This window comes from Oreochromis niloticus, linkage group LG6, assembly GCF_001858045.2.
Source record: "Oreochromis niloticus isolate F11D_XX linkage group LG6, O_niloticus_UMD_NMBU, whole genome shotgun sequence".
Taxonomy (NCBI): Eukaryota; Metazoa; Chordata; class Actinopteri; order Cichliformes; family Cichlidae; genus Oreochromis; species Oreochromis niloticus.
Genome location: NC_031971.2, coordinates 6,284,906 through 6,336,405, shown reverse-complemented (window position 1 = coordinate 6,336,405; position 51,500 = coordinate 6,284,906). Strand labels below are relative to the sequence as shown.

Here is a 51,500-nt window from a genome sequence, read left to right as displayed (position 1 = left end):
CACTGTCACAACAGTGTTTATTTTCATTCAAAGGCTTTATGATTTTTCCTATAATGGTGGGCCGGTCTCTAGTCAAAATGCCCGGGACGATTTTTTTGTCCCAGTCCAGCTCTGTATGCAGCTCATCTGCAGTCTGGTGTTACCTACATCTTCCTATTCAGAAGGCAGAATTTCCAAGTTCTGAGTACAATCAAAAGCACCACGACTGCAGTTTTTGTGTTGGATGTAAAAAGCAGGCTAGAATCATGGCGGTCCAGGCGTGGGATTTCTCTCGTGGAAATGTGCACATTATTTTTTCCTTTCTGTTGGTAGGTGGCACAGTGCACTTGTGGCAAGTAAGCAAGCTAGAAGACTGGCAGTCTGGCTGGTATCCAGTTACGGAAGCAACACATTAACAAGAGAATTCTGAGTAAAACCAAAGTTACTTTCCCTAGTAACTAGTTACTTTGAAAGTAACGAGTAACTTGAAGTAACTGAGTTACTTTTTTAGAGAAGTAACTAGTAATGTAACTAAGTTACTAATTTAAAGTAACTTACCCAACACTGCTGATAACAGAGACATCCTGCTGCAGTGCTATCTCCCTGTATCGCTAAGAGCGCGTGCACGTGGACTAAACCAAATCATGAAATAAGGAAGGGGGGGGGGGGGGGGGGTCAGAGGCTGACTGAATTATATTCTTTGGTGTCAAAAACAAACAAAACTATTGCTAGGAACCAAACACGTTTATAGGTACCTTGTGAAGAAAACAGTATTCTATGGTGATAAAGTTAATAATTTTCATAACAAAAACAAATAAATAAAATAATATAAATGGACTATTTGATTATTCCCTTCATAGAATCGTCATAACTTCTCTCCTCTAAGGACCCCTGCTTTCTTAATTGATTTCACTTGCAGACAAGACGTACAAACGACCTGGTGAAATCATCACTGGGAACGTGTTCCTGGTTTTGATATGACTGTGACAATTTTTATTTTATTGCTATGTTATTGTTGTAATTGTAACATGTTTGTCTGAAACGGGTCTCTCTTGTAAATGACTTATTGAGTCTTTATTGAGCTACCTGTATAAATAAAGGTTAAATAAAAAATAAAAAAGTAATTGAGTTAACTAATGAGGTTGCTTTGTCTGCTTTGGCCAATAGTGGTCACTGCATGACATGTGCATTACATGTGCAATGCATCATTTGTCATTTGTGTTTTGCTGACTTTTGAAGACTGGCATATCCTATTTAATACGTGTGTGGTTTTCTTGATCACCTTCTGCAAAGGAAGGATTATTAATAAAGCTTTTAGAAAACTTTGTTGGACTCCGCAGTTCTTCTTTACTCTTTCAATGTTGGGATAAATTCTCTTTCCACATTCGAGTGAATCCAGCAAGCATATAATTAAAAATGAATGGACAGGTCAGCAGAGTGTTTTGTTTTTGTTCTGCAGATCTACATGATTGAGTTTTGTGTGATACCTGTGATTCACTGGGCAGGTTTAAATACTCACCGCAATGATTTCTTATCTGCAGTGCCACGCTGAGACACAACACAGGGGGTCTTGGTGTATTATCCTCCACACCTACAGGTGGTGGTGTTGGTCTAAGTTTATTCTCCTCAGCAAGAGAAGTGAGTAGATTTGTATACAGTAGAGTGTAGGATATGCACAGCATCACAGTATGGCAGATTCAAGTAATAATGTAAGCTTCGAGAATTTTTTTTTTATATAACCAGGTTTTGTTGACTTTGGAGTACAATGCAGATGAATTATGTCCTTTTTCTTTTTGTAGACAGAAAAAGAGACAAGATGATATCATTGCTATTAATACACAGACAGGTTATAAGAAAATCAGAAAATGTCAAAAAGAATTTGTAATATTTCTATGTGAGATGCTTCTGAACTGAGGGCTGTGCTGCAACTGTTAAATTTAACAGCAGAGTACTCTTTGATGGGTGGCTGACCTCTCCTTTAGAGATACAGTGATGAATTTAGCTGTCTGAGAGAGGCTCAGAGTAGAGCCGCTGCTCCTCCACCGTGAAAGGAGGCAGTTTAGGTACTTTAGGCATCTGTACAAGGATGCCTCATGGGTCAGGTAAGGACAGAAGGACAGATGGATACACTGAAGGAGGTGGCCGGGAAGAGGAGAATGGTTTGGCAGAGGTCACGTGTTTCCGCTTGCTGTGGAGCTCCACAGTGGCTGCAGCCAGGTGCTCTTGGGGAAGAGGGAGGTCCGTGTGTCCTTTAGCTCTTCCTAATCAAGGCTCATGCAGGATAGAAACATTTGTGTTGGCTACTTGACATATAATAAAATGTATTTACATTAATACCAAAGACAGATCACAAAGAATTTCTCAGTCAGCTCATCCCTTTACATAATTATTCTTGGGAATGAAAACACCAGCAGTATACATCAGAAGTATTTATCTGAATGATAAAATAAAGCAGGAATCAACACGTGTTCAAATTTTACCACCAAGCAGTGTGGAAACTGCTGAGTTTAAAGTAACGTCCAGTTCTTTAAAACAGTTACAGTGCTTCACACCAAAATTAGTTCACAATATTAAACCAGTTCATTAAATCAAAAATTTAAATGAAAAAGTTTTAGGAAGTTTCAGAAATAAAGCTGCTGTTTAAGTTTAGCCTCATCGATGAATACTGCATTTGATCCTCACTTAGCCAGCCAAACAGCACAGTCCATGAAAACATCCTCCACGGTCTCTGCCTCCTGTGCTTCTTCAGGTTTTGTATTGCTTTCTCTTTCTGTCATCATTCTAACGTCTGATTAAACACCATCTAAACAACACGAGTTTGAGTCTGTTTCTTTTATACACGAGTCTCTAACATGACTGGACTTCACAGCAGCTCTTCCTGCTCTTCAGTGTCGTCTGACTGTGCTGCAGTGACGCCCTGTGAGTCTGAGACGTTCTCACAATCAGCATGAGTGTTTACCTGATGGAGAGAGATGTGAACCTCACATTATCCTACCTAATTTTATTTACGTTTATTTTTGGATCACTTATTTTTCCATTCTAGTGCAGTATAAACTGTTTTATCATACATCTATCATAACATATGTTGTATCAGTAGAACCTCTTACTTTGATGACATTTACAGATTCATTTGGTCCAGTTTCTAAGGCCACATGTGTCTTCTTCCTGGATTTAATCCAACAAAAACAAAATGGTATTAAATTAAAAAGAATTCATGACTTTAAAATTGAAGTTTTTAAAATTTACATAAAAGAGCAATGATGTCACTGTTGTTAGTGTTTTTTCTTTGTTCTTTTTTTTAAAAACTGTGTTACCTCATCCACAGACCCAACACGAACAGAGCAATCGGCATCAGGACCACCAGAGTCAATCTGACGATATTCAATATCATTACAGATTCTATTATAAATTCTGAAAATCACAATCAAAATCACACTTAGTTGAAAGATTAGATTCATAAGGTGATGCTATTTGTCATTTAGTATCATCAGCAACTGCTGTCACTGAGTTTACTCTCTTAACACAGCTGCAGAAAGTGTAAACATATATACACTGCCAGTCAAAAGTTTGGACACACCTTTTCATTTAATGGATTTTTTATTACTATTATTTTCATGACTTCTTGATGCATGCTCAATCATCCAGGAAAGTAAATCTCCAAAAGTTGAATCTGTTCATCTGGACGTAGCGTTTTGTGGGAGAAACATTTCGTCACTCATCCAAGTGACTTCTTCAGTCTCAGCTGACTGCAGGTTTCCCCAAACCTTATAAACAGTACATTTGCATAATGACTGAAAGGAACTGAAGGAACAATGGGCTGGGAGGTCAGTTCCTTAATCTTAATTATGTAAATTCTCATGACCATTGATCAACAACCACTGACCAAAACCCACTGATCAATGGCCATGAGTACCATTCACAGAGAGGTGGGGAATGGCTGCAATCACAGCACTGTAAGATGGCGAAAGATGTACCCTTAGGCCACCTCCTCGATTCAGAGATGGTCTTTCCCTTTTCACGTAAATGGCCTCCTTGACTCTGCGCTCAAACCACCGTTCCTCCCTGTACCTCTGTCTCTCTTCCACAGCATGTCTTTATCCTGTTTTCCTTCTCTCACCCCAACTGGTCGCAGCAGATGGCCCCGCCCCTCCCTGAGCCTGGTTCTGCCGGAGGTTTCTTCCTGTTAAAAGGGAGTTTTTCCTTCCCACTGTCGCCAAAGTGCTTGCTCATAGGCGGTCATATGATTGTTGGGTTTTTCTCTGTATCTATGAAGCGCCTTGAGGCGACTTTTGTTGTGATTTGGCGCTATATAAATAAAATTGAATTGAATTGTACAGGATGTGTACATCCTCATCCTTGAAAGAGTGTCCACTGGCCTGTAGGTGTAAATAAACTGCAGAGTCCTGGCCTGACGAGGCAGCCCTTCTGTGTTGTGCCATCTGCTCTGCCAGAGGTTGTTTGGTTTCCCCGATGTATAAATCCTGGCAATCCTCCTGGCACTTAACAGCGTACACTATGTTACTCTGTTTGTGTCGGGGGACCCGATCCTTGGGGTGGACCAATTTTTTGGCGCAGCGTGTTTTGGGGTTTAAAAGCCACAGAGACCCGGTGTTTAGAAAAAATGCGTCTCAACTGCTCCGATACTCCTGACACATATGGGATCACTACAGGTTTTCGCTCCTTTCAGGAGAGAAGGACAACTGCTGCCCAAGTGAAAAAGTCTATTTACACCTACAGGCCAGTGGACACTCTTTCAATGATGAGGATGTACACATCCTGGACAGGGAAGAACGCTGGTTTGAGCGCGGAGTCAAGGAGGCCATTTACGTGAAAAGGGAAAGACCATCTCTGAATCGAGGAGGGGGCCTAAGGGTACATCTTTCGCCATCTTACAATGCTGTGATTGCAGCCATTCCCCAACTCTCTGTGAATGGTGTCATGGCCATTGATCAGTGGTTGTTGATCAATGGTCATGAGAATTTGCATAATTAAGATTAAGGAACTGACCTCCCAGCCCATTGTTCCTCAGTGGGCTGGTTTCAGTCATTATGCAAATATACTGTTTAGAAGATTGGTGAAACCTGCAGTCAGCTGAGACTGAAGAAGTCACTTGGATGAGTGATGAAACGTTTCTCCCACAAAACGCTACATCCAGATGAACAGAATCAACTTTTTGATATTTTCATGACTATTTACATTGGAGATTCTCACTGAATGCATCAAAAGTATGAATGAACACACGTGGAACTATGTAGTAAACAAAAAGTGTGAAATAACTCAAAACATTTTAGAAGATTCTTCTTTGCTTTGATTACTGCTTCGCACACTCTTGGCATTCTCTCGATGAGCTTCATGAGGTCGTCACCTGAAATGGTTTTTAAACAGTCTTGCAGGAGTTCCCAGAGATGCTGAGTACTTGTTGGCTTTTTTGCCTCCACTCTGTGGTCCATCTCATCCCAAACCATCTCAAATGAGTCTAAGTCAGGTGACTGTGGAGGCCAGGCCATCTGGCACAGCACTCCATCACTCTCTTCTTGGTCAAATAGTCTGGAAGTGTGTTTTGGGTCGTTGTGCTGTTGAAAAATAAATGATTGTTTAACCTCCAGGGCCGCTGTCCTGCAGGTTTTAGATCCATCCTTGATCCAACACAGCTGATTTAAATGGCTAAATTACCTCCTCAACATGTCTTGTAGTTCTCCAGAGCCCTGGTAATGAACTAATCATTTGATTCAGGTATGTTGACCCAGGGTGAGATCTAAAACCTGCAGGACACCGGCCCTTGAGGCCTGGAGTTCCCCACCCCTGGTCTAACTAAACACAGACCAGATGGGCTATCAACAAAGCAAAGCGTGGCTACTTTCAGGAATCTAAAATACAAAACATATTTAGAATTGTTTATCTTTTTTCTTTTCTACATAATTCCATATATCTTGCGTCATATATTTGATATCTTCAGTTTGTATATACAATGTAGAAAGTAGTAAAAATAAAGAAAAAACATTAAATGAGAAGGTGTGTCCAAACTTTTGACTGGTAGTGTATGTCAGATTGTTCTGGGCTTCACAGTAATAAAACTCCCACTTTTTTCATGTTGGACATCAGTGATGGTGAAGTTCTGTCCTGATGTTTTTTCTGAGTCTTCATCCTCCTTGTACCAGGTGTAATTATCTATTGGGATAGCATTACTGCTATAGGTCACTGAACTACCCTCCACTATTTCACCAGAGAGACTCACTGACACAGAGGTTAGGTTTGGAGCATCTAGAACAGAGAATGTTAACATTAGATGATCACATTTGACATTTGATCATAACACACTGTCTATTTTTCATAGTATCATGCTCCCTTTAACCTCACTGGTCTGACCTGCCATGTCTACCTATCCCTTCACCCTGTGTGTGTGTGTGTGTGTGTGTGTGTGTGTGTGTGTGTGTGTGTGTGTGTGTACTGGTGTTCATTCTTTGTGCAGTGTCAGACTTGCTGCTTCTTGGCTTCACACACACCTGCCTTCCATGATCTTCTCAAGGGCCAATATATAAAAGTGATGAGTTTCAGTTGACGCTTGTAACATTGAATGAAAAATGGAAACCATCTGAGTCCTGCTTTTTGCCTATAGTAGGAAACCTGACACAGACTTTTATCCTTATTGTTCAAATTATCTCTATTTCTTATCTAAAGTTATGGTCAACACATTTCCCTCAGTATCTTTTCAGTCTGTCACACCCTCAGTTGTGGGGACTGACAAGCTTTTAATTACTGCTCAGATCTGTTATCCTCATTATATTAAGTTCATGCTTCTTGTCCATGGACAGACCTTTGTAGAAGAACAGCAGTTGTACACCTGCTCTTCACAATTCAAACATCTCTGCTTATTAAACTGGTAATCAAATCCTCTATGGTAAAAAAGGAAGGATTACATTTGTAATCCAAAAAATTAACCACCATGGTTAAAGGCTGTTGTTAAAGTTGTTTTTTATGCATGGGGAAAGGAATACAATGATTAGTCAACTCATCTTCCCCTACCTCTTCTCTACAGTAATCATGCTTTACAATGATGTCACCGTATTTCCTTAAGTAGATATTCCTCTTAAACTGTACACATATGTTATTCAGGGTACTGCTGTCATTCATTAAATTATATACTTTCATCACCACATGGCAGTCCACAGGTGGGAAATGATAGGAAATGATCTTTCATGTTCTCTTATCAGGATCAAACAACTCTTCAGCACAAAGACTGTTATTTTGGACTTTGATTACCTGCCTCTGATTCATGTTAATATCTAATATTTTGGTTAACAAAAAAGCTAAAAATAAAAAAATTATTCACCATGTTTATCACAGTAAAGTAAACTTACACACAGGATCTGAGCGATAATCTTCGTGTCCTTTGAAAGCACAGGAGATGACGTCTCCAGGATTGAACAGATCTTGATAAGAACTTTGTTCAACCATAAACTGATTGTTTTTGAACCAGACAAAAGAAAGACGACCAGCTGGACTGCAGCTGCTTTCACACTTCAGCTCTGCCTCAGTCTGAGACTCATGGACTGATATTATTCTGCTCACCTTCACCTGTAGAACTGTGTGAAATACCAAAAATAGTCACATTATTAACTTAATGACTTCACTGAATGAAATATTCAGTGTGTGTTGATCAGTACCTGTGACAGTCAGAGTTGTTCCAGGTAAACTACTCTTCCATTCAAATCTTTGTGTTTTGAATTTGAAGTGATACTCGGCTGAATCACTCTCTGTCAGGTCTCTGATTCTCAGAGTGGAGCGTCCTCTCTCTGTTTCAATCACCTCAACACGACCTGCATACTGGGAGTCTTCTCTGAGGTCCTCAGATCCACGACCAGAACGGAACCAGGATGTTGATTGGATTGGACTTTCATAGCTGTTGTAAGTAGAAGAAATGTCCACTGATGAGCCTTTGACTGCACAGATTCTTCTTTTACTGTAATTCACTCTGTTGCACCGTTCACCATTGATGCCTGAAAAATTATAATTAAAAGAAATTTTAAAACCAAGTTTATTGACAGAACATGACATTAATTATCACCCAGATTAAGTTTTCATTCAGGTAAAACCTCAAAGTGAACTCACAAACTAACGGAGAGTGAAAATCCTCAAATCCTTTTAAAGCACATGAGTAGCTGTTTGAAGTGTCATATGGCGCTTCATAAGAAGAAGAGCTGGCTCCATTCACTTGTTGTCCATTTTTGTACCAGACATAAGATGAAACATAATGATTACACCTGGTGACACAATCCAACTTTCGTCCAGTGGACACTCTGACCTGAACATCTTGACCAGTGGACAAGAAACCATAAATAAGATGTCAGTCACTCTCACACTGAGGCAGACATTAGTAAAATTCGCAGAAGTGATAAAATTAATTAGAAACAAAGTATTAATTCTCTCCATCTTTAGACCCAAAACCATTCAAACTATTATTAAAAGGTACGGTAGAGCATGCAAATAAAAATTGATTAAATATCCATCAGTGTGTGTTGATCAGTACCTGTGACAATCAGAGTTGTTCCAGGTAAACTACTCCCCCATTCAAAGCTTTGTGTGTTGAATTTGAAGTGATACTGGGCTGAATCACTCTCTGTCAGGTCTCTGATTCTCAGAGTGGAGCGTCCTCTCTCTGTTTCAATCAGCTCAACACGACCTGCATACTGGGAGTCTTCTCTGAGGTCCTCAGATCCACGACCAGAACAGAACCAGGATGTTGATTGGATTAGACTTTCATAGCTGTTGTAAGTAGAAGAAATGTCCACTGATGAGCCTTTGAATGCACAGATGCTTCTGTTACTGTAATTCACTCTGTTGCATGAAACACCTCGGACACCTGAAACATAAAATGATTTTTAAGTCAGATTAATGTAAGTAATCACAGTGAGTTTGACTGGTTTTATTCAGATGTATGTAGTGACTCTACAAGATGGTTTTATGTTACTGAAATAAACTCACACACTGAAGGAGAGGTTGAAGCTTCATGACCTCTTACAGCACAGGAGTAGCTATCTGAAGGATTCAGATAGTCTGAATACCAGTACTGGCCTGACTGAGTAGAAATTTTCTGTCCATTTTTGTACCAGATGTAGGAGGGACGATCATGTAGTCGACAACTGCTCTGACAAGTCAGTGTTGCCCAGTCAGGATATGATGATGTGTCCACGTGTACCTGAAGAGCTGATTATGTGAAGAAATAAAATCAGAGCAGAAACTTAGACATCTATTATCCATATGCAAACACACAGAGTTATGTTCATAACAAGTTTTGACTGATGTGTAAATAAAAATGTTACCTGTGACAGTCAGAGTGACTCCAGGTAAACCAGTAAAATGTTTCTGGTCTGTTTCAAACCTGAACTTGTACACAGCTGAGTCGCTCTCTCTCAGGTCTCTGATTGTCAGAGTGCATCTCTTCCACTGAGAACTGTACGACACTCGACCTGCATACACTGGGTCTGTTTTCAGATCTTCAGGGTTATAATTGTTCTCGTTAGTGAACCAAACTCTTTTTAACACATTTACTCTTGAGGGGTATTTGAAGGAGCAGCCTATGACCACTGTTGATCCTTTTACAGCACAGATCTGAGTAGAAGTGTAAGTCACTCCATAATCATTCTGACTCTGTACCACTGTAACACAGAACACATCAGAACACAGTCAGACTCATTACAACAACAATAAACAGTTTTATTTGTAGTTGAACTATATGCAGAGATAAATTCTGATTCTGACATTCGGATTTAGACCCAGCACACTTCATCATAATAGAAAGAATGAAGTTGTGCTTCATTTCTGTTTTACAAAATATTTAACAACTGTTGTTCTCAGCCAAATGTCTGAAATGTCTGTCTTAAGAACATTAATAGATAAAGACCAGCTTTACACATATTAAATTATTATAGAAATTGTCTAGTTAGGACCTAGCTATTTATATCTATCGATAGATGTAGATATAGATGATATAGATATATAGTGAGAGATGTACTGGGTCTACAAAAATAAATCTCTTATGTATTGTAATTTTACATTAAAAAGTAATTCCTGCGGATACTGAATGTGTGAAAACCAGGTACACATAAACCTGTTAGAGAGAGATGGAAGAGGACCAATCCACTCGCTGCGGCACTTAAACTCATCGCTTCTCCTCTCGCTTCTTAAATCACATAAATATGACAAATACTGTTTCCCAGTTAGTCTTCATCAGTTGATGAGGATGTAGTCTTTGATGACAGTGTCTTCTGTGGTTGGAAAATATAAAAGAAATATTAGACTGTCTTCCTTCAGCTGGACATGGTCAACATGCATAAACAGATGAAAGCCTCTAAATTCCCACACTGAAATGAAGAAGTGGTTGTTATACAGTGGTTTACATGCAGAATGAACTTCTTAAAATACAAGTATGGAATATTTTTAATCACTCTTTAATCGTACAGTTCTGGGCCAGGTTATTACCAGGATCATAAATAGATTTTCCGTAACATACATTAAGCTTTAATGTAGGTTTTCTTTGCAAAGTGAGTGTGAAGCTCTCTTTTGAGAGGGCTGAGAGCAAATCTTAACACACAATGTCTCCTAGATAAAAACAACAGGTGACTCAGGTACTGGTGAACAAACCCGTTTTTGACCAGGTTAAGGATTAAACTTCAATGCACATATTAAATCTATTGTATGACTGCTTTCTTCTATTGCCCAGTATTTCTAAAATTAGAAACATCCTGTCTCAGAGTGACACTGAAAAACTGGTAAATGTGTTTATTACTTCTAGGCTGGACTACTGTAATTCATCCAAAAATGTCGTCCTAAAGATGTCCTAAAAACTCCCTGAAAAGCTTTTTCTGATATTGTCTTATCTCCATTTGCTCCGTGTTAAATTCAGAATGAGATTTAAAATCCTGCTCCTCACATACAATAATAACAATAATGAATAATCAGGCCCAATTTTTCCTGCTGTGACTTGGCCTCAGGATGTCTACAGGCAAGAATCAAGCAAGTAAATAAATGCATCAGCGGTCATGTGCTCAGCACTAAAGGAGTTGCTGCAGTTGTAACACAGTTTCAAGTGATTAAGGTGTGCGTGAATGAACCTGTAAGCGTTATTTCTTTCGGCAGTTAACTGGCATGATACTGGTTATAATTGTTTGTGCATGTTAAAATTATGCCTCAGTACTTTGATACCATGTTGGTAGAAATATTTAGCACTAAGTTTATAGCAGTGGCCATAATCTCCCGCCATGATTACATCCAGCGTTATTAGGAATAAAGGACTTTTCTATTGTTTAGTTTAACTGTCGATAGCTTGATAAGACGTGCGCTATTTATCCAATCTGTGGTCTACAGTGACCCCTTGTGGACATTGTGAGATATTGCTTGTGTTGAGTAGATGATGTGTTGTGATTGTTTTCCTAGTTATCTATGACTCTACTAACTGTAGAATTAAATCTTTTCCAGAAAACCATGCTCATAGTCACACATACTGTATACTAACAGGAATAAGTTCAAGTATGGCTGCACTGAATTTGGATTAAGCCTATCAAGCACTCTGATAAATAATTCTTCTGTGGAACTTAATCCAAGACAGTCAACCCAACTCCTGGACTGCTGCAGACTTTCTGACAGAAGACTTGTATACCCAGCATTCCAATATATATATTTTATAGTACCACAATCACTCCACTAGAACACTTCACTCTCAGACTGCAGGCTTACTTGTGCTTTCTAGAGTATTTAGAAGTAGAATAGGAGGCAAAAGTGAATGACCCGGAATCCTCCTTAATGCTAAACTAGAATTAGGCTGCTGGGCACTTCTCATGATGCACTGAGTATTTCTCCTTCTCTCAGCCCTTGATTAATGGCCGGTTTCTTCCTGTTAAAAGGGAGTTTTTCCTTCCTACTGTTGCCAGAGTGCTGTCTGATTTTGGTGATTTCTCTCCATTATTTTAGGGTCTTATAATATTAAGTACCTTGAGACAACTGCTGGTAGCCCATCTCAGCCAAATTAATCTACAAACCAGCGCCTCCTCCTAACCATTAAATCAACAAATAATGCAAGAGAGAGAAAGCGAGAGAGATAGAGAGAGAAACACTCTTCTACTGCCTTTTGTCCCACAAACAGTTGTACATTACTGCCAACCTCTGGACAAACAGTCAGTATTTTTCACATAAGAGGAACCTAAATATCAGTCACTGAGCATCTGTACACTATTTTACATATACCCAAATAGGATACAGTGTGCCCAGACATGTGCACAGGGTGGTTTTGACATGTTTTTGAAAATGTATATGTGGCTCTGAAAAGAAATCTGACAATAGAACAGTAGGTGAACAAATTCACCCCTAATTACTTTCATATTAGCATGTTTATCAGTATCAGAGTGCACACGTCTGGCCTAAACACATATAGCCAAAGCCATATAAATGTGACCATACTATGTACATTACATTATATTCACGGCTTCATGTATAATAACATATCATACCTAACCATTTAAATGGCCTTTCTATTGAATGATTATACAATAGTGCACACTTTTACATCAACTGTGTAACAACACAATTTTTTTGTCTGCCTCTCTAACTAAGCTGGTGTCAGTGAAGAAGGACCCAAATCCAGACTCACTCAGACTCACGCGCATCTGGGAATCAAATAAGAACAAACTTTTATTGTAGGCAAGAAAGGAATGATTCAAAAGGCAGATGAAAACTAAATCCAAGAAAACAGAAAACATCCCAGGGATAACAACAGGAAACATCTGTGGGCAACAATATGATGTGGCAATAAATAGAACTGAAGTTATAAATTCACACAACGCAGAGGAAGTGAACACAGCGAGGGGAAGTAAAACTGAATGTCAAACGCAAACACTTAATGAGAACACAACACAGATACAAAGGCTAGACAAGACACATGTGGAAAACAGGACTATTAACTTTAAAACCTAAAGACAAAACTGAGAGTATAATCAGTCACCACTAATCCATGAAAATAATGAAAAATGTAAAACACTGGGGTCAAAATACTCAAGAGGCACAAGATCAAAGAAAGCCAATGATAAAACAATCAGCACCTACAACTAGAGAAAAAATAGTTTGGAAACACACATGAAAATCTAAACAATAAGCAAGGTCCAAAAACACTTCTCCTGCCCACTTTTTCTTAAAGGGAAAGAAGTTAGAAATAGGAGATAAGACGGGAAGTACTTCTGGAAAGCAGCCCCAGTCTATCTCCTTGTCCTCTGATCAGTGTCTCTGTTGGAAGTCAGTTGTTTCTGTCTGAGCTCTATACTACGAAGGAGGTTCAGTGTACTCAGGATATGTTTCCGTCATTTAGATTCACTTACCCTAACATTGGCGAATGGGATATACTGTCACATGAAGCTGGTTCTCAACTGGCTAAGTTATCTGAGGGTTTCCCCTGTGCGTTCACATGACCAATGCCAAAGGGGCGTTTCACAGATCATATGGCTCTTCTTCCACAGAAAATGATCCCTGTGAGTGCCACCTACTCCAGAGATGTTAGCAAATAAAAATCTCCAAAAATCATACAAAATATATCAGTAAAATCCAACACTGTTGTGAAAAAAACAAGATAAATCTGGTGATTTAGTGCAAACAATAAGCATTTTAATTCCAGATAATTGTTTTATCACTGAGAGCGCTCTCACTGCTCACTCAGAGCTGAAACTTTAAACTAGATCCATTTGCAACATTGAAGTTTACTCTCCTTACAGGAATCCTTGGTGTGTGTTGTGTTTCCAGCAGTGTAATACAGATTAATAATCAGATTAGAATGAAGTATGACAACATTTAGACATTTTCTAAATCACCAAATTAAAATGCAGATATTCTTGTAGAGATGTACTCCTCCAACAGACATTCTATATCACACGTAAAACATGCTTGACATGCAAACATGCAAAAAAATAAGTGGAAATTCTGCGTTTCCAGACGGTTTTACACTGAAACTAAAAACATTACATGCTTCCAGGAATTTTTTCTCAGTCCATTCTCTGCTCGCCGTACACCCTTCACATGACACTTTACATCAACCCTATTTTCCCATACTGTCAAACTGAATTCTGTCATTAAACATTTTCCTATCCATCATCTGTCAGCCAGTCAGCCTTTGTTCCATATGCTTTAAATCAGCAGTCTCCAACCCCCGGGCCACGGACCGGTACCGGGCTGCGAGAGTTGAGACTTGGGTGTGAAATTTATGGTTTTTAGGGTTATTTTTATTTTTATGTGTGCCTATGACAAGAGGCACACATATTACTATTCCTCGGATTTATTATTCTTATTATTATGTGTGCCTATGACAAGAGGCACACATATTACTATTCCTCGGATTTATTATTCTTATTATGTGTGCCTATGCCAAGAGGCACACATATTACTATTCCTCGGATTTATTATTCTTATTATTATTATTATTATTATTATTTTCCTTTTTCCGCCTAAAATTTTGCAGTGTATCTCGACCCGCAGTTTTGAGACAAGCTTCATATATGTTACCTCATTTTGTGCGGCTGGATCTGGAATGGTGTGCTATGACTTTTGGTGTTTATGAATATTATAGTTTTTTAAATATTAATATTTTAGTGAAAATTTTCCCGCGCTCCTCTGCGAAACAGTTTTGAGAATAGGGGTACATATGTTACATCATTTTGTGCGGCTGGAGCTGGGCTAGTATGGTGTGACTTTTGGTGTTTATAACTTTTATAGTTTTTGAAATATTTAGATTTTAGTGCAAATTTAGGCCAATTTCTAGGCTCCTGAGAAAGATTCTGCTTTTGGCACCATAGAAACAGACTTCATTTGTGGTGTCTTGGCTCTCTCTAGTGGTATACCGGGAGTAGTACGGCCTAAAGGGTGCCATGCTTGGTGAAAACTACATATCCCACAATTCATAGCATGCCTCTACCGAGTCAAACAATGGCGGACACCACTTCGTTTTATATGTCTTTTATTCGTGTTTCTAGGTCACAAAATACACTTTTAAGATATTTTCAGGCGAGAATGTAGGTGTGTAAACTTCAAATATCTGCTCGTTTTATCAAGACATCCCATATTAGCGACAATTCTCTTAAGTGTTGCTGATAGCCGGCTAGCTAGCTAGCGCCGCTAGCTTAGCTAGCTAGCGCCCCTTCGTGAAAAACCACCCAGGCTTGGCTGATAGTGAGGTGGCTAAAATTTGTTTAATCGCCCGATCGCTCGGCAAGGGGTCTGTGTCTTAGCTGGACTTATTTTTCGTTTATATGGGCCGATGATGCTGGTCGATGTGGAAAAAATAACTGAGTTGTTTGGTGGTGGAGCTACAACAGGGGGCAGCTATCCACCGGTGTGTGACAGAAAGGACATGCCGCGAACGAGACATACAAGGCGGTGAGGCTACCGCGGATCGACCGCTGTTTGCTAACGCGGAGGTCAATCGTGGATGAGGAAAAGCGAAGGCAGGAGCGTGAGGTGAACTGAATTTCAGGTAAGAAGTTATGACCTGCACTCTATTTGGGTCAGATATAAACCGAGTTTAGGTGTAGTTTATTTAGCAACAGTTCTCTTACGTGTTGCTGATAGCTGGCTGGCTAGCTAGCTAGCGCCGCTAGCTTAGCGCCGCTAGCTTAGCGCGGCTAGCGACCCTTCGTGAAAAACCACCCAGGCTTGGCTGATAGTGAGGTGGCTAAAGTTTGTTTAATCGCCCGATCGCTCGGCAAGGGTCTGTGTCTTAGCTGGACTTATTTTTCGTTTATATGGGCCGATGATGCTGGTCGATGTGGAAAAAATAACTGAGTTGTTTGGTGGTAGAGCTACAACAGAGGGCAGCTATCCACCGGTGTGTGACAGAAAGGACATGCCGCGAACGAGACATACAAGGCGGTGAGGCTACCGCAGATCGACCGGTGTTTGCTAACGCGGAGGTCAATCGTGGATCAGGGAAAGCGAAGGCAGGAGCGTGAGGTGAACTGAATTTCAGGTAAGAAGTTATGACCTGCACTCTATTTGGGTCAGATATAAACCGAGTTTAGGTGTAGTTTATTTTCGTTGTGCTGACTTTTTCAATCACTTACAATAACTCGTACTGCGTGCTAGCTAGCACTACGGAGTTTGTATACAGCTGTGTGCGGGCTAACTTACCGATGTTACCGATGTTGAACTTTATGACAGCCTCCCCTGTCATTCTCTCGCCTGTTGAAACTTCAGTCATGAAACTGATCAATGATCGGCTTTTCTCTCTTGTTTGTTTATCGCGCTAAACAACAGCAGCACGTTTAAGCTTGATCAGCTGTTGTTAGAATTCTTTTGATTTTAATTTCTAGTATCAGCTGATGTTTGCTGGAGCATGAAGATGAAATCAGGAGATGTCCTTACTGAATCATCAGAGCTGAACTGGTGATGGAGAAACAGGTTTACCCTTAGGTGACATGAATGAGTTGAAGGGAAGTTATGAACTGTTTCTGACAGACAAATATACACCAAGCTCCTTTTTTTGTGTAGCTGACAGCTGGTAACTGTGCAGGGGCGGATCTAGCAAAGCTTTTGCCAGGGGGCCAGGTAGGGCATTAACAGAGAAAGGTGGACACAAAGATATACTTTTCTTTCTTACTCTCATATAAAATATTTAGCTTTTATTAAATAGTTATCTGAATCTTACAACCAAAGTTTGTATAATAATACACAAGATTGGCTGTAGACCATTGTTCATCATTCAGAACACTGTGTAAAAATAACAAAAAACAAAAAGTGAATGCAAAAGTGCATAAATATTTATTTTACGTGTTTGATGTGTGTGGCGGGGCATGGTCTGCAGTGCCGCTGCAGGGGAGGTGGACCCACCTGAGCGGCACCTGCAATCACGCCTCTCGGGCGTAGTCTGTGCTCTCTCGGCTGTTTTTGGGTGTGTGTCGGGCTGTGAGTTGAAAAGCTACAGCCGGCTGTTTGGGTACACCAACCATGTGTGAAAAGTGGTCCATAACGTAATGCTTCAAAGCGTGTTCATGCAAACATTGTCGGATCTGCCGTGGTACAATGGGACTTCTGCTCATGAACCTGTGTGCACAGCGTCTGCAAATCGGCGCTGTACGAAGTAACTTCATCTTTACACAAAACTGTAAGCTGTTATCTGTGAAGCGTGAGCGGTGTTTGTTTTTACCATAGTTCATGGTGGAGAATGGCTGCTCTTCTGAGTTTTGCTCTCTGTAGCTGTATGAATGGCAAACTACACTGAATAGCAGCGGCATAGGCACACATAAAATTTCTTCTGAAATTTTCGCTTTCTAGTTATTATTATTATTATTATTTTCCTTTTTCCGCCTGAAATTTTGCAGTGTATCTCGACCCGCAGTTTTGAGACAAGCTTCATATATGTTACCTCATTTTGTGCGGCTGGATCTGGAATGGTGTGCTATGACTTTTGGTGTTTATGAATATTATAGTTTTTTAAATATTAATATTTTAGTGAAAATTTTCCCGCGCTCCTCTGCCAAACAGTTTTGACAATAGGGGTACATATGTTACATCATTTTGTGCGGCTGGAGCTGGGCTAGTATGGTGTGACTTTTGGTGTTTATAACTTTTATAGTTTTTGAAATATTTAGATTTTAGTGCAAATTTAGGCCAATTTCTAGGCTCCTGAGAAAGATTCTGCTTTTGGCACCATAGAAACAGACTTCATTTGTGGTGTGTTGGCTCTCTCTAGTGGTATACCGGGAGTAGTACGGCCTAAAGGGTGCCATGCTTGGTGAAAACTACATATCCCACAATTCATAGCATGCCTCTACCGAGTCAAACAATGGCGGACACCACTTCGTTTTATATGTCTTTTATTCGTGTTTCTAGGTCACAAAATACACTTTTAAGATATTTTCAGGCGAGAATGTAGGTGTGTAAACTTCAAATATCTGCTCGTTTTATCAAGACATCCCATATTAGCGACAATTCTCTTAAGTGTTGCTGATAGCCGGCTAGCTTAGCTAGCGCCGCTAGCTTAGCTAGCTAGCGCCCCTTCGTGAAAAACCACCCAGGCTTGGCTGATAGTGAGGTGGCTAAAATTTGTTTAATCGCCCGATCGCTCGGCAAGGGTCTGTGTCTTAGCTGGACTTATTTTTCGTTTATATGGGCCGATGATGCTGGTCGATGTGGAAAAAATAACTGAGTTGTTTGGTGGTGGAGCTACAACAGAGGGCAGCTATCCACCGGTGTGTGACAGAAAGGACATGCCGCGAACGAGACATACAAGGCGGTGAGGCTACCGCGGATCGACCGCTGTTTGCTAACGCGGAGGTCAATCGTGGATGAGGAAAAGCGAAGGCAGGAGCGTGAGGTGAACTGAATTTCAGGTAAGAAGTTATGACCTGCACTCTATTTGGGTCAGATATAAACCGAGTTTAGGTGTAGTTTATTTAGCAACAGTTCTCTTACGTGTTGCTGATAGCTGGCTGGCTAGCTAGCTAGCGCCGCTAGCTTAGCGCCGCTAGCTTAGCGCGGCTAGCGACCCTTCGTGAAAAACCACCCAGGCTTGGCTGATAGTGAGGTGGCTAAAATTTGTTTAATCGCCCGATCGCTCGGCAAGGGTCTGTGTCTTAGCTGGACTTATTTTTCGTTTATATGGGCCGATGATGCTGGTCGATGTGGAAAAAATAACTGAGTTGTTTGGTGGTGGAGCTACAACAGAGGGCAGCTATCCACCGGTGTGTGACAGAAAGGACATGCCGCGAACGAGACATACAAGGCGGTGAGGCTACCGCCGATCGACCGGTGTTTGCTAACGCGGAGGTCAATCGTGGATCAGGGAAAGCGAAGGCAGGAGCGTGAGTTGAACTGAATTTCAGGTAAGAAGTTATGACCTGCACTCTATTTGGGTCAGATATAAACCGAGTTTAGGTGTAGTTTATTTTCGTTGTGCTGACTTTTTCAATCACTTACAATAACTCGTACTGCGTGCTAGCTAGCACTACGGAGTTTGTATACAGCTGTGTGCGCGCTAAGTTACCGATGTTACCGATGTTGAACTTTATGACAGCCTCCCCTGTCATTCTCTCGCCTGTTGAAACTTCAGTCATGAAACTGATCAATGATCGGCTTTTCTCTCTTGTTTGTTTATCGCGCTAAACAACAGCAGCACGTTTAAGCTTGATCAGCTGTTGTTAGAATTCTTTTAATTTTAATTTCTAGTATCAGCTGATGTTTGCTGGAGCATGAAGATGAAATCAGGAGATGTCCTTACTGAATCATCAGAGCTGAACTGGTGATGGAGAAACAGGTTTACCCTTAGGTGACATGAATGAGTTGAAGGGAAGTTATGAACTGTTTCTGACAGACAAATATACACCAAGCTCCTTTTTTTGTGTAGCTGACAGCTGGTAACTGTGCAGGGGCGGATCTAGCAAAGCTTTTGCCAGGGGGCCAGGTAGGGCATTAACAGAGAAAGGTGGACACAAAGATATACTTTTCTTTCTTACTCTCATATAAAATATTTAGCTTTTATTAAATAGTTATCTGAATCTTACAACCAAAGTTTGTATAATAATACACAAGATTGGCTGTAGACCATTGTTCATCATTCAGAACACTGTGTAAAAATAACAAAAAACAAAAAGTGAATGCAAAAGTGCATAAATATTTATTTTACGTGTTTGATGTGTGTGGCGGGGCGTGGTCTGCAGTGCCGCTGCAGGGGAGGTGGACCCACCTGAGCGGCACCTGCAATCACGCCTCTCGGGCGTAGTCTGTGCTCTCTCGGCTGTTTTTGGGTGTGTGTCGGGCTGTGAGTTGAAAAGCTACAGCCGGCTGTTTGGGTACACCAACCATGTGTGAAAAGTGGTCCATAACGTAATGCTTCAAAGCGTGTTCATGCAAACATTGTCGGATCTGCCGTGGTACAATGGGACTTCTGCTCATGAACCTGTGTGCACAGCGTCTGCAAATCGGCGCTGTACGAAGTAACTTCATCTTTACACAAAACTGTAAGCTGTTATCTGTGAGGCGTGAGCGGTGTTTGTTTTTACCATAGTTCATGGTGGAGAATGGGTGCTCTTCTGAGTTTTGCTCTCTGTAGCCGTATGAATGGCAACTACAGTGATTAGCAGCGGCATAGGCACACATAAAATTTCTTCTGAAATTTTCGCTTTCTAGTTATTATTATTATTCTCCAGTTTCCGCCTGAAATTTTGCAGCGAATCTCGCCCCGCAGTTTTGAGACAAGCTTCATATATGTTACCTCATTTTGTGCGGCCGGATCTGGAATGGTGTGCTATGACTTTTGGTCTTTGTGAATTTTATAGTTTTTTAAATATTAATATTTTAGTGAAAATTTTCCCGCGCTCCTCTGCCGAACAGTTTTGACATTAGGGTTACATATGTTAGATCATTTTGTGCGGCTGGAGCTGGACTATTATGTCATGACTTTTGGTGTTCATGACTTTTATAGTTTTTTAAATATTAATATTTTAGTGCAAATTTAGGCCAATTCATCTTTTGGCGCCAAATAAACAGACTTCATTTGTGGTGTGTTGGCTCTCTCTAGTGGTATGCCGGGAGTGGTACAGCCTGTGTACCCTTATTTGGATTACCGTAATGATGACAATTTCAACGGTGCGCACAGCGTCGCTGCTTTCAGGAGCCATTGGAATTTTTAAGGTTGCGCAAATCATTCAAAAGTTACGGTAATGCTTGGTGGAAAACTCAATATCCCACAATTCATAGCACGCCTCTACAGAGTGAACAATGGCGGCCACCACTTCGTTTTATATGTCTTTTATTCGTGTTTCTAGGTCACAAAATAAACTTTTAAGATATTTTCAGGCGAGAATGTAGGTGTGTAAACTTCAAATATCTGCTTGTTTTATCAAGACATCCCATATTTAGCGACAGTGCTCTGACGACGTCGGTCCTGCCTGACAGCTAGCCGGCTACCTAGCTAGCTGCCGCACTTGGCTGCAAATGGATAGCGAGGGGACTCTCTCTGTCGTTTCACCTCCCCGGTCTCTCGCAAATGCTCGCACAGAATCGGAGTTACAGCTGGATGTGGAAAAAATAACTGAGTTGTTTGGTGGTGCTATAACGCGGAGCTACAACAGTGGGCAGCTATCCACCGGTGTATGACAGAAAGGACATGCCGCGACCGCCGATCGACCGGTGTTTGCTAACGCGGAGGTCAATCGTGGATCAGGGAAAGCGAAGGCAGGAGCGTGAGGTGAACTGAATTTCAGGTAAGAAGTTATGACCTGCACTCTATTTGGGTCAGATATAAACCGAGTTTAGGTGTAGTTTATTTAGCAGCAGTTCTCTTATGTGTTGATGATAGCCGGCTAGCTAGCTAGCGCCGCTAGCATAGTTAGCTCGCACCGCTAGCGACCCTTCGTGAAAAAGCACCCAGGCTTGGCTTATATTGAGGCGGGTGAAACTCGTGTCAGCACCCGGTCGCTCGCCGACAGTATGTGTGTGACTTATTTATTTATTCATTTTAGTAACGGTATAAACAGTGAAAGGTGGTGGATTGGCCAGATGTAAACTTCAAATATCTGCTCGTGTTACCAAGACATCCCATATTAGCTCTGATGTTTTCGGTGCCTGCAAAGAGCTAGACAGGTAGCTAGCTAACCCGAGCTGGCTGTCTTTTTGACTCAGGGTCATAGCTGGACTTATTTTTCGTTTTTATGAGCCGATGAGGGGTTTTTTTAGTAACGGTACAAACAGTGAAAGGCGGTGGATTGTCCAGATGCTGGTCGATGTGGAAAAAATAACTGAGTTGTTTGGTAGTCGCTGACGCGGAGCTACAACCGAGGGCAGCTATCCACCGGTGTGTGTCAGAAAGAACATGCGGGGAACGAGGCGGCGAGGCGACCGCCGATCGACCGGTGGTAGATCGTGGATCAGGGAAACCGAAGGCAGGAGAAGCAGGCGGCTGCCGGTCGGAGCGTGAGGTGAACTGAATTTCAGGTAAGAAGTTATGACCTGCACTCTATTTGGGTCAGATATGCACCGAGTTTAGGTGTAGTTTATTTTCGTTGTGCTGACTTTTTACAATCAGTTATAATAACTCGTACTGCATGGTAGCTAGCATGATGGAGTTTCTATACAGCTGTGTGCGCGCTAAGTTACTGATGTTGAACTTTATGACAGCCTCCCCTGTCATTCTCTCGCCTGTTCAAACTTCAGTCATGAAACTGATCAATGATCGGCGTTTCTCTCTTGTTTGTTTATCGCGCTAAACAACAGCAGCACGTTTAAGCTTGATCAGCTGTTGTTAGAATTCATTTGATTTTAATTTCTAGTATCAGCTGATGTTTGCTGGAGCCACAGCTGTAGAAGCGGCTGGTCGAAACCAGGAGATGACCTTACTGAATCATCAGAGCTGAACTGGTGATGGAGAAACAGGTTTACCTTTTTTTTAGGTGACATGAATGAGTTGAAGGGAAGTTATGAACTGTTTCTGAGAGAAATAAACACCAAGCTCCTTTTTTTATTTAGCTGACAGCTGGTAACTGTGCAGGGGCGGATCTAGCAAAGCTTTTGCCAGGGGGCCAGGTAGGGCATTAACAGAGAAAGGTGGACACAAAGATATACTTTTCTTTCTTACTCTCATACAGGGAGTGCAGAATTATTAGGCAAGTTGTATTTTTGAGGAATAATTTTATTATTGAACAACAACCATGTTCTCAATGAACCCAAAAAACACATTAATATCAAAGCTGAATGTTTTCGGAAGTAGTTTTTAGTTTGTGTTTAGTTTTAGCTATTTTAGGGGGATATCTGTGTGTGCAGGTGACTATTACTGTGCATAATTATTAGGCAACTTAACAAAAACAAATATATACCCATTTCAATTATTTATTTTTACCAGTGAAACCAATATAACATCTCCACATTCACAAATATACATTTCTGACATTCAAAAACAAAACAAAAACAAATCAGCGACCAATATAGCCACCTTTCTTTGCAAGGACACTCAAAAGCCTGCCATCCATGGATTCTGTCAGTGTTTTGATCTGTTCACCATCAACATTGCGTGCAGCAGCAACCACAGCCTCCCAGACACTGTTCAGAGAGGTGTACTGTTTTCCCTCCTTGTAAATCTCACATTTGATGATGGACCACAGGTTCTCAATGGGGTTCAGATCAGGTGAACAAGGAGGCCATGTCATTAGTTTTTCTTCTTTTAAACCCTTTCTTGCCAGCCACGCTGTGGAGTACTTGGACGCGTGTGATGGAGCATTGTCCTGCATGAAAATCATGTTTTTCTTGAAGGATGCAGACTTCTTCCTGTACCACTGCTTGAAGAAGGTGTCTTCCAGAAACTTGCAGTAGGACTGGGAGTTGAGCTTGACGCCATCCTCAACCCGAAAAGGCCCCACAAGCTCACCTTTGATGATACCAGCCCAAACCAGTACTCCACCTCCACCTTGCTGGCGTCTGAGTGGGACTGGAGCTCTCTGCCCTTTACCAATCCAGCCACGGGCCCATCCATCTGGCCCATCAAGACTCACTCTCATTTCATCAGTCCATAAAACCTTAGAAAAATCAGTCTTGAGATATTTCTTGGCCCAGTCTTGACGTTTCAGCTTGTGTGTCTTGTTCAGTGGTGGTCGTCTTTCAGCCTTTCTTACCTTGGCCATGTCTCTGAGTATTGCACACCTTGTGCTTTTGGGCACTCCAGTGATGTTGCAGCTCTGAAATATGGCCAAACTGGTGGCAAGTGGCATCTTGGCAGCTGCACGCTTGACTTTTCTCAGTTCATGGGCAGTTATTTTGCGCCTTGGTTTTTCCACACGCTTCTTGCGACCCTGTTGACTATTTTGAATGAAACGCTTGATTGTTCGATGATCACGCTTCAGAAGCTTTGCAATTTTAAGACTGCTGCATCCCTCTGCAAGATATCTCACTATTTTTGACTTTTCTGAGCCTGTCAAGTCCTTCTTTTGACCCATTTTGCCAAAGGAAAGGAAGTTGCCTAATAATTATGCACACCTGATATAGGGTGTTGATGTCATTAGACCACACCCCTTCTCATTACAGAGATGCACATCACCTAATATGCTTAATTGGTAGTAGGCTTTCGAGCCTATACAGCTTGGAGTAAGACAACATGCATGAAGAGGATGATGTGGACAAAATACTCATTTGCCTAATAATTCTGCACTCCCTGTATAAAATATTTAGCTTTTATTAAATAGTTATCTGAATCTCACAACCAAAGTTTGTATAATAATACACAAGATTGGCTGTAGACCATTGTTCATCATTCAGAACACTGTGTAAAAATAACAAAAAACAAAAAGTCAATGCAAAAGTGCATAAATATTTATTTTACGTGTTTGATATGTGTGGCGGGGCGTGGTCTGCAGTGCCGCTGCAGGGGAGGTGGACCCACCTGAGGGGCATCTGCAGTCACACCTCTCGGGCGTAGTCTGTGCTCTCTCGGCTGTTTTTTGGGTGTGTGTCGGGCTGTGAGTTGAAAAGCTACAGCTGGCTGGGAGGGTACACCAACCATGTGTGAAAAGTGGTCCATAACGTACTGGTTCAAAGTGTGTTCGTGCAAACATTGTCGGGGTCTGCCGTGGTACAGAGGGACTTCTGCTTATGAACCTGTGTGCACAGCGTCTGCAAATCGGGGCTGTACAAAGTGACCTCATCTTTACCCAAAACTGTAAGCTGTCATCTGTGAGGCGCGAGCGGTGTTTGTTTTTACCATAATTCATGGTGGAGAATGGCTGCTCTTCTGAGTTTTGCTGTCTGTAGCCGTATGAATGGAAAACTACACAGATTAGCAGCGGCATAGGCACACATAAAATTTCTTCTGAAATTTTCGCTTTCTAGTTATTATTATTATTATTTTCCTTTTTCCGCCTGAAATTTTGCAGTGTATCTCGACCCGCAGTTTTGAGACAAGCTTCATATATGTTACCTCATTTTGTGCGGCTGGATCTGGAATGGTGTGCTATGACTTTTGGTGTTTATGAATATTATAGTTTTTTAAATATTAATATTTTAGTGAAAATTTTCCCGCGCTCCTCTGCCAAACAGTTTTGACAATAGGGGTACATATGTTACATCATTTTGTGCGGCTGGAGCTGGGCTAGTATGGTGTGACTTTTGGTGTTTATAACTTTTATAGTTTTTGAAATATTTAGATTTTAGTGCAAATTTAGGCCAATTTCTAGGCTCCTGAGAAAGATTCTGCTTTTGGCACCATAGAAACAGACTTCATTTGTGGTGTGTTGGCTCTCTCTAGTGGTATACCGGGAGTAGTACGGCCTAAAGGGTGCCATGCTTGGTGAAAACTACATATCCCACAATTCATAGCATGCCTCTACCGAGTCAAACAATGGCGGACACCACTTCGTTTTATATGTCTTTTATTCGTGTTTCTAGGTCACAAAATACACTTTTAAGATATTTTCAGGCGAGAATGTAGGTGTGTAAACTTCAAATATCTGCTCATTTTATCAAGACATCCCATATTAGCGACAATTCTCTTAAGTGTTGCTGATAGCCGGCTAGCTAGCTAGCGCCGCTAGCTTAGCTAGCTAGCGCCCCTTCGTGAAAAACCACCCAGGCTTGGCTGATAGTGAGGTGGCTAAAATTTGTTTAATCGCCCGATCGCTCGGCAAGGGTCTGTGTCTTAGGTGGACTTATTTTTCGTTTATATGGGCCGATGATGCTGGTCGATGTGGAAAAAATAACTGAGTTGTTTGGTGGTGGAGCTACAACAGAGGGCAGCTATCCACCGGTGTGTGACAGAAAGGACATGCCGCGAACGAGACATACAAGGCGGTGAGGTTACCGCGGATCGACCGCTGTTTGCTAACGCGGAGGTCAATCATGGATCAGGGAAAGCTAAGGCAGGAGCGTGAGGTGAACTGAATTTCAGGTAAGAAGTTATGACCTGCACTCTATTTGGGTCAGATATAAACCGAGTTTAGGTGTAGTTTATTTAGCAGCAGTTCTCTTATGTGTTGCTGATAGCCGGCTAGCTAGCTAGCGCCGCTAGCATAGTTAGCTCGCGCCGCTAGCAACCCTTCGTGAAAAAGCACCCAGGCTTGGCTTATATTGAGGCGGGTGAAACTCGTGTCAGCACCCGGTCGCTCTCTATTTGGGTCAGATATAAACCGAGTTTAGGTGTAGTTTGTTTAGCAGCAGTTCTCCTATGTGTTGCTGATAGCCGGCTAGCTAGCTAGCGCCGCTAGCATAGTTAGCTCGCGCCGCTAGCAACCCTTCGTGAAAAAGCACCCAGGCTTGGCTTATATTGAGGCGGGTGAAACTCGTGTCAGCACCCGGTCGCTCTCTATTTGGGTCAGATATAAACCGAGTTTAGGTGTAATTTATTTTCGTTGACCTTTTACAATCGTACTGCCACGGGAGTTTATATACAGCTGTGTGCGCACTAAGTTACTGACGTTGGACTTTATTTTATTCATTAGGGTTAGTTCATAGAGTTGCCGTGCCGTAAAAACGGAATCGTCCCACATTCAGAGAAAACATTATGATTTATTCTGTCGTTACGAAGCCTCCCCTGTCATTCTCTCGCGTGTTGAAACGTCAATCATGAAACTGATCAATGATCGGCTGTTCGCTCTTATTTATCGCACTAAACAACAGCAGCACGTTTAAGCTTGATCAGCTGTTGTTAGAATTCTTTTGATTTTAATTTCTAGTATCAGCTGATGTTTGCTGGAGCATGAAGATGAAATCAGGAGATGTCCTTACTGAATCATCAGAGCTGAACTGGTGATGGAGAAACAGGTTTACACTTTAGGTGACATGAATGAGTTGAAGGGAAGTTATGAGTTGTTTCTGAGAGACAAAGACCAAGCTCCTTTTTTGTGTAGCTGACAGCTGGTAACTGTGCAGGGGCAGCTAGGGCATTAACAGAGAAAGGTGGACACAAAGATATACTTTTCTTTCTTACTCTCATATAAAATATTTAGCTTTTATTAAATAGTTATATGAATCTCACAACCAAAGTTTGTATAATAATACACAAGATTGGCTGTAGACCATTGTTCATAATTCAGAACACTGTGTAAAAATAACAAAAAACAAAAAGTGAATGCATGTGTGAAAAGTGGTCCATAATGTAATGCTTCAAAGCGTGTTCATGCAAACATTGTCGGGTCTGCCGTGGTACAATGGGACTTCTGCTCATGAACCTGTGTGCACAGCGTCTGCAAATCGGCGCTGTACGAAGTAACTTCATCTTTACACAAAACTGTAAGCTGTCATCTGTGAAGCGTGAGCGGTGTTTGTTTTTACCATAGTTCATGGTGGAGAATGGCTGCTCTTCTGAGTTTTGCTCTCTGTAGCCGTATGAATGGCAAACTACAGTGATTAGCAGCGGCATAGGCACACATAAAATTTCTTCTGAAATTTTCGCTTTCTAGTTTATCATTATTCTTTTTATTGTTTTTAGCATTAACTCTGTTTCCCTGGATCTTTTCCCGTGTGTTATGAATAAATCTTTTTTTGGTACTGTACTGGTTTAATTTTGTTGTATTTATCCCCGACACCTTAAAGGCTGGTCTGTGAAGATATTGTCGAACATAAACCGGTCCGTGGTGCAAAAAAGATTGTGGACCGCTGCTTTAAATCTTAGTGTTCGTCTATCTTTCTGCTTTTCATGTCACTTCATGTCTCCTCACCATCTCCACATCATGCTGAAGAGTAAGTGTCTGATTAGTCATTTAGACTCTTTACAACTGCAACAAAAAGCACATCACAAACTGAAATCAGATTCAAAACAGAATGGACACACTGTTAAATTCAGGAAAGTTCTTGAATATTTTAAGTACCCAGCTCTAATGCCTCCCCGCAATTAATTAGACAAAGATGTGTGCTTTGTAATTGCATTTGCATTGCATTGTATATAAAAAGGCAACTGCTTGATGTCAGTTAATCCATGATGAAATATAACAGTCTGGGAAGTCACAGCGGAGCAGGGTAAACAAAGGATTTCTGAACTTTTTTAAAATGTTTTTTTAATAAACAGGAAGTGAAACTGCTGAGATTAAAAAATTATTTTGCAAGAGTTTCCTGGGCTGACACAGGCACCATTAACCTTGCATGTTTTTTCATTGTGTATGTTCAGAAGTCAACCATCAGAGCAGCATGGAACATATATACTACAGAAGTACTGATCACCAAAAAGAGCACTTCTCCCCATTTAAAATGAGATTTGATGTGTCTAGCACGGGCACAAATCCAACAATACATGACACTAAATGTATCATACACTGATAATGACTGAGGAGCCAACAGTGCCAAGACTTGGCACCAAACGACAACTAATTTGTGACACCTCACTGAACTTTCGGCGCATTGTAAGGGTAAAACCTGAATAATAATGATTAGAAAGGTGTGGCTGTTTTCCTCACTGTGTTCACTGAAGTGTGAAACAACAGACGAAATGTTGAAGTGAAACTCTTCAGCATCTTGATAATGTGCCATAATTTTATTTTATGCACACAAAGCAAACTACAGCCTGAACTAACAAGGTTCTTATACACATGTACAGGGTAAAAATTAAATGGCTCACACTGGACAGAAGATTGGAGAAACATCATCTGATCTGATGAGTCAAATTCTGGTGTAACATTCAGGTGGAAGGTTCAGAATTTGGTGTAAACAGCATGAAAGCATCCTGGATCCATGCTGATGTGTATTGGCAGCTCAGGCTGGTGGTGTAGTAGTTTGGGGGATATTTTCCTGGAACACTTTGGGTAACTTAGTGCCATTTGAGCAGTGTTGCATGAAAATTGTTGTTGACCACGTTCATCCCTGTATGACTATTTTCTGATGACTGGTTCCAGCTGTCACGGCTGAGGCCGCACAAAACAGACTGACTCAGAGCGAAACTCACACGGAGGCACAAGATAACGTGGTTTACAAGACTTTATTGCCAAGAAATCAAGACTATGAACTATAAACTAAGAACTGGTAGGGATAACGAGACACGAGGACTACGAACTGTGAACTACGATTTTCTAGATCTGTGATATAAACAAGAAACTATGACTAGAACTAGGCACAAACATGTTAAACATGAGCAACGTTAATTCATTTAGTAGACTTGGGTTCAAGGCTAGGGGGAAGGGCACAGGCATCGGGAAATGCAACCGGGAGTCTCCGAACACTGCAAAGAAAAGAGAGGAGATTGAATGACAAAGCCCTGAAGTCCAGAAGAGGAAAATCAAAGTGGAGTCATCTCAGTCTTACAGCTTGCAGGTGGAGGACTGACGAAAGGGGAGAGGTCGAGAGGTCCGAGTGAGCAGCCAGATTCCAGAGCGGGTAATCTGTAGAGCGCTGTGACAGCAGCCAGGTGAGTAGAATAAACTGCAGATGCGAGAAACTGAACAGCCACGATTAAACCAGCAACAGCATCAGGGTGAGTATTGGTGGGATTGAGCGCAGCAGTCGACTGGAAGTCTACAGAGATGAACATACCATCAGTGGCTTTCTGTGAAAACACCTCTTTAGACTAAGACTTGGTGACCATCACTAACTATGGTTAGCTGAACACTTGGCAGCGAGTAGTGGTGAGCGCAGGTCTTAAATGCTGGCAGCATAATTGCTCACAGGTGTGGAGGCGTGCCAGAGCATGGCGACTCCACCCAGAGGTGGAGGCAGCAAAACAGATAATTACGCCAGCACTCACCCAGACCATGACACCAGCAGAATAACACATCATGTCAGAAAGCTCAAATCATCTTGAACTGGTTTCTTGAACATGACAGTGTGCACTGTATTCATATGGCCTCCACACAGAGCACCTTTGGGATGTGGTGGAACGGGAGATTTACATGAGGCCTGTGCAGCCAACAAATCTTCACCAAAGTGTTTAGTATGTTGCTTTGTTTTTTTTTTGTTTTTTTTTTTGCTTGTCTTCTCCTTTTTCTCTCAACAGGTGATCCAGAAGATTTTTTTTTCTTTCTCTTTGTCTTTGTAAGTGCCCTTTCTCACTGTCCCTTTTCCCTTCTGTTTTTCTTTTCCTTCCTCTCTTTCTTTCTCCCTTTCCTATCCCCCAGTCATGTCTGTCCCATCTGTAACAACTGAAAATAAATAAAAATAACAAAGTTTGATCAAATGGACCAATACGGCAATGCCATGATGATCCATTTGGCAAAATAAATCCATTTGGTATCCTTGTTGGTCTTCAGACAACAATTCTGACGGCTTAAGAACCAAATGGGACAGACAAAAAAAAAAAAAAAAAAAAAAAAAAATCTTCACCAACTGTGTGATGCCGTCATGTCGATATGGAGCTAAATCTCTGAGGAATGTTTCCACATGTTGTTGAATGTGTGCCACAAAGAATTACGTTTCAAAGGGAAAAAGGGCTCCGATTTGCAGAGGGTATCAATAGTGGTGATCCAGTAAATGAGGGTCATTATTACACCTAACATAAATGTACAGTACCAGACACAGACAGGTACTGTTAGCCACTGTTAAACTGTTAGGTTAATCAGATCTGTGCATCAACAATCACTTATCTACAGTCCAGTCCAGTTTTATTTATAAAGCACTTTAAAATACCCAGCACAGGAACAAAGTGCTGTACAGAAAATACATTAAAACAATAGAATAACAGAAAACAGCAAAGATAAATAAATAAAACTCATAATAAATAAAATTAAAACAGCCCTATATTAAAATAAAAAAACAAGATAAAACAGCATCGAATCACCTAAAAACAACTGAAATAAAAATAAAAATAAAATAAAAATAAAAACCAACATCTCATGTGGTGTCAAAGGCGAGGGTAAAGAGGTGGGTTTTCAAGAGTGACTTAAAAACAGGTAAAGAACTGGCCTGTCTAATCTCTAATGGAAGCTCGTTCCACAGTTTTGGAGCTGCTACAGCAAAAGCACGATCTCCTCTAAGTTTACGCCCAGTCCTGGGTACATTCAGGAGCAGCTGATCAGCTGACCTGACAGTAATAAATAGCACAGCTTACGCAGTCTTAAAGAAAATTTGTGACTTTTGTGAAAGTATGGAAACCACAAATCAGTTGTCTGTGCTGGTTTCCTTCCTCTTTACGGTATGAAATGAGCTTACTATTTGAATATCTGTATATTCCCAACATAACATGGAAACTGTGCATGAAATCTTCAATACACTATAGGCTGGGTGGGGTGGTCTGAAACATGTACTCCCCCCATCCATGACACCATTTGTTAGAAGAGAAATAAATGCAATACAATTTTTATTTAGTGTTTTGGTTTTGATGATCATTTAACAAATATATATACAGTGGCTTGCAAAAGTATTCGGCCCCCTTGAACTTTTCCACCTTTTGTCACATTACAGCCACAAACAGGAATCAATTTTATTGGAATTCCAGGTGAAAGAGCAATACAAAGTGGTGTACACGTGAGAAGTGGAACGAAAATCATACATGATTCCAAACATTTTTTACAAATAAATAACTGCAAAGTGGGGTGTGCGTAATTATTCAGCCCCCTTTGGTCTGAGTGCAGTCAGTTGCCCATAGACATTGCCTGATGAGTGCTAATGACTAAATAGAGTGCACCTGTGTGTAATCTAATGTCAGTACAAATACAGCTGCTCTGTGACGGCCTCAGAGGTTGTCTAAGAGAATATTGGGAGCAACAACACCATGAAGTCCAAAGAACACACCAGACAGGTCAGGGATAAAGTTATTGAGAAATTTAAAGCAGCCTTAGGCTACAAAAAGATTTCCCAAGCCTTGAACATCCCACGGAGCACTGTTCAAGCCATCATTCAGAAATGGAAGGAGTATGGCGCAACTGTAAACCTACCAAGACAAGGCCGTCCACCTAAACTCACAGGCCGAACAAGGAGAGCGCTGATCAGAAATGCAGCCAAGAGGCCCATGGTGACTCCGGACGAGCTGCAGAGATCTACAGCTCAGGTGGGGGAATCTGTCCATAGGACAACTATTAGTCGTGCACTGCACAAAGTTGGCCTTTATGGAAGAGTGGCAAGAAGAAAGCCATTGTTAACAGAAAACCATAAGAAGTCCCGTTTGCAGTTTGCCACAAGCCATGTGGGGGACACAGCAAACATGTGGAAGAAGGTGCTCTGGTCAGATGAGACCAAAATGGAACTTTTTGGCCAAAATGCAAAACGCTGTGTGTGGCGGAAAACTAACACTGCACATCACTCTGAACACACCATCCCCACTGTCAAATATGGTGGTGGCAGCATCATGCTCTGGGGGGGCTTCTCTTCAGCAGGGACAGGGAAGCTGGTCAGAGTTGATGGGAAGATGGATGGAGCCAAATACAGGGCCATCTTGGAAGAAAACCTCTTGGAGTCTGCAAAAGACTTGAGACTGGGGCGGAGGTTCACCTTCCAGCAGGACAACGACCCTAAACATAAAGCCAGGGCAACAATGGAATGGTTTAAAACAAAACATATCCATGTGTTAGAATGGCCCAGTCAAAGTCCAGATCTAAATCCAATCGAGAATCTGTGGCAAGATCTGAAAACTGCTGTTCACAAACGCTGACCATCTAATCTGACTGAGCTGGAGCTGTTTTGCAAAGAAGAATGGGCAAGGATTTCAGTCTGTAGATGTGCAAAGCTGGTAGAGACATACCCTAAAAGACTGGCAGCTGTAATTGCAGCAAAAGGTGGTTCTACAAAGTATTGACTCAGGGGGCTGAATAATTACGCACACCCCACTTTGCAGTTATTTATTTGTAAAAAATGTTTGGAATCATGTATGATTTTCGTTCCACTTCTCACGTGTACACCACTTTGTATTGGTCTTTCACCTGGAATTCCAATAAAATGGATTCATGTTTGTGGCTGTAACGTGACAAAAGGTGGAAAAGTTCAAGGGGGCCGAATACTTTTGCAAGCTACTGTATATATATTTGTTAAATGATCATCAAAACCAAAACACTAAATAAAATTTTTATTGCATTTATTTCTCTTCTAACAAATGGTGTCATGGATGGGGGGAGTACATGTTTCAGACCACCCCACCCAGCCTATAGTGTATTGAAGATTTCATGCACAGTTTCCATGTTATGTTGGGAATATACAGATATTCAAATAGTAAGCTCATTTCATACCGTAAAGAGGAAGGAAACCAGCACAGACAACTGATTTGTGGTTTCCATACTTTCACAAAAGTCACAAGTTTTCTTTAAGACTACTTAAAGAAATACTTTTGCAAGCCACTGTATATGATAAACATCAGCAGATGTTTTGGAGGTACAGCATCATGTTACTCTTTCAATTTATTGTGTTATATGTGGGGTCAGTTTAGTACAGGCATTAAAATGTGATCGGTCTCCGATTTTTATTTATTCTTTAAAGACATACACTGTCACTTCTTGTTTGTCTTGCAGTCTGTTGTGTAAAGTTCTACTGCACTAACTGCACGTAACACAGTCAAAATGCTGAGAAGGCAATAAAAATAAATGCATTTCACTGGTCTGGTGATCAGGCAGCTGCATTTTACAACTGCGAGTTTCACAAATTGTTTCAAGAACCCAAACAACATGAGTGCATGAAGTCATTTTCTCCACAGGAACACAAAGATCAAAAATCTTATTTTTTTAGACCTTAAATGTTCAGCCATCCTCTGAGAGCATCGCTCTTACACGTTAAGAAAAGGTTTGAACCTTCTGGCCCTCGTTTCTTCACACCACCCCAAACACCTGCTTGAGGCTTATGACTGAGTGTTATTTTATAATTAGGCTTTGATGGGTTAAGGCAATGAAAGGGGCGTCACTAAAGATACTGAAACAAACCTGCCTGTGTATTATGTGTACAGAAGACGGGCTGAAAAACAAGACACAGCTGGGAGCGGGGCACAAGTAAAAACAGTTATAGGCAAACAGTCACAAAGGAGGCAAAAATAGCAAAGAGTAAATCTAGAATAACACACATTAGAAACCAAACCTTCAACCGAAAAAAGAAACTACTGAAAGACAATTAACACAGACAATCTAACAGTAACCACAGTGACGGAGATAAAGAAGAAAACATCAGACAAAGGGAAACCTGGAACACATGACATGACACAATGACAGATCCAATCACTCAAACTACCTCAAACTCTGGATCTGATCAACAGTTGTCAAGATGCTGAAGGACAGATGGACACATGGATGGACAGACTGTCCAAATCCTGTGGACAGAGCTAAGCAACCAAACAGCTGGAGCGACACTGATATGAGATATAAAGGATGCAAAAATTATTATTTGCCATCTACTGAGAAACTTGACCCTGCTCCTTCACATCGACTCTGCCCAACTGTAAAATACCCACCTACAGTGCAGTCAGAGGTGTAAGGATGGTGTGGGTATGTGTGTTTATTAAATCTATTTAATGAATGAATAACACTGCATATTAAAATATGAAATATAAAAACATGTCCCCTCACTTACAAACAATGAAACCCATAAAAAAAAAAATTAGTCATTAAAAAATATTTATTAAAAGTTTTTTTTGATTAAATAATCAGTGCATCCCAGTCAGGTTATGAAAGTGAAAGCATTAGTAAATAAGTCATGTTCTTAAAAAATAAACGAAGCCACAGTAAATAAAAAATCTCTTTGAGTTGGCAGATACATAAAACAGTCATCAGTGCATGGAGAAGGAGCTATAATGCATTTGAATGATCGCATTAGAAAATGAAGAAAGCAAGATTGTACATGTGTACATATACTGATCAGGACAGTGAGTCATTCACAAACAGTGCATACAAATAAATCTGTGTTGAAACCACCTTTGTGCACAAATAGGAATACATTTAGAATGTCCTACATCATACATATCAAACACATTAAAGGCCTTGCTGTCATGGATTATTTCTTCTTCATTTACAGTTTTCCAAAAGACCATTAACCAAAAACGCTCAACACTCTTTAATAAATACAAACACATCCTTACAGATTCAATGGTAGATTTTTCTGACTGTGCTGTACAGTGCAGATGAATCTTCCACAGCCTGTTCACCTCTTAATCTGCAATGATAAAAATACTGAATTATGAAGATTTTATAATAAGAATCTCACAATATTATGACCATTAATTAAGAAAAAAAAGTCATAGCAACAAAAATCAAAGCAATGAACATTTTTCAACATTGGGGACAAATAAAGAGGCTCACCCTTGGGCTCCATTAATAAACTTGACAAGAGAGTATTCCACATCTCCCCCTCCCTCTTCCTCATCCTCTTCATTTTGTCCTTTGGGTTTAGTGGGCATAATGTTGGAGTAGAGAGGATCTTCTTGGCTCTTTGAGAAACTGACACTGGCGTAGCAAAGGTCGTCCTGCTGCTCTGCTGCCGGAGCTGAAGGCCCATCATGTTCTGGAGATGCATTTTTCTGAGGAAACAATGTTTCAGCAATAAGAATACTTGATCTCAAATTAATCCCACAGCAACAGGGTTGGACATCATAGAAAGAGTTGATCTGAGTGGACTGTATCTGTTTTTGGAGAGGTAAGTATCCCCAGCAAAAGGTGTTGATGCCGTAAACTAAGTGAGTGAGAATGACCACCTGAAGGAAAATAACAGAAGGGTACAGAGGAAGAGGACAGGAAAGAACAGGAAGTGACAGGCATAGCAGAAAAGAAGGTTTACTTTGAGCGAAAAAGTAGCAAAGGGGGTAACTCTTTAAATTATTTTCCATGTGTGGACTAAAGACTCAGCACATGGATTAAAACCCTCTGCTATTTGTTTCCATGCATCCCCTTAGTTGAGTCCTGATAGAGGCGAACACATCTCAAAAAAGGCTTCTGCTATCACAGCTCCACTACAGTTTTACTTTTGTTGGAATCCTAAACATTTTCTTTTACCTCTTTTACATTTATCTGTTTCATTTGTCTTTTTTTCTGCTGCAATTCTGTGCAATGTAGAACAACTGTCAATCCATCCATCCATCTTCTTCTGCTTATCCAGGGCCAGACCGAGAAGCCCAGACCTCCCTCTCCCCAGCCACCTCCTCCAGCTTATCCTGAGAAACACCAAGGCATTCCCAGGCCAGCAGAAAGATATCATTTCTCCAGTACGTCCTGGGTCTGCCCCAAGGCCTCCTCCCAGTGGGACATGCCTAAAACACCTCACCCAGGACACCTCACCTCACCCAAGATTCATCCTTGTCAGATGCTTGAACCACCTAAACAGGTTCCTTTCAATATAGAGGCGCAGCACAGCTCCACTCTGAGCTCCTCCTGGATGGCCAAAGTTCTCACTCTATCACTGAGGGAGAGGTCAGCCACCCTTCGGAGAAAGCTAATTTTCAATCGCTTGTATCCACAATGGTGATCATATGTGAGGGTAGGGATGTAGATCGATAGTAAACTTAGAACCAATCCTCAGTTAGGACAACTGTGTGCAGCCATAACCAGAGATACTCCTACAGTACAACTCTTTCACATTAGTTTTGTATTTATCTTATGTGTGATTACCTTTTAATCACCTTTTCTTCCTTACCTGTGCGATGCTGTTTGGCCTCTCTTTGGAGAAAATGACTTTTAAGGGCCTCGTTTTTCTATACAGAACAAGGAAAGAACATTGAACAATGAGCATTGGAATTTCAGGAATCTTTGGATGACAACAGTTAAGAACTAATTGTTGTTCATTTTAAAAACTGATCTGCTCACCTTATGAATATGACTGCAGAGAGGATTATGATAGCCAAAAAGAAAATAGTCATCGACGCAATTGCAGCTGATTTCACTGAACCTAGGAAACAAACTCTGGATTAGTAACTGGATTACAGGATTTGGGGTCTATTACAAATGAACATAAAGCATATCAGACCAAAACCTTCTAGTTTATGACTCATGGACTGTGGTTTTGCATCTAATTCCTGCTAAAGTGCCATTATTTTCATGTCCTAATGATGGGATTTTGTCTATAAATATGAATACCACAGGGAACTTTGCATCTGAAGTCAGACTGGTCAGGAGGGAAGATGTTTTAGTTTTTTCAGAATATATAATTAACATTGATTTGAAAATGTAGTTGTTAGTGAACAATTACCATAACATTAAATGCAAGACAGATTTAAAAGACTTATAGAAACCTTACCCAATGTTTTGGGAGAGACTCTTCAATTGGTTTAGAAGGGTCCACAGTGACAGTTGCCAACAGTCTATGAAAATCACTACAACATGTTTAAGACTAGCTATTACCTTTATTGGCTGAAGAACCGCATTACTGGAGGTTAGGGACTCTGCTAGTAGATGAGATGGTATAATTTTTCTAACAAATGATTTGCCACAAACTGAAAAGTTCCAAGGCTGACACTGAAAGGCAGCATAAACGAGTAAGGTCACGAGTAGGGAAGTTCCTATGAGACCATCATAACACTTAAAAATGTAGATGTTTCCTACAGAAAAACTGCAAAGAAAGTCAAGGTGTCAGTGAGTAAAGTTTCCTTTAACATCACAGAAACTCAGAAACTGTGCAAACTCTGACAGGAAGAGGTCTGGCAGCCACAACTGAATTAGAGGACAAGTTTCTGAGAGTTAACAGATTATGTGGTAGGCGGTTCACAGGACGACAGCTTCAAGCACAGCTTAATAGTGGTCGTAGTAAACAAGTCTCAGTTTCAGCTGTGAAGAGAAGAGTTTGAACTGCATGTTTGACAGCAAGAAAGCCATTGCTAAGACATCAGAATAAGACAAAGAGGCTTGCCTGGGCCATGAAACACCACCACTGGACTACTGAAGACTGGAAAAAGGTCATATGGACTGATGAATCAAAATGTGAAATTTTCAGTTCATCACGCAGGATCTTTGTACGTTGTCGAGTAGGCGAAAGGATAGCTCCACAGTGTGTGGCATCAACTGTCAACCATGGAGGAGGAAGTGTGATGGTCTTTGGCTGTTTTGCTGGATCCAGGATCGGTGACTTGTACAGAGTGAGAGGCACCCTGAACCAAAACGCCTACGACAGCATTCTGCTGAGCCATGCAGTACCCTCTGGTATGTGCCTAGTTGGTCAGGGGTTCATCCTACAGCAAGATAATGACCCAAAACTTAAGTCCAAACTATCCCAGAACTACCTCAAGAAAAAAGAACAAGATGGGAAGCTTGAAACCATGAAGTGGGCAGCACAGTCCTCAGAGTTAAACCCCATCGAGCTGGTTTGAGATAAACTGGACAGAAGAGTGAAAGCAAGGCAACCTACAAGTGCCACATGTTTATGGGAACTTCAGTAACAGATATGGGAAGAACTCTCTGAACAATATTTCATGTCTATTGTACAAAGAACGCCACAGGTGTGTTCAGCTGTTATATCTGCCAAAGGTGGCTACTTTGATGACTCAGAGATTTAGAATACATTATGGAAAGACTGGGATGATGGGTTGACTGGGATGATCTAAAAAACTTTTGACTGGTAGTGTACATTTTTCTGTTTTTTGCATAGTATTATTATCTTTAGGTAATGCTGTATCTATTTATTCCTGATCCGATCTTATTTTCTTAATGTCAAAGTACTATAGGTACTGTCATCTATTTTGCATGATTACAACTTCAACAAAAAGAGAGAAATAGGGAGTGTAGCTGTCTGTAACATCTTTGAACTGGTAAATGCTGTTTTACATTAATAAAGTAAGAACAATATAACCAGTATTTCTGGAACTGCCTAGCAAAGACAACGATGTTTAACTGTCTAGTTGATGCATGCACACACCTAGATCCAAGTGTAATATTTCTAAATGTATCAATGTTCAGGTCAATTTTTATTTATTAATTTCTGAAATGATGAAATGATGCAGAGATAAATGGGCAAATTTATAATTTAGTCACCTACTTGCTGTAACAATCAGCTGTAAGGTGGAGTTACGACATCCTCTTGTGTTCTGTGCAACACAGTAATAACTCCCAATGTGTTCGGGTCTGAAGTCAGTGATGGTGAAGTTGTGTCCTGATGCTTTTGCTGAGTCTTCATCCTCCTTGTACCAGGTGTAATTAGCTGCTGGGTTAGCATCACTGCTACAGGTCAGAGTCACTGAACTGCCCTCCACTATCTCAGCAGAGGGACTCACTGACACAGAGGGAAGCTTTGGAGGATCTGCAGCATTTTGGAGACCAGTCGTCAATATTTGAAAGCTTTGTTTTGTTTAGGTTAATCAGTATTTTGTTTACATTCTTAGAAACCCAAAAATGCAGAGTCAGAATATATAGATTACATAAAACACATTGTTGTAAACTCTTTGCATGTACAGTACATTCAGAAAAGTGTTCGCCGTGCTTCACTTCCAGTTCTACATTTTGTAATGTTACAGCCTTATCTCAAAATCAATTGATTCGGTATTAATATCAATGTCAACCATAAAGTTCTACACACAACACCCCATAATAACAAAGTGAAAACATTTGCTAACCATTTGGAATAAGATTAGTATGACAAAATATAGAACAAGTAAAGCACAGAAAATACTTTCTGGATGTACTGTAATGCCAGTCTTAATCCAGTTTATCCTGTTCACACAGGGGCACAGTGACTATAAATGGTGAGCATTAAAGCACACTAACAGGGAAAGAGAGAAACATTCATATTGACCGCTACTGCCAGATTAGAATTACTGATTAACCTCATATGCATGTCCATGGACTGTGGGAGGAAGCCAGAGCACCAGGAGAGAACCCACACAGGGAGAACATGTAAATTCCCCACAGCTGGCAAAAAGATTCAATCCCAGAACCTTATCATATTTATAATTATAGTTTAGCATGTTTGTATCATAGATAGTATAAAAACGGGCATGACGTGAAAAAGGAGGAGAGCCCGACTATAAAACCACTTACTCACTGCCAAAGACTCAATCACAAGTCATTTGTCAATTAGCAAATAATTTTGAAAAAAGTATGACCAAAAATTCAGAAGTCTTTTTTTAGCCTCATCTAGTGCTATCGAGTCAGTACTTAATAGAGCAACTATTAGCAACTAGAAGTCATGCTTTCTGAGCTGTTCACTCAAATACTTACACTCGACATCTATGTATAGAGTTACGGACTGTGCTGGTCCATACAGATTCTCAGCTTTGCAGGAGTACTTCCCGCTGTCCTCAGAGCTGATGGAGGATAAATGGTACATTCCCACTGGTCCATGAAACAATGATTTGTTCTCCTTGTACCAGGTGTAATTAGCTGCTGGATTAGCATCGCTGCTGCAGGTAAGATTCACTGAACTGCCCTCCACTATCCCAGCAGAGGGACTCACTGACACAGAGGGAAGCTTTGGAGCATCTGGAGGAAATATAGAAAATATACTAAAAAACACGTTTTCCTGTTGGGTTTTTAACCTAAAATCTGAGACATATTAAACCTTTTCTATAACTGAATACTGATACAGGTTTTAGACCTGCAGCATTTACTCTGACGCTATGACTGTATCGGGGTTTGCAAGGTGTGGCCTGGTTTACTTTTAGAAACTATTAATTAATTACTCTTAAAACTATTAATTCTGCAAAGACAACTGTCTTCACTCACATTTCACATTGATAAAGATGACTTCAGATGGTCTTTGGCCCAGCTCATTCTTAGCGGTACAATGATACTCTCCAGAGTCAGAAGACTGGATGGAGCTGAAGATGAGCTGTTGTTCTGTACTGATCAGCTTTTTGTCCTTGTACCAGGTGTAATTAGCTGCTGGGTTAGCATCACTGCTGCAGGTCAGATTCACAGAGCTACCCTCCATTATCTCAGGAGAGTTATTCAGCACCAGTACTGAAGCAAATTTTGGAGCATCTAGGACAGAGAATAGTAAGATTGATTAGATTCGATTTGATTTTAACAAACACAATAAATAAAGCAATTTAATTATCAGTCATTTTGTGAATCTGTTATCTTCAGCATATAAACTTGTCTATAGATCAGGCGAGTTTCTCAGTCTTATCACTCATGTTGCATAAATTCACAGAACGGACTTTCTCTGTGTATTCAGAACACTGCTGCTGATCTCTTGTTCAAAATTACCACACAGGTTCAAGTACCACAATGCTCATTACATTGGTAACGGTATCTTCTAAAGTAATGAATCATGCCTCCCAAAAACAAATTTAATGATGATATGACGAGGCTATAGTTTATGGTTGGTTGATATCCTCAGCTTTTAGAATAGTTTGGTTTGAAATGGGTAACTAGTTCAAGTTTAGTAAACACTTATTTGTCACAAGTTTAACATTGATATCCATATTGTGACTGCAGAATCATCATGTTCCTGAATTAGGAAAAAAACGTCAAATGAAGGCCTGGCAGTGAGAGAACGATGAACGATCTTTCCAAACGTCCAAAGGAAGAGCTCCTTGTTTCCTTACATGAAGCAGATTTCCTGCTCAAAAATCCTTCTTGTGTTGTTTGGCATTTGCCATCTTTCATTAGAGTATGATATCTTCACTATGCAGTAGCCTACAGCTGGGCAGTGAAAGGAGCTGATATATCCTGTCCTCTGTTCACAAACACACTTAGTGTAAATCAATGCAGGCTTCAGTTTTGTGAACCTGACTCCAACTATCATCACGTTGAAGTTATTTATAATCTGTCGGAATGATGAAAGTCTGTGACAGAAACGTGAAGTGAACTCACACACTGGTGGAGAGCGGTAATACTCGTATCCTGTGAAAGCACAGGAGATGTTGTCTCCAGGATAAAAGTAGTCTGTATAAGTAGAAGTTTGCTGTGTCGTGTTTTTCTGTCCGTTCTTGAACCAGACAAAAGAAAGACGCCCAGCTGGACTGCAGCTGCTTTCACACTTCAGCTCTGCCTCAGTCTGAGACTCATGGACTGATATTATTCTGCTCACCTTCACCTGTGGAACTGTGTGAAATAAAAGTATTCACATTGTTAAATAGTCAAACCACAAATACACCAACAAGTAAATAATTAAAAACTTTACACAAGTTTTAGCACAATTTAGTTTGTAAAATTGAACTGAATAAAATGTGTCACTGTGTGTTGATCAGTACCTGTGACAGTCAGAGTTGTTCCAGGTAAACTACTCCCCCATTCAAAGCTTTGTGTGTTGAATTTGAAGTGATACTGGGCTGAATCACTCTCTGTCAGGTCTCTGATTCTCAGAGTGGAGCGTCCTGTCACTGTTTCAGTCACCTCAACACGACCTGCATACTGGGAGTCTTCTCTGAGGTCCTCAGATCCACGACCAGAACGGAACCAGGATGTTGATTGGATTAGACTTTCATAACTGTTGTAAGTAGAAGAAATGTCCACTGATGAGCCTTTGAATGCACAGATTCTTCTTTTACTGTAATTCACTCTGTTGCACCATCGACCATTGATGCCTGAAAAATTATAATTAAAAGAATTTTTAAAACCAAATTTATTGACAGAACATGACATTAATTATCACCCAGATTAAGTTTTCATTCAGGTAAAACCTCAAAGGGAACTCACAAACTAATGAAGAATGAAAATCCTCAAATCCTTTTAAAGCACATGAGTAGCTGTTTTCAGTGTCATATGACGCTTCATAAGAAGAAGAGGTGGCTCCATTCACTTGTTGTCCATTTTTGTACCAGACATAAGATGAAACATAAGGATTACATCTGGTGACACAATCCAACTTTCGTCCAGTCGACACTCTGACCTGAACATCTTGACCAGTGGACAAGAAACAATAAATAAGATGTCAGTCACTCTCACACTGAGGGAGACATTAGTAAAATTCACAGAAGTGATCAAATTAATTAGAAACAAAGTATTAATTCTCTCCATCTTTTGACCCGAAACCATTCAAACTATTATTAAAAGGTACGGTAGAGCATGCAAATAAAAATTGATTAAATATCCATCAGTGTGTGTTGATCAGTACCTGTGACAGTCAGAGTTGTTCCAGGTAAACTACTCCCCCATTCAAAGCTTTGTGTGTTGAATTTGAAGTGATACTGGGCTGAATCACTCTCTGTCAGGTCTCTGATTCTCAGAGTGGAGCGTCCTCTCTCTGTTTCAATCACCTCAACACGACCTGCATACCGGGAGTCTTCTCTGAGGTCCTCAGATCCACGACCAAAACGGAACCAGGATGTTGATTGGATTAGACTTTCATAGCTGTTGTAAGTAGAAGAAATGTCCACTGATGAGCCTTTGAATGCACAGATGCTTCTGTTACTGTAATTCACTCTGTTGCATGAAACACCTCGGACACCTGAAACATAAAATGATTTTTAAGTCAGATTAATGTAAGTAATCACAGTGAGTTTGACTGTTTTTATTCAGATGTATGTAGTGACTCCACCAGAGGGTTTTAAGTTACTGAAATAAACTCACACACTGAAGGAGAGGTTGAAGCTTCATGACCTCTTACAGCACAGGAGTAGCTATCTGAAGGATTCAGATAGTCTGAATACCAGTACTGGCCTGACTGAGTAGAAATTTTCTGTCCATTTTTGTACCAGATGTAGGAGGGACGATCATGTAGTCGACAACTGCTCTGACAAGTCAGTGTTCCCCAGTCAGGATATGATGATGTGTCCACGTGTACCTGAAGAGCTGATTATGTGAAGAAATAAAATCAGAGCAGAAACTTAGACATCCATTATCCATATGCAAACACACAGAGTTATGTTCATAACAAGTTTTGACTGATGTGTAAATAAAAATGTTACCTGTGACATTCAGAGTGACTCCAGGTAAACCAGTAAAATGTTTCTGGTCTGTTTCAAACCTGAACTTGTACATAGCTGAGTCGCTCTCTCTCAGGTCTCTGATTGTCAGAGTGCAGCTCTTCCGCTGTGGACTGTACGACACTCGACCTGCATACACTGGGTCTGTTTTCAGATCTTCAAGGTTATAATTATTCCCTTTAGTGAACCAAACTCTTTTTAACACATTTGCTCTTGAAGGGTATTTGAAGGAGCAGCCTATGTCCACTGTTGATCCTTTTACAGCGCAGATCTGAGTAGAAGTGTAAGTCACTCCATAATCATTCTGACTCTGTACCACTGTAACACAGAACACATCAGAAACCAGATTAATGACAACAACAAACATATATTGTTTCAGTAAAAGTTCTGAGAACCTTTCCTCAGAATAAGCAGCACAGATTTATTGTTCCTGACATTTTTTATCAGGCATATTGTATCAAGTATTTAGGAAGGTATTTTTGTTGTTGTTGTTCTTGTTGTTTACATATGTGAGATCATCTATCCATTCAGAAGTCTTCATCCAATTAATTTCTGAGTGAGTTAATGATGTGATTTTTCTTTGACAACAAGTCTTTGCAGGCTGTGAGAATGAGTCAAAACAGTAAATCCATCCATCCATTCGCTGGCAGGGGGTGGAGCCTATCCCAGCTGTCTTAGGCCAAGAGGCGGGGTACACCCTGGACAGGTCGCCAGTCTGTTTGTAGGACTAACACATAGACAGAGACAACCATTCACTCACATTCACTCCCGCATTCACACCTATGGCCAATTTAGTGTTTCCAATTAACCTATCCCCACTAACTGCATGTCTTTGGACGGTGGGAGGAAGCCGGAGTACCCGGAGAGAACCCACGCAAACACAGGGAGAACATGCATACTCCACACAGAAAGACCCGGACTGACGGTGGAATTAAACTCAAAACAGTAAATCAGTAAACCAAAAACAAGATAATAATAATGGTATCTGTGGGTTTGTTATTACAAATATGACAATTTGCATAATGCATCCAGTACAGGAATATGACAAAAATGTTGTCAAAACTTCTATCTCAAATAAATTGCAGTGGCTTGAAAGGGCCTTATATAGTGTAGTAAATTATTCAGGTGACATATAAATTTCGCTGTGTGCCTAGAATTTACCTCACAATATAATTTACAAAACATGTTTAGGAACCAGGAATCATGTGTTTGTGCAAAAAACAAAGAAAAAAAGAAAAGAAAAAATGGCTGGGAATTCACTTTCTGTTAATCTGTTTGTTTCTGTTGAGAAACTTCAATCCTAGTTAAAGCAACCTGAAAATTGTATTTGTCCATTAAATGCAGTGGAGACAATAAATAAAAAAACCTTTTCTACAGTATCTGTATTCAGTTGCAGTATTGTGAATGCTAACCTTTTCAACAGCTCTGTGCTGCAGATGGTGTGGTGTGAAAACCAATCAAAAACAGTTCAGTTGTGATCTACCTCAAGACTGACTTACTGTTACAGAATTACCTGGCAGAGAGAGAAGGAAGAGAACCAATCCAGTTGCTGCTGCAGTTGAACTCATGGCTGCTCCTCTCGTCTCATAAATCCCATCAGCAGGTAGATCACATAACATGTAACATGTTGTAAACCAGCCACAATTTCTTCCAGTGTTGAAGATGCTGTCTCTGAAGACCGTGCTTTCTGTGGTTGGAAAATGTAACAGAGATATCTGGCTGTCTTCCTTCCTCTGTACATGCTTAACATGCATGAACAGACTTTAAGCCTGTAAACCCCCGCGCTTAAATAAAGAAGTGATTCTCTCACAACACTTTGCATGCAGCTTTATGTTCTTAAAATATCAACTTAAGAAAAAAAGGACTGTCTCTGATACAACTGCTGAGGACAATAGAAAACATTTTAACATGAGTCTTTTTTGAAGACTTCAGGCCTGACTTTATTAATGACATTGATCATTTTGACAACTGGGCCATGAATAGATGTTTCATGTTTCATGGGTTCAAGTTCAATTTAAATCTCTCTAGAGCAGTTTTTTGTCCAGAAGGTAAATAATAACTGCTGAGTGGAATCCTAACAGTTCAGTAGTAGGACGGCTAAAAAAAATGCTAATATAGCTAATATACTGATAGAGTTTTAAATGACTAAAAAAGTGCTTTGGCAAGCTAGGGTAACCCTTAAAACAAGTTCAATTAAGGATGTTTTGTTACCCCCACTTCTGTGTGTAGTGTGGCTGGTAAAAGTGAGGGTAAACAATACCCTGATGCAAAACGGAAACAAAACAGAAAGAATCACTACTACTGTGTCATAAAGTGTCCAGTAAAGTTAAAATTGATGCAGCAAAGCTGATGGGAAACTGGGGATTGCATAAACTAGAGACTAGACTCAGACAATATTTAAAGATCTTCTGCCCGCTCTGTCACGGCCCCGCAGCCATGTGCCTTGCTTTCTGCCTTGAATTCTTAGTTATTATAATCAAGAGTGAGTTACTATGTTGTTATCTTGTTATTTCTCTGTAGGAAGTTTAGACTAAGATGCCACCCCAATATTTGCTATTTCACATATTGATGTGCAGTTTAAATGTTGATGTGGTGGGAAAGAAGGTTTGCTGTGTCTCCCAGCACAGTCTCACAAGCATGGACAAGATTATAGGAGACAGGCAGCAGCACCCTGACTGCCAAGTATCAGGATGAAATCCCTGGACCCAGTGTCATTACCCTACACTGCTGCAGTGTGTTACTTTAGTGCAAAGTCTTTATAAAATCAAGTAGACTGTGGTAGAAGATGATTGTTTTCTAAAGCTGTAGAAATCCAAGAAGTCCAACAAATGCAGCGCCTCCAAAAAGCTGTTAAACAGCTCTTCTAAAAGATTCAGTATTCAGCAAAGGAGAAAATAATGCAGTGAGTTTTTGAGTTGTTAATCACACTTAAAAGTTATATTCAAAACCTTTGTTATGAATCCTGATTCTGTTTAAACTGCTTTTACCTCAGTTAGAGGACTGCACGGTTAAGATGCAACCACAACATCTAAAATCCCTCAACAGTTCTCTTTTGCCACAAAGATTAAACAAACCGTTTCACCAGGGGCAGACCAGAGCACAGGATTAGAAAATGAAACCAGCAGATACAGAACATTGCAGTTCAAACCAGTCCCTGAATACTGTGGTTAATAAAAAAAGTGGCAACTGGTGTGGCAGCTGGAGCTTGTTAACATGAGGGCTTCACTTGCAGGTGGAGCAACCACAAAGCCAGCCAGACTCACCACCTGAGAGAGAAAGAGGAAGAGGAAAACAAAACCCATGCCTGAAAGACAATAGGACCAATAAGATCAGTGGGTGTGTGTGTTCCTGTGCATAGTTGGACATCTGCAGGTCTGAGAGCCACAGCAGTGTTCTTCTTCAAAGCTGTGTTCGTACCTCTCATCGGTTAAGAACCTGCTCGATTACGGACTTATGATCTGCAAAGGGCACTGGTACCTCCTGATGAAATCCACAGCGTGTGTAGATTAGTTTATTAACAAGTGATGCATAACAGAAAAGACTAAGTCAGGTATGTGCTGACTCAGCAAGGACTCTATAAAGAAAAGTGAAACACAATGCCGGAGAGTTTTCCTTTAAATTTTCACCTGGTGCCTGTGAACTTTCCATTCATTCTCTTAAATGCTTTGGATTCAGTTTAACTCAGTTCAGATTTATTTAGAAAGCACCAAATCAAAGGTCCCCTCAATGACCTTTGTACTGTAAGGTAAAGACTCTTAAGTAAAAAGGATCACAGTGGGCTCATTACTAGGGTATTACAGCTGATTATTTTCTAACATTACACAGAGCAACACGCCAAGCACACGTATGTGTATCAAGACAGATGGTCATCAGTACAGTCACCTCTGCACTCATTAGATGTAACTAATACTTGTCTGAAATTTAAGATTAATCTTCACACAAATGATTTCTTCTGATCTTGAAAATGTTGTTTTTACAGCACAGTTCAGTGACTGTGAGCTAAACACACACACACACATACACACACACACACACACACACACACACACACACACACACACACAGACAAATGTGCTCACTCTCCTTTGCTGCAGTGTGTGAGTGTCCTCTTGAGTTCATAACGATGTCCTGCAGTGTCGCAGATATATTTCAGTCAGAAATAATCACCTACACAGCTCTGGTTTCTTCCTCTACCACTGATGAAAGACAGCATGGATGTGCAGTAGGTGTCATTATGTTTATTTTATATGAAGCCATCATTTAGCAATCTTAAAAGATTAATTACTAATGAAGCTGCTCGTGACCATTATCATTGACACGTGTCATTGTCCACCTGAGATTTACTAGTTCTTTTAATGACTCTGATTCTGACTGAAATGAAAATGAATGCATTATACAGATATGAATACAGTGGGTTTTATTTAGACCTTTCACAAAACACTGTGTTATGGCCGAACCTGATGGCTGTCCTGCTGCAGCTAATAAGACAAAACAAAAGAAATTCATCAACAAAAACAAAAGATCTTGATTCATTAATCTTCATTACTCCATGCTGGATACACTGGATGTGACTGTTTCCTTCATCAAAGAAGTGATTTTTATGTGTCTTCTTAAAAAGACACATATGCTCTGACTTTTTCCCCCTCAGTGAAGTTGGGGCCTACAGCGAAAAGCTGCTAAGATGATGGTGTCATCAATTAAAAATATTCAAGTAGCTCAGGATGTAGAGCGGGTCATCTAATCATCAGAAGGTTGGTGGTTTGGTGCCTGGCTGCTCTCAGTCCGCATGCATAATATCCTTACACTTCCTTCAGAGTATAAATGTGTATGAATAGAAAGCACTTACGCTTTGAAAAAAAAGTGCTTGTATGAACAAATGTGAATGAGGCAAATTGTATGAAGCACTTTGAGTGCTCTGATAGAGTAGAAAAGTGCGCTATAATAACCAGTCCATTTACTATTTAGCAAGGACAGCAACCAAAAAAAGCAGGAAGATGTAGCATGTTCACAAACAGGGATTATACTGGCAAAGGACGAGTTGATTCCTAAACTAAAAGCTGGAAGAGAAAGTGGAGACGTGTCTTTTTGAAACTTAACTGAAAAAGAAGCAGAGTGCTTTGGGTTGATAAGAACATGCTTGTATAGCCGGCTGCCAAGAAAATACAATAAAATGAGGAAAAATGTCACCAAACTAAATCTAAAAGTAAAAGAGCGCTGTACAGCCAAGCAGAACAAAGCCATATAACAGAATGTTCTGCAGCACATGAAAAGATTTGCATGTCAACACCCTACATTAGTGGAAGGGAAGCTTTAACACAAAGTCCAATGAAATTGCAGGTTCGCTTTGCAGGGTGAGGTGCATTAATTAAGAAAGCAATAGCTTAAACATTTTGTACATGGAAATAAAAATGATAAATCTGAGTTCATCAACTGTGTCACGTCATATTTTTCTACTGTAGCTTGAATGTATCTATTTGGTGAAGGCAGTCTCCAAATTCTGCACACTAAAAACATAAACAGCACGTTTTACATTCAAAACTCCATCATATCACTAACTCAGAAACCTAATTTAGATCATATACAAACTCTACATAGCAGTAAAAGGACAGGACTCACTATGGCAAACACCAGTTTGCTCAGATGTGGAGATAAGTATACAGTAGCACTGAAAACCTGGATTTCTGTACCAGTGATGCTGATGGACGAAGACAGAAACCCCTCACATAAATGTAAAGGTATCATACTTGTTGAATTCTATGAATTGTGTATGGTATGTTTTCAAAATGTGGACCCTAACCCTAATAAAATCACATTTGCAGTGCTTCTTTAATCTTCATATCTCTGATGTAACTACTTCCACAGGGAGATGTTAGGTTTACAGTTCTTTGGATAGTCAAAGGAGTTTGCAAAGAAAAAGCGTCTGGACTTCTTTAAGTTGCTTGAAGACGTTTCACCTCTCATCCGAGAAGCTTCTTCAGTTCTAAGGTCAAATGGCCGAGAGTCCCAGATTTAAACCCAGTGGGAGTATCCCCCCAAAGAGGGACAAACGACCCCCTGGTGATCCTCTAATCACATGAGCCAAGGTGTGAAAGCGGGTGTGGGACCTAATCAGCCAGGGTTTCGGGTGAGCTCATTGTGAAACCTGGCCCCACCTTGTCATGTGAATTCCTGAGGTCAGATGGCCCAGGATGTGAGTGGGCATTAAGGCGTCTGGGGAGGGAACTCAAAACTGGATTATAGATGGCAGACAGTTGGTGTCATAAACCACCGCCTCTGTTCAAAGATGGTCGCTCACAGTGGACATAAATGGCTTCTTTCACTCCTCTTTCAAACCATCTGTCCTCTCTGTCCAAAATGTGAACATTGGCATCCCCGAAAGAGTGACCTTTATCCTTAAGATGCAGGTGGACTGCTGAGTCTTGTCCTGTGGAGGTGGCTCTTCTATGTTGTGCCATGCGCTTGTGAAGTGGCTGTTTGGTCTCTCCAATGTAGAGGTCTGGGCATTCCTCGCTGCACTGTACAGCATACACCACGTTGTTAAGTCTGTGTTTTGGAGTTTTGTCTTTCGGGTGAACCAGTTTGTGTCTGAGTGTGTTGCTGGGTCTGAAGTACACTGGGATGTCGTGCTTGGAGAAAACTCTCCTGAGTTTCTCTGATATACCAGCTACATAGGGGATGACAATGATGTTGCGTCTGTCTTTCTTATCCTCCCTCGCTGGTGTCTGATCTTCTTTTCTGTGCCTCTTTGCTGACTTTATGAATGCCCAGTTAGGATAACCACATGTTTTGAGTGCTTCCTTTATGTGTGTGTGTTCCTTCTTTTTTCCCTCAGGCTTAGAGGGAACATGTTCTGCCCGGTGGTGTAGGGTCCTAATTACTCCAAGTTTGTGTTCCAGAGGGTGATGGGAGTCAAAGAGGAGGTACTGGTCCGTGTGTGTGGGCTTCCGGTAAACTTCAATGTTGAGGTTGCCATTCTCTTCAATGTGCACAGCGCAGTCCAGGAAAGGCAAACAGTTGTCCTTTGTGTCTTCCCTGGTGAACTTGATGTTTTTATCCACAGTGTTAATGTGTGCAGTGAAGGATTCCAGTTCTTGTCTTTTGATTTTGACCCAGGTGTCGTCTACATATCTGTACCAGTGGCTGGGTACTCTTCCTCTGAAAGAGCCAAGAGCCTTCCTTTCCACTTCCTCCATGTAAAGGTTGGCTACAATAGGTGACACGGGGGAGCCCCATGGCACAGCCATGTTTTTGTCTGTAGAAGCCTTCGTTGTTTTTGAAGTATGTTGTGGTGAGGCAGAGGTCTAACAGTGTGCAGATCTGATCGGGTGTGAAGTTGGTCCTGTCTTCCAAGGAGCTGTCTTCTTGTAGTCGTTTTCTGACAGTCTCCACTGCTTCCGTGGTGGGTATGCAAGTGAAGAGAGAGACTACATCAAAGGACACCATGGTTTCATCTGGATCCAGGGTAAGTTTCTGGACCTTGTCGGTGAAGTCGGTGGAGTTCTTGATGTGGTGTGGGGTGTTCCCCACAAGAGGTGCTAGGACGGTAGCAAGGTGTTTCGAGATGTTATAAGTGGCTGAGTTTATGCTACTGACTATGGGTCTGAGTGGGACCCCTTCCTTGTGGATTTTAGGAAGTCCATAAATGCAGGGTATGGCATCCCCTGGATAAAGGCGGTGATATGTAAGGCAGTCAATGATTTTGTCCTTTTCAAGGTTTTGAAGGCAAGCTATAACTTTCTTTTTGTAGCTGCTTGTGGGGTCTCACTTTAAAGCTTCGTAGGTGTTGTTGTCACTGAGGAGAGTAGTGATCTTTGTGTGGTAATCTGTTGTGTTTAGGACCACGGTGCACCTTCCCTTATCCGCTGGTAATATAGTGATGTTGTTGTCTTTGCTCAGGGAA

At 40.8% G+C, this 51,500-nt stretch overlaps 1 protein-coding gene and 1 long non-coding RNA gene across 10 annotated transcripts; both read right to left on the bottom strand.

Moving 5' to 3' along the window:
* Window positions 1–1,580: 1,580 nt before the first annotated feature.
* On the bottom strand, window positions 1,581–45,378 carry LOC102079796 (B-cell receptor CD22). 9 transcript variants are annotated; one of them, XM_025907920.1, is made up of 14 exons: window positions 45,114–45,378; window positions 43,583–43,918; window positions 43,245–43,466; window positions 42,790–43,122; window positions 42,372–42,572; window positions 41,927–42,259; window positions 41,547–41,777; window positions 40,452–40,709; window positions 39,948–40,208; window positions 38,770–39,030; window positions 6,061–6,240; window positions 3,294–3,390; window positions 3,087–3,144; window positions 1,581–2,938 (listed from the first exon to the last, which is right to left on the bottom strand). In XM_025907920.1, exons 1-14 carry the CDS (start codon window positions 45,352–45,354, stop codon window positions 2,843–2,845), a joined length of 3,108 nt encoding a protein of 1,035 aa, XP_025763705.1. In that variant the 5' UTR covers window positions 45,355–45,378; the 3' UTR covers window positions 1,581–2,842. The 9 variants fall into 9 exon arrangements, 8 of the variants coding, with proteins under 8 accessions (XP_025763705.1, XP_025763709.1, XP_025763710.1 ...); XM_025907922.1 differs by lacking the exons at window positions 1,581–2,938; window positions 3,087–3,144; window positions 3,294–3,390; window positions 6,061–6,240 and adding exons at window positions 34,414–34,965; window positions 35,112–35,329; window positions 36,425–36,496; window positions 36,609–36,690; XM_025907921.1 differs by lacking the exons at window positions 1,581–2,938; window positions 3,087–3,144; window positions 3,294–3,390; window positions 6,061–6,240 and adding exons at window positions 34,803–34,965; window positions 35,112–35,329; window positions 36,439–36,496; window positions 36,609–36,690.
* On the bottom strand, window positions 27,654–29,436 carry LOC102079706 (uncharacterized). Its single transcript, XR_266994.3, has 2 exons — window positions 29,215–29,436; window positions 27,654–29,131 (listed from the first exon to the last, which is right to left on the bottom strand). It is a non-coding gene; the product is annotated as an uncharacterized LOC102079706 (long non-coding RNA).
* Window positions 45,379–51,500: the final 6,122 nt, after the last annotated feature.

Excerpts from the sequence above, each read along its gene's own strand:
- LOC102079796 (XM_025907920.1), bottom strand. The coding sequence starts at position 45,354 with ATGCATGTTAAGCATGTACAGAGGAAGGAAGACAGCCAGATATCTCTG. Across the intron at positions 43,467-43,582 it reads AGTCACTCTGAATGTCACAG|CTCTTCAGGTACACGTGGAC; the intron begins GTAACATTTTTA and ends TCACATAATCAG. Across the intron at positions 6,241-38,769 it reads ACAGCTGATTGTTACAGCAA|ATGCTCCAAACCTAACCTCT; the intron begins GTAGGTGACTAA and ends TCTCTGTTCTAG.